At 42.8% G+C, this 72,089-nt stretch overlaps 2 protein-coding genes across 2 annotated transcripts; both read right to left on the bottom strand.

Moving 5' to 3' along the window:
* Window positions 1-29,652: 29,652 nt before the first annotated feature.
* Npy (neuropeptide Y) lies at window positions 29,653-36,764 on the bottom strand. The gene is made up of 4 exons (XM_028790092.1): window positions 36,678-36,764; window positions 35,695-35,882; window positions 31,597-31,677; window positions 29,653-29,853 (listed from the first exon to the last, which is right to left on the bottom strand). The coding sequence occupies exons 2-4, from the start codon at window positions 35,880-35,882 to the stop codon at window positions 29,829-29,831; spliced, it is 294 nt and encodes a 97-aa protein (XP_028645925.1). The 5' UTR covers window positions 36,678-36,764; the 3' UTR covers window positions 29,653-29,828.
* A 22,306-nt stretch (window positions 36,765-59,070) lies between these two features.
* LOC114640965 (triosephosphate isomerase) lies at window positions 59,071-60,427 on the bottom strand. Its single transcript, XM_028790063.1, has one exon. The coding sequence runs from the start codon at window positions 60,394-60,396 to the stop codon at window positions 59,647-59,649; it is 750 nt and encodes a 249-aa protein (XP_028645896.1). The 5' UTR covers window positions 60,397-60,427; the 3' UTR covers window positions 59,071-59,646.
* Between the last annotated feature and the right edge of the window lie 11,662 nt (window positions 60,428-72,089).

Genomic DNA, 72,089 nt, shown 5'->3' with positions numbered 1-72,089 from the left:
GTGGAAAACATCAAAATGGCAGATGACACCTGTGCAACAAGACAGCCTGGAGGACCAGGGATCTGGGCTTAGAAGGGCTCAACTGCTTCTTCAGAGGATTTGGAAGAGTGCTAAGGTTGTGGGGCTCATGGAGGTAAAGGGGTAGGGGGTAGGAGTAGAGAGTGAGAGATAGGGGTAGAGAGAGGGGGTAGGGAGTAGGGGGTCAAGAGTGAGGGGTAGGGGATGGGATAGAGAGTGGGGGGTAGGGGATGGAAATAAAGAGTGGTGGGTAGGGCTGGGGGGATAAAGGGTAGGGGTTAGGGGTGGAGTGAAGAGTAAGGGGTAGGGGGTAGGGGATAGAGTGGAGAATAGGTGGTAGAGGGTAGAGATAGAGAGTAGGAGGTAGGAATGGGGCTAGAGAGTGGGGGGGAGGGTAGGGGTGGAGAGTAGGGGGTAGGGGATAGAGTGGAGAGTAGGGGGTAGGGGTAGAGAATAGGAGGTAGGAATGAGGGTGGAGAGTGGGGGTAGAGGGTGGCAGTGGAGAGCAGGGGATAGGGGTAGAGAGTAGGGGGTAGGGATCTAGGGATCCTGGTAGAGTAGGGGGTAGGGTTGGGGGTGGAGAGTGGGGCTGGAGTTAGGGATGGAGAGTGGATCTAGAGACTGGATCCCTATCAACAAGCTAGGTAGCCTGGTCAAGGATGTAAAGATCTAGTCCCTGAAAGAAATCTACTTGTTTGCCCTGCCCATTAAAGAATCTAAAACTATTGACTTTTCCTAATCACGTCCCTGAAGGTTGAAGTTCTAGAGTCTGCCGGTGCAGCCGACTCGCCCTGTCCAGCAGACTAGGGGCAGGACTTCTGTTGCCATTGGGAAGACTGATCTTGTCAGTCTTATTGCCACATGTAGCCACTGCCGTCCTAGAGGGCCTCATCTTGGCTAAGCTCTGTATCATCCCTGTGTAGAGAAGCCACCTGGGAAACAAGATTGGCAAGCCCCCATTGTTCCATGCAAGGTGACAGGCTGCTGTGTCTCTGTGTTGATACATTTAACACCTCCACTCCCACTCCTTACCCCTCACTCTCTACTCTCACCCCCTACCCTCCACTCACCATCCCCATTCTTCCCTTCCCAAGCATTGTCTCTGCTGCTGCTGGCCAGTATTGATGACTGCTACACATCCGTCAGGGGTTGCACTGCTACTCTGAAAAACTTTTGACACTATCTCCAAGACCTATATATAGCTACCTGACCTCTGACCTCTAGAAAGAAACAGTTCACCAAATCTCCTTATCAGGAATTCGCTGGTCATCTCGTGGAAACCTCCATTCAGAGAACCCATGCCCCAGCTGTGGCTACCGTATAAGAGGTTTTATACAAGAAAAATAAAGTGAATTAAGGATTTTTAAAAGGAAAAATAAATATCAAAGAGATCTTTCAACAAAGGCTTAACATTAACACTAATAGTGATTTAACAGTGTTTGATGTTGCTTATGCTGGGGGAAGGGCAGTAATTTAAGCAAGCATGATAGAAAAAGCTTCAGATTGGAAAGTCTTTAACAAGTGCAGACCTTGCACAAAATGAACCATAAATGTACGTTTGAGTGGTTTTTTGAGAATCTGGGTCTTTCTTCCTGGAGAAAGCACTGTAGGGAGAGATTGGTTCCTCATTCTATCTTAGAGGTACGTGAGGAAGAGCAGAAAGATCTCAAGGGGCAACGTGGAGGTGATTTGGTATCAGGAAGGTAGGTAAGAAGAAAATGTCTTGAAAATCTTTCTCATCTCTAAGGTTCTATGGTTGGCTTGCTCTCTGTTTTCAAATCTGGTCACTCTTGAAGAGAAAGTTAATTAACAGGATATGCAAATTAAAGATCAGCTATAATACTAATTAACATTTTCATATCAACAGCTAGTCTATTTCTGAACATGTGTAAATCAAGACATGAGTGTCTCTGCAGATGCTAGAATGTCACACTGGAAAATTGTAATTATGTTGCTATCAAAACAGAAGCAAGCTGTGTGGGAAGGGCAGACTCTGGAGCCTCCTCTGTTCTCAACATGAGAGGTCAGCAGACCAATAATAACGTGGACTTTTATCATGGACAAACATGGAGGACGGGACAGGGCACAGGCACCCACTCCAGCACCAGAAGGTGGATTTCCTCCTTTACTTTTGTTCCTTCCTGGCCTGAAAGTTTGTACCTACTCAAAATGCAACAGGCTGGACGTTGTAAGGCTTGGCTGACTGCAGGTCTCCTTGCAAATTCAAGAGTATCCCCACAGGCAACGTGATGAGGTGGTTTGTAATTTTTGAAGAAGGGAGTTTTGTCAGTAAAAGAATTGCTGAGTCATCCACAAGAGTTTCTAGGCATCTCCCCAGATACGCTTTGCACAGCACCAGCTGATATGCCCCTGAATTTATGGGGTCATAATGGCTCTCTGTGCCTTTATTGTAGAGACAGAAAATCAAGAGTTCTAGAGACTCAGAAAAAAAAGACAGACTCTAAAAAACACTCAATGTCCATTTATGTTACGTTTTGTGCAAGGTTTGCACTTGTTAAAGAATTTCCAATCTGAAGCTTTTTCTATCACATGTTTTCTTAAGTGGGACAAAATTTAATTTACAATTAAACAAGCAGGTGAATGGGCTTTAAGCTCTTTTCAACTTCCTTTTTGATTTGAGAGTAATATTTTGGTTGTTTGTATTACTTTCTATAGAGGGACCGAGGACGTAGAGAGTTTTCGTTTAGCCTGTAAGAGGCCCCAGGTTCAATCCTCAGCAAAACACACACACACACACACACACACACACACACACACACGCACGCACGCACGCACGCACGCATGCACGCACATGTATACTCGTGCTAGCACACACACAAGCACACTCCAACACCCACAAATTTTATTATTTTGAAAACAAGATAAACAATCAGAATCAGTTCCATTAAGAAAACAGTTGATTATTGGCATTGCCAGATTCTTGTCAACTTCCAGCTCAACTAGTTCAGAAGAGTTAACATAGGAATTAGTTCTGTAGGTGTGAACAGGCTAGGCGAACCACCATCGGAAGCTGGGGTACCTGGAGACTGACAACAGTGGAAAACTGTTTCCATTCCCAAGGATGGAGGGCCAGGGCAGCCCGGGGAAGTGAGACGGGGAGGAGGCTCCCTGAGTGTCTCTCTCTGGGCAGGTACTAGAGCTATTATTAGAAACAGACAAGTATTAGGGGACAGCGTCCTTCCCTGACGACCTGGGTGAAGCAATCACGCTCAAGTCCTACAGTGGTACGTAGGTCTTACATTTTGCTGTGGATGATTTTTTTTTGCTTCAGTTCAGTCCCAGTTCTCCCTGCTGGAGGGGGCCGAGGTAGGGCACAGTGGTGGCTGAGCAATGCATTCTGGGCACTTGACTCCTGAGACACACAGAAATGAATGGTGCTTAGAAGGAAGGGGCCTTGTCTCCAGGGCCTGCAGGAGTAATAGAGAGAGAGTAACAAGCACCGTTATCTTCACGGGTCCTGACAACAATTTCTACCTTGAGGCTCTTATAGGACCCTTTTGTTCCTGTTATTTTTCAAGGACCTATTTTTGAGAAAGATAGAAAAATAAGCTGTTACTGGTTATTCACACACAAAAGCAAAATTGGTATTTTTTCCGACTGTTCTCAATTCATATTTTACTTAAATTAGATTTCTAGAGCTAGTTCTTTGGGAGAAAGAAAGGGGGAGGGGTTATGTCTCTTCATTCTTACACAAGCTTCATTTGTTCACTGAACGTTTGCAACATTAGAGATCAGACTCTGAGGTTTCATTCAGTCAGCCAGAAAGGCTTGATTTTACAGATAGAAAAGGTGAAAGGAGTAAAAAAATCTTACAAAGTGTCTTAGTTAGGGTTTTACTGCTGTGAACAGACATCATGACCAAGGCAACTCTTAGAAGGATGACATTTAATTGGGGCTGGATTACAGGTTCAGAGGTTCTGTCCATTATCATCAAGGAGGGAGCATCTAGGCAGGCATGGTGTAGGAGGAGCTGAGAGTTCTACATGTTCGTCTGAAGGCTGCTAGCAGATTGGCTTCCAGGCAGCTAGGTTGAGGGTCTTAAAGCCCACGCCTACAGAGACACACCTACTCTAACAAGACCACACCTCCTAATGGTGCCATGCCCTAGGCTAAGCATATACAAACCATCACATTCCACTCCCTGGCCCCCATAGGCTTGCTCAAACATATGAGTCTATGGGGGCCATACCTAGTCATAACATAATAAAAAATACATTTAGTCCAACTTCCAAAGTCCCCATAGTCTATAGCAGTCTCAACAATGTTAAAAGTCCAATATTCAAAGTCTCTTCTGAGATTCATCCAATCACTTAACTGCAATCCCCAAATCAAGACAGGAAACCAGCTGGGCAAACTCCAAACCCTGCATCTTCATGTCTGATGTCAAAGCGGTCTTCAGATCTCCACTCTTTTTTCATCTTTGTTGACTGCAACACAGTTCTTTGTCCTTGGCTGGTTCCACTCCTGTTAGCAGATTTTCTTGGCCGATATCTCATGGCTCTGGCATCTGGTCATATAAGCATTTTTCCCCACTTGAGATACCTATTTTTTTTTTAATGAAAACTTTAATTTGGTAAGAGTTCCTATGTCAGTGACCGGAGGACACTACTCAGACAAACTTATCTTGAATCAGGTGAACACATGCATCCTTTCCGCTGACCCTAGCTGACCCAGAGCCCACACCCAAGTGATCAGTGCATGGGGAATCCTGGGTGTCCTGCCAGCCCCCACTGTCACTAAGTGGGTGACACATTCTGTGATTCTGTCAATGTGAAGTGAGGCTCAGAGAATGCTTATCTTACATACAATTAGTGCCCTAATGCTCCACTGATAACAATTCCGAAATGCAGTGATAGCCCAGATGGGAGGGTTAGAGCAAAGCTCTTTCAGATAAAATAAACTTTAGTGCAGGAATGGTTGCAGTGGGTTTTAGGGATTTCCATTGTGGTGGCAGCAGCTGAAAAGAACAGTTGTGAACCTATAGACTCTAGGCATGCTTCTCTGTGCCAGGCCCTGCGTGTACACCGCAGGCGGGAGCTCCCTTACTATGGCCACGACAGGATGAACATGGCCTTGTTGTTACTTCATGTTGATGAAGCAAGGCATAGGTCTCGATACAGATGGAGCTGTAGGTGTATGCCATGTAGGTGCCTGTGCTTGTGTGTGCCTGCATGTGCATGTGTGGTATATGTGTGTGTATACGTGGGGGTGGATGTATATTTGCATATGTGTATTTATATGTGTGCGTATGTGTGTGTGCATGTGTATGCCTGTGTGTGGATGTGTGTGTGCTTGTGTGTGCACGTTATGTGTATGTGTGTGCATATGTGTGTGTGTGTTAAAGAGACATTTAGTGGAGATGATCAGTTATTCAAGTAGAGTACTTCCTTACCATATGGGCAAACTCAGGTTCTCTCCGCAGCAGAGCATAAACTGGGCATGGTGGCACAGTCCTGTAATCCCAGCTCTCGGTAGAGGAAAGCAGGAGAATGAGACATTCAAAGGCATTCCAGGCTGGGATACTGACTTCTGTTTTACAAGAGAGAGGGAGGAAGGGCGGGGACAAGAGTATATTTTTATTTTTTTGTGTGTAAATGCAACATCAGGATCAGACGTCATCAAGCCAGTGCAGAGCCTCTGAGGAAACTGTGTCATTTTCCTCTTGCAACGCAAGTGAAATGTATGGCTGCTCTCATTTTGTTTTTTAGTTATTTCTAAAACTAAAAAAAAAAAGAAAGAAAGGAAAGAAAAGGAGAGAAATTGCTAAGATTGCCTCAGAGCAGGAATGGGGAGCTCCTTTCAGATGCTGAGGGTTGAGAATTGCTCAGCACCACGGCTTGCGAGGGAGTGAGAAATTGTTCACAGACAAGTGAGAGAAACAGGGGGCACAAAGCTGTATGTAGAGTAAAGGGGATGGTGGGATTTCAAATGAGAGCTGTGTGTGCTTGTAACTGCAAGAGTATTTATTATTAAGACTTTCTACATGGCAAAGAAGAAACAGATTTTAGCCTTACTCAGGTGGCTTAAAGGTAATATATTACTCTTGCAGTTATGTACAATGTGCCCAGGTGCTCTTCTGGCAAAAAGGCCACACTCTTTTTGGTAATTGTAGCATCCAGACTCTGCCAGGCATAAGTGGACACTGGGGAGGTGACTGTTGACCCAGACAATGACCTATAATCCCCAGTGAGCACAGGCTCCATGGAGTTTCCTGGTGGTCATGAGGCTGGAGTCAGGCCATCATCTTATCTCTCTCTGGCTTGTTTGACCATTGGATTCACTGTTGGATCCAGGTATGAAGAGAAGAGAGACCCCATGTCAAAACATGGGACATGGGATGTGACAGCAGCCGCAGCCAGAACGTGAGAAGCTGTGCCCTTTGCTCTGCTGCAGCTGTTCAAACCTGCTCAGAGGTGTCTGTACACCGAGAAACGGAGAGGCGACAGTTAGAGCAATCTGCCACTTTGTTAACTTCCTCAAATTACACTATTAGCTATAGAATATTATTTATAAATTGTTAAAAATACATAATTCTGGCCCCTTGATTTTATATGAGCCATCCTATAATTTGTGTTATGCATTTGTTTTGTTCATGTGCAAGTTTTTTTCAGACCTTGGGAAGTCATAAAGAACAAAGCGTTAAGCATTCTTGTGCCTGTATGCAAAGGCTGTGAAATGCAGTTCTGGCTTGGACAGATAAGCCAGGCAATTTAAGTTATATTAAATGAAGTCACTTTTTAATAGGGCTTTAATTTCAGCCAAGTTGGAAGGGGATGATAGGATGAAATTCAAAGTCCTTAGCAATTTCTTTTAGGACGTGATTTTCCAGATTTTGGTTGGGAGGCAACACATGACAACCTATTCTAACAGATGAGTGCTCTACGGGCTAAAATAGAATCTTGCCATTAGCGTTGTCAGGCTTCCTCTCCAGTCTGGAGTTTACCTTATTTCCTCTTAGATCTAAGTCTGCCCAGCTTTTATAAAGCCCTTGTTTGGTGAAAGCATTTAGTTAATTAATAAACTGCAAACAGAAGGAAATATGTGGATAATAAGCATAGCCTTGGCTAATTAGTCCTGAACAAGCCCATTAATGTAACCAGTGCCCAAGACAAAATGGAACCGTCACTAACACTAAGGAGTGTCTTTTTATATGTTCCCAAGCACGTCTGCCTCTCCTGTCCACACAGGTAGCCACCATAGTGGCCTACAGTGCCACAGAATACTTGGCTTGACTTTGGGTATAAATCTGTTCATGTGTGTGGTCATGTGTGGCTTCAGGTCACCCCTCCTCCGAGATCAACAACAGATGCTTCTTCTGCCTTCCTTCATGTCTCAGATTACCCTTGCATTCTTTTCTGTTTGGTGTGCATCTAGAGTGGAATGACTAGATTACTCTCTCTCTCTCTCTCTCTCTCTCTCTCTCTCTCTCTCTCTCTCTCTCTCTCTCTCTGTGTGTGTGTGTGTGTGTGTGTGTGTGTGTGTGTGTGTAATGTTACTACACAATCCCATTGTTATAAAGTGATTCTCGTATTTTATCAGAGGCACACAGGGGTCCAGGCTGCCATGTTTTTGCTAACACATGGTTTTGCCTAAGGTACTTGGGTAAGTTCATTCTAGCATTTTGAGGGAATTCAGTTTGCATTTTCTATAGTAATTTTGAAGTCCAGCATTACTTACTGTTAACTGGCAGTCACTGGAGTCTTCCACCATTTTAATACTGACTCTTCTACCAATTCCAGTGTTGTAGAAATCTTTAGGGTTTGGTAAGTCACATATTGCGGGATAAGTCACATGTTGCCTATGATTTCCTTCCCATCCACACTCTTCACCCTCTCCATTGCCTTTTTTGATAAACTAATCTTCGTGTAGCTCATTTTTATCAGAATTTTCTCTTGTCAATGCTTTTGCATATTTGAAATCTTTGGTTATTCAAAACTTGATGAAATACTTTCTGGTACCAGCTAATACCAGCTCAGCTTCGCCTTTCATGTGCAGACATACCAAGCTCCTTGGAACTGACCGGGCAGGGTGCTATGAGGAAGAACTTTACAAGATTTATCTGAGTTTGTAGGTGACACAGTGAGGTGGAATCTAACTTTTTTTTCCTTAAAATTTTTATTTCATTTTAGGAGACATAGTACAGGTAGATTTAAAGCTCTCTCTCTTTATTTCTTTTTCTCCCACCCCACCCCCCTCTCTCTCCAATTTGACTGAGACAAGGTCTGGATATGTAGCTATATTGGTCTCCAATTTGACCTATAGTCTAGGCCAGCTTTGAACTGACACTCCTGAGATTTTACAGGCGTGTGCTACCAGAGATCGTCAGATTCCTTGGATTTGGAGTTGCAGGCGGTTGCAAGGCATCTGATATGGGTGATGAGAACTAAATTCAGATCCCTGAAAGAGCAATAAGTGTTCTTAACCACTGAGTCATCTCTTAGCCACAAGTAATAGCATTCTTCACAGTCTTTCCCCCTGAGATTCTGAGTCCTCTGAACCACTGTTTAACTCATCGCCCGCAACGTCCATAGTCACCATCATGATATTAACGCTGGGCAGTTACGTGTTTAAAAGAGAGATCTTCCCTAGCGTGTCCATAATTTTCTCACACATTGCTGATATTTCAACGTGTAGACACTCAGACCACAACACCCCCATCGTGATAGCTCCTGGTCAGCAGCAGGGGTCAAATACTACCTGTTTTTGTTCCTAGGTTTTTTAAATTGTTTATCTCACAATTAGTGAAATACAGTCATAATGTTGACAGTGGTTGCAAAAGTACCAAGTTATTTGCATACGCTATATTTTTAAATTCTTATCACTTATCCATCCACTTTGAATGTGTACACACATACGTATGCGGTCACACAAGTCATGATGTACACGTGGAAGTCAGAGGACTTTTTAAAGCTGGTTCTTTCCTTCCATTGTGTGGGTCCCAAGACTGGATGCAAGTTGCCACGACTGGCAGCAGGTGGCTTAGCACACTGAGCCATCTCGTTGGCTCTATGGATAATCCTGCATTCTTTCCTATATCTTTCAATGTTGATGCAGTCCCCTGCAACAGACGCTGCCCTTGTTTTTAACAGATGGGAAGCAGAAGCTGCCGTTAAATGCTTTACTCAGGAACACACAGGTCACACCACAGGGCCAACGTGTAGGTCACAGGGCTAGGCAATGCAGAGCTGCGATTGAAAATCGTGTTTAATGACAGACCTGCCGTCTGAGCCAGATGCTTCACAGCTGTTCAGCCATATCAAGATGTCGAGAGACTTGGGTTTGTTCCACTCATCCGCTAGAAACTAGTCGACCCCTTGGCTCCCCGTGACACTCCAGATAGCTCCTACCCCAATTCAGGGGCTTTAATTTTCATGACTCTGTCAGTTGCCCACAAAGCAAGTCACCCAAGAGGGTAAAGGCTGACTGGCGTGGTAGAGCACTGCTCTTATCATGCCCGGTTTCAACAGCCCTTCACCCAGAGGGGCTGCTGTCCCTCTAGCCACGTGGATCCCAGTGGCGACTGCCTTAGAGTGTGCTCTCAGAACTTCCAATCCTGCTAAAAGCAAATCCCCCTTTCAAGCATCCAGCAGGAAAATGACTGGGACCGTGAGAACATGGGATGTAGGACAGGAGACCCAGCCCACTGACGGCCAACAGGAGCACCACACTGCTGATGCCTTGAGTCCACAGGATGGGGAGTCAGACCTCAGGCTGTGAGGAGGTGTCGAGTGCCATCGACCAGACTCACTGATAGCGTGCAAGCATCACTTGAACACGGTGTTAGTTTCAACCCATTTTAGACGCTCTTGAAGCTTCCTTTGATATTTCTTCAGGAAAGTTAGAGATACAGTAAGGCTATTCACTTAGATCTATAAACCAGCAGAGACTCTCAGAAATGTGCTTAAAGGCATATTCCTGGGTCCTACTATTGCCCTGCTGAATTAGAAACCCTAAGGCACAGCAATAAGGTTCTGAAAACCTACCAGGAGATTCTTACCGTGAAGTTTATGGAGCATGCCAACACAGGATCCTCCTGAATCCCAAGATCTATGATGACGTTAGTGCAAATGCTTAGTGTAATTAGGGCACTTAAACCACAAATTCACTTTTATATAGCAAATGCTACATAAAATGCTATACAATGTGTTTAAGGTTCATTACTTCTTCTCCAATTCCAGTCTTCAGAGACAACCACATTTGACAACATAGCAGACTCCATTCACACCAATTATTTCTTATTCACACGTCTACAAGCTTATATTGTTCGTAGGCTTGTGCCTCTTACTTTGTTTCAGTTCTTTCTTTTTTGTGTGTGTATGAGAGTGTTTCTATGTGTGTGTATATGATATACATGTACACACACACATATTTATGTAAAGCCTTTCTTACAAAAATACTGCTTTACAAATTTTAATGTATCATGGACATCCCTCCATGCCTGAACATGTGGTTAGACTTTATCCCCCACCTTAGGATTTGAGAGAGAGTCTGAAGAATGAGTGCTGTATATTCTATCTAATCATTTTCTATTGATTGGCTCTCAAAGTATCTTCAGGTTTCCACAAAACTGAAATTAGAGACCTCTCGCTGTGAAAATAATGTCTGGCCTTGGATCTGATTCATAAGCTGAGTTTAAATCTGAAAAGGCAAATAGATGAGAGCCTTCTTACCCACCTAAAGGACGTGAAGCTCGCCTGAGCCTCTCACGGTAGGCATGAGTATCTTTACGCACCCAGTAAACACTAGTCAGCTCTGTTTTAGAGACCAGTCCCCATGCTATCTGCTGGGGATATAGAGGTGGAGAAGATGGATGAGGTACTAGACTCGAGGAAGTTACTGTCCAAGTGACAGCAGAAGGCTCAAAGGTACTTGGTCACCAGTGTGATCCATGAAAACTGAGTCACCAGCAATGTCATGGGAAGCATCCTGGAGAAGGTGTCAGAGGAGCTAATGATTGAATGGGGATTAGCACTGTACTAGCACAAAGGAGAATTTTGATGTCACATTAGAGCAATGTGACTTCATATGAGAGCATTGTGGTGGCACTGGACCACTATGATGACACAATGAAACACTGTAGTGGCAGAGTAGAATGCAGAATTGTTATGTGACAATGGGGCATTTTGATATCACAATGTAGCATGTTGATGTCACAGCAGAGCTGTGTCATCAGAAGGAAGCGTTGCGTTTGCACAGTGTATCACTGTAACATAGGACAGGAACTGTGATATCACAAAGCTGCATCACAGTGGAGTATTGTGATTTCACAATGTTGCATTGTAAAGCACAAGAGAACATTGTGCTGTCACAGTGGAACCTTGTGATGTTGCAATTTAAATCTGTAGACACTAAAAAATGTTGCTATGTAAACGTATAGCATTGTGATACCACCATGGAGAGGTAACATCCCAAAGGACCACTGTGATTCCATTATTGAGGAATTGATGTGAGAAAGGTTGCACATGAAGTCCATGTTGTAATCACTCCATGTCACTTTCAGTGTCTGCCCTCTAGGAGAGAACATTTTACAGCCTGTCGCTTGTCCCCAGGGTCTTACCTGCAGCATAGTGTATAGTACACTGTTTCCTTAGCAGCCCACAGGCTGGTTACGTTCCTTCTCTCCCATCACCTCTTTCTCCAAAAGTGACTACTGGCTTCTTTAACTCTATGTGGCTCTTCTCAAAAGTCTTAGAAGAGTTTTCTTAGAGTTAGGTAATACCGCCTGGTTACACAGCATTTAAGTGGTATAGCAGGGTTTGCAATATGGGAAAACTGCATCACTCACTCTGTCCCTCCCAAGGCTGAGTCTATCAATTTGATGTCTACATTACTAGAATTGCACCAAATGTACATTATAATAGCCACTTTTGCCTTATTATGGTCAGGTGTCTGACACTTAAGAGAAAAAGATTAAATTTGACAGGGTAGTCATAATAAAAATAAAAGTCTGCTCTTTGTTCTGTGAGAATTCCTTTTCTTAAAACTCAATATATCAAGGGTATAGTCCTTGATGCTACCATTTGCTTTTTTAGCTATTAACATATCTAGATGTACCATTACTGGCCAATCCTATGTCCATGGGCATGCAGTTTATTTTGAACTTTTTTTGTTTTACAGGCTTATGGAGATAAAGACACATCAAAATGCATACCTAGAATTCATTCTATAGGGTAAGTTCATTGTAATGGGATTAATGCTCACAGGGACATGTTTACTCATTTGTGTCTTGCTTGGAGGAAAGACTTCCTTGTCTCACTGTTAAAACAAATTCTCCCTGTTTTCTGTTATAGAGTTTTTTTTTTCTTTTGCAGTGTTTATAAACTAGGATCAGTGAATCAGCCTGTCTTTATAAATTCTTTCGTCAGAACACAGCTAGACATGTTTGGGCGTGTACTCTTGAGGAGAGCTTTTCCATTACAATGGCAGACTGGATAATAGCCAGAATTGCATGGCCCCCAGAGCTACAAATATTTATCAATTGGCCATTTGTAGCAAATGTTGTCCAGCTAATAGGTAGAATTTATTTCATTGATTGTTTGCTTAGGTGAGACAGGAACTTAGCTTTATCTGTTTAATTGACATAAAACCATTCAGAAGATGGCCCCTCTCTCTCCTACTGGTTTGAACCACACAACCATTTCCTTGGGTCTATGGTTTTGCTTTGGGCTCTCTTCTGTGACACGGATATCTTCTCTTTCCTGTGTCACCAGGTCCATGTTCATTTCTGTATTTGTGTTTAATTTAAGCTTTCATCTTTCAGAAGGCAGGTTCTGGCTTGTTCTTTTTCAAAATTGCTCTTAAATATTTCTTACATTTTCTTACTTTCCCTTTCATATAATTTTTAGAATCTGCTCGTAAAGATCTCACTGGGGTTTGAAATTAAAAAAAAAAAAAGAATCCATTGACTTTGATCTAAGAGACAATAGAAGTCTTTTTAATATTTTATAACAGTGAGCATTTCTTAACATAGTAAATATTATCATGTTTTTACTTTTGACACTGGATGATAATGGATTTTATTCTAAATAATATAGAGAAAAGTAGGTATTTTAGCTTACTGCTATTTTTTTCACCTTTTCCTATTACTGAAAAAAATGTGAAAGCAGCAGTTTGACTGCCTCCAACCAGGTTCTACAGTGCTCTGTAGTTCAGAAGAACAATTCTGACCCTTGTTTACGGGCCATAGACCCCTAACACAAGGGTTTCAGCAGACATCCTTTGTATAGACTCAACATAGCTGTGCGATCATTTCCTGTTATATAAAGTAGGTTTTCGTCAGCTATGCCTTGTGTGCACACGTAGAAGCAATCTCCTGTGCACATAGACAAGCCCTGATAGGGCACAGAGTGGGTGCTTTGGTATTTCCTGTCTCACCAACCATCTCTGGTCCTCTTTGCCTTCTCTTGAATTGATATCACTCTCAGCAGAGAGGGCGTGTGGCAGGTTGGTTTCCACAATGTTTCCTTGCTTGGTTGTTTAGGTGAGACAGGAAGTTTTTCTGCTTAAATGATATAAAACTACTCAGTGGGCTGTCCCTTTTTCCCCTCCTGGTAGATTTCCAGCCTCTGGAGTGGAGATCTGAGGTTGGAGAGTGCCTTAATCTACACCACTCCTGATACCCACCTGTTCATTCATCAAGGTTCCATGTTATTCTGAGTGTGCTATACACCCACACTCCCTGTCTTGCTTTGAATGAGAATGGATCTCATAGGTTTGCCTTGGTTGTGGTGTTTTATCACAGCAATAGAAAAGAAACTAGTATAGAATTTGGTACCAGGAAGTGTAATATTGCTGTGAAGTTATATGCTGACCATGTTGTTTTTCTAAAGAAATGTGGAAGACTTTGAGACTTTGGAGTAGAAAAGCGTTTGAGTGCTGTAAGCAGGATTTAACGGGAGATCCTTGCAGATGCTTGGAAGACAGTGATGCTGAGAGCTATGGAAATTGTGAAAGCCTGATTCAAGACGGTTTAGAGGGGAAATATTAGTAAGTAGGCTAGAGACCATTCTTATAATATTTGGTGAAGAATATGGCTCTCTTCTGGGCTTGTCCTAAGAGCGTGCCCTAGGCTAAATTAAAAGTAATGAAATGATTTCCTTGGCAGAGATTTCAAGGCAGCCTCATATTGACTCTGTTGTGTGGTTATTAATAAACAGTCTTATACTTATAATAAAAAAAGAGCAAGAGAGGATTTATACATATGTAAATGTGTGTGTTCGTGTGTGTGTGTGTGTGAGCGTGTGTGGGCGTGCACGCACGTATGTGAATAATATACAGTTTAAAGAGAAAAAAGCACCAGGAAATTTAATGTTGGAGCCAAGGCTTGTGCTGAAAGAGATAAAGAGATTAAGAAGAGGTCTGATATACATTGGAATAAAGGGAGGAAGGTCATTAGGGTAAGATCTCACTCAGCAAAGTTTCCAATTTATAAAATAAATATACCTAAGGAATTTTAAAGCTGCTGCAAATGTGATTTAATAGGACCAGAGGTCACTCCAAGTTGGTAGCCATACTTGGAAATATTACACACATGCTTCTGGCTTTAGAATCACAAAGGACATGCAAGTGAAGGGGTTGGGTATCTTCCTCAGTTGGTTACAGAGTGTCACTGAGGCCAGGTGTGTGTCCCTGCATTGAGGACCTAAGAGACCATTGTATGAGGCTATGGAAGTAAAGACTGGGTTATGTTGGAGACCCCTAGATGTTGAACATGACAGAGCCCTGGTATATCTGCCAAAGAGAGCTGCAAACAGAGAGTGGAACCAGCCCAAGAGAGAGACATGTGTTGTACACTGAGAAGACAAGAATGCAGAACCACCTAAGCTTTCTGACTTCAGACATGGAGCCATAGGAGTTGAATTTTGTTCTTCTCAGTCCTGGTCTTTCTTAGGTCCAGTTTTTCCTCACAGTGCCCCGATTCCCCATTTTTAATAGTATTGTACCTTCTGTGCCATTGTATGTTTGAAGGATGTAATCTCTTTTCTATTTTATGGGGGGTTAAAATTAAGAGATGCCCTTGAGTCTCAGAAAAGATTGGACTTTAGTGGTATTGACACTGTGAAAGACTATGGGGACTTTTGAAGTTGAAAAACAATCCATTCTTCATTGTGCTGTGACCACAAGCCAGGGAGTGGAGTGGAGTGAATTAAATGAGAATTGTCCCTATAGGCTCACATGTTTGAATACTTGATCCCCAGTTGGTAGACTGGAATAGATTCAGAGGTATGACATTGCTGAAGGAAACCATTGGGAGAAGCTTTGAGGCTTCAGAAGACACATACCATCTTGAAGCTCTCTCTGCCTCCAGCTTGATATTCCAGGTGTGTGCTCTCAACTACTCCTGCCACTAACCCTTCACTGTGCCGTCATGGAATATAATCCCTTGGAACTACGAGTCCAGTGAAACACTTTTATAGGCCACCTTGATTATGTTGTTTCATCAGAGCAATATCTCCGCCCACCTGAGACAGACTCATAACCCCTTCATCTTCTTCTGTTCATCTTTATAAAACTTTCTCTCATCTGGCTTTCCTTAGGAGAAGTCATATCTACTTAGCTATTATACTATTATATCTAGCTAGCTATTGTAATGCCCAGCAGTGATAAAAACTGACCCTCCCATCGTCATATATATATTATCTATATTTTAATAGGTCATATGCTATTGGAATGTGGAGGCACTTTAATGAAGAAAGTCTGAAGAGAAAGGGTTTTATTATTTGACCAACCCTTGCCATGTTTTTCACTGTACTTCAGTGCTATCAGCGATAGAAAACAGGTCATTTGGAGAAATGGCTTTGAAATCAATAAACAAACCTAGCCTCTGCTCTTAGGGAAGCATGTAACTTTGGTGGCCTGGGCTTCATGACCTCCTTGTTAATGTTCCAGTTTGCAAGGTGACTGGAAGGGTGTTATTAAGAACAGTACTCAGTGTTACTGCAAATAGCAAGTTGGTCAAAAGTCCGTGACAAGACAAAACTTGTAGTTGGAGGTAGTCCAAGGGTGATGCCATGAGCTTGTTACTTCCTGGGCCTCACACTCAAAGCCATCAGAGTCTCAGGAGTCCCCCTGAGACCTGTGAACTGCAGGCCAGAGCTTAGCACTGCAGTTAGCTGACACTGCTCACTGGCTCTTCTCAGGACACACAACTGTTGATATGTCTTATTTTGCATTGTCCTGGGATATGTAACAGGAGAAACATCACTGGAATACCTCTCATTGCATTTCTCCTTTCAACATAGTGCCCTTTGCCTTGGTATTTAATAGTTCTGGGGAGGGGAGTGGGAATGAGCATGTATTAGAACCAGGAAGGCGAGAAAAGTGGTCATTGACAAAGAGGCATCAAAGCAGAAGTGAGGGCCCTTTCCAAAACTGGGAGTAAAGATGACGATGAAGTCGGACAACGGATCACAGGCTGCTGCTCTGAGCATCTCACCCAGTGTGTAGGGAAGGGAAGGGGAAGTAAATGTACAAGAAAGGGGTACGAAGTATGTCCTTCCTAAATCTCAGCATCCAAAAGGAAAGTGGCACTGTGTGTAAGTGCAGAGAGAAGTCTGTGATTCCCTTTTCTTCTCTGTGCTCTGACTGTGTCAGCCAGGGCTATCTGGGCTGCCAGTTGAATGGATACTATAACCAGGTGTCAGTAGGCAGGCAGATAGCCACACTGAAGGCTCATTGGATAAGGCCCACTAAGTTCAGGCTACCCAAACAGAGAGACAATGAGTTGCTATTGACAAGAGCCATTAATTATTCAGAGGTCACTTCCCATGCTGAGGACCAGCCTCAGCTTAGTCAGGGGTCCTAAGGAAGGAGTATTTGTGATGGCAGATGAACGACTCAGAGTTAGTGATGGTTGTAAGCTGACAGCTCTGTGTTTTGCTTGAGATAGCTCTCTGCTTGAGATAGCTCTCTCTTGCAGACCAAAGCCTACTCTTTTACTTTGCATAAGCTACTTCCTTAGGAAATGCATATGAATTTAATCATTTACCCTAGGTTCCCTTTTGATTTATCCCACAAATCAATATTTTATGACTTTAGCCCCTTGACTGTAAAGACAGAGAGACATATGGTCAAAGCTGCCAAGTTCTGCTGCTTGCTGGAGCTGGAACATGTTCCCCTTGTTCTATTACATTATCACCAGCTTTCTGTTTTCCAACTCTTTCACTGCCTATGTTTGAGTGTCCTGGAACTTGTTCTGTAAACAGACCTGAACTCAGAGATCTGCATGGTTCTGTCTCCTGAATTCTGGGACTAAAGGCATGTACCACTAGGGCTAGACCTAATCTTTTCTTCACCTAGAACTTGCTCTGTCCCAGGCTAGCCTTAAACTCAGAGATCTGCTTGCCTTTGCCTCCTAGGATTACCATTCCTAGGCCTAAGCTTATCATGGACACTATTCTTCAAGAACTGTGTCTTAAAGCCTGTGTCTTCCAGCTTCAAGATCTGAATCACAAGTGTGCCCTCTATTCCTGGATTGTAGTTCATTCTAGATTAAAAGTCCAAACTATTTCTTGTTCAACTGCAAACACAAACAATAAGCTTGGCCTGATGGGATCATGTGCTGATCTAAATCTCTTTTTCCTTTTCTTATTATTTTTCTGACAAATCTGGCTCATTAGCGTAGCTGTCTCTGTTCTTTTGAAGCAATTGATATTGCATCCTTAGTTTTTGCATAGTAGAGAAATCCTGTAAAGAACAGTTCTCATACTGATTTATGTAGTATTGAGCTCAATTTTTTAGAGCTATTTCCCACAGCCTTAGGGTCTGTCCTGAAGGTCACAGTCACCATTTTGCTAAGGAAAATTAGACATATTCGCATTTCCTAGGATTGTGCTCTTTCTGATTATTATGGAGTGATTAACCTTGGCAGAGAGGACATTCCCCAAAGGAGGAACATAAAGTAAAATATATACATTATTACACAACTAAGCCTTACATCTACAGCAACCATCAGCACTCTAGAAGATCCATGCTCTGATCCAGGGGAGGGAACCATGGCCGTGATGAACCTGGCAGCCCAGGCACCACTGAAAATAAATTCCAGCTTTACTGGGGACAAGAAGTTTCTGGAGAAGAATAGCATACAAAGTCAAGCTTCTCACCCTGACACCAGGCTGCTCATTGCCCTTGGATATCTCAGGAAGAGTAAAAGAAAACCTTGGGGCAAAGAGAAAGCTCTGTTAGGACTTTCCAAATTTAAATTGGTGATGTGCCTGGAATGAGTCAGAGAAGTCACTGCTTTGAACGAGAAAGTTTAATTCTCTTTGATATCAATGAGAAATTTGAGTCTATTAGAGCAGAATATGGAAAATGATTTCGGGGAAAGTTAGACAGAATGTTCCACAAATAAATTTCTCCAGAACAGATGAGAAAAGCAGCCCACTTTTAGCATAAAGACCTGAATTTGGATCCCAGTGTCCTTGTGAAAACCTGGGTGTGATACCACTTTCCTGGGGTTCCAGTACTGGAGATGTTGAGACAGGCAGGTGACTAGAGCACATAGGCCAGCAAGTCTAGTAAATCAGGATCAGTGGGATACCCCATTTCAATACAAAAATGAGGGTGATTGAGGAAGACAGCCCAAGTCAATCTCAGGCTTCCATACATGAGTTTATGGGTTCACATGTATCTGTACATATATGTAAATACACTCACATGACTTTGTTCATACAACACACACACATATACACACACCAAAACTAGAAGAAAATACAATGTTAACCATATGGAAGATGATCCTCCCGTCTGTAGTACAAGATCTTCCTCTAGAGCAGCCCCATCTTTTTCCTTCTGGGTATTGGTACTATACATCATTACTGTCAGGCAAACCCACTAACCACCTGTGCTAGAGACTGATGACAGGAACAATATTTAACAATCTATAACTTAATGATTTTCAAAGTTACTTATAATTCTTGATCTGAGTGGAATAGTAACATAGACTATTGTCACCATGGACGAATGATCTGAGAAATAGTTGTCTTTATTACTACTGCCTCCCTTCACTCATTAACAGCTGGAAGAGTAGAGGCCATAACTCTGCAAATACTGTACAGCCATTCGTGGATTTCTAGTTCTTCTTGATAAGATGAGACTTTAAATGTCCTTACTCCTGTCCTGTGAGGACAGTGATAATGGCTTATGTCAGAAACATCCTATGATCAGAGACTCAATACACTAGGTATAGCAAGTGAGAGACAAGTCAATGTCTGAATCTTCATTGACTTTTTCTCAGTTGGATCCTTAAAGAATCCAGATTTCTAAAGTCCAAGTTAATTATGTTCCTCAGTTAGCTGCTGAAATTCCCCCTTTAAAATTCCCTCCAATCATTACCGTAGCCACACACCTGACCATTTGGAGAGGGAAGCCTGAAATGATTGAGCACTCACTACATGCTAGGTATTTTACAAGCTATTTTATTCATTCTCTAATTTGCAATGATTGTTCAAGGTTAGTGTTATTAGTTGTTTTCTTAGGATATAAAACTAAGGGAGGAAAACTGTCTTGCTCTCTGTCATCACTTGGATGGAACAAAGCTTTTATATAACTCTAAAGTGTCTGTGATTTCCTCTGTCTTGTGTTTTTTCGGTAGGGCCTGTGCTCATGTCTCAATCCTCTTTAATACAGCAGGTATGTTTGTGTGTGTGTGTGTGTGTGTGTATTTGTGTGTGTGTGTAAGTTGGGGTAAGGGTGGGGCAGGAGTCAGGGCTTCTATTAACTGAGGAGCTGGAACTTTATTGTTTCTGGACCCAAGGCCTTCAGCATCCATGAAGTAGGAAAGTGAGACTGAGATTTGAACACAAATACAAGATTCGAAAAAGGATTCAAAAGGATGTTTATTATAGACTTAACAAATGAAGCAAGGATGGATTAAAAACAAACAACAACAAGCCCAAAACCTATAGACATTTTCTGTGCCTAGGCACTAGATACAAAAGAACCAAACTCCAAATTTGAGAGTTATATTTATATTCTATTATCTGAGCTGGAGAGATGGCTGCTCTTCCAGTGGTCTTGAGTTCAATTCCCAACAACCACATGGAGGCTCACAACCATCTGTAATAGGATCTGATGCCCTCTTCTGGTGTGTCTGAAGACAGCAACAATGTACTCACATTCACAAAATAAATACACCTTTAAAAATAAAATAAAAATAAAAATTATGTCTTCAAAAAACAAAAAACAACAACAAAAAACCAAAAAGACAAAACAAAACAAAAAACAAACAAAGCAGATACTACGGATCCAGGAAATGGTTGGAGATTCCTTTAATATACTTAACAAGTATAAGTACAAATTCTCTAATAAAATTATATAGAATTCCCATGGAAAGAGAATGCATACACACACACACACACACACAAAGTAAAAAAACCATATTGGGGAGGAAGGGGTTTGTTCAGCTTACACTTCCACATTGCTGTTTATCACTAAAGGAAGCCAGGACAGGAACTCAAACATGGCAGGATCCTGGAGGCAGAGGCCATGGAAAGGTGCTATTTACTGGCTTGCTTCCCATGGCTTGTTCAGTCTACTTTCTTATGGAACCCAGAACCACAAGCCCAGCAATGGCACCACCCACAATGGGCTGGGTCCTCTCCCATTGATTTCTAATTGAGAAAATGCCTTAAAGCTCAATCTTATGATGGAGGCATCTCCTTAACTGAGACTTGTGTCAAATTGTCACAAAACCAGCCAGTCCATAGCATAAATCAGTACGTGGGAGACTCAAGAGCAGCTGAAGGATCTGTACCACACAACGGAAGGTTTACTCAGCACCATTTCAGGAACTAAAAACAGAAGAAGTAAGACAGGAAAACATGTAAAGATGTTGATGTGAAGATGAAGAGATGAATGTGACAGAAACCTGGGATAAGGGAAGCACCCAAGAATCAATGGGGCTGTCCTTAGCTGTGACTCGCAGCACTGGGGAAATGAAACCTGAAGAGGCCTCCTCCTGTAGCCAGACAGGAACCCTAGTGCAGAGTGATAGAGACACTAACCTACCCACAAAACATTTGACTCAAAATTTATCCTGTATACAGGAAATCTAGGCACAGAGGATGCAACAGCCCTACTTGAGACCCATCCCATGAGCAAGCATCAATCCCTGACACTATTAATGGTACTCTGTCATGCTTGCAGACAGGAGTCTAGTATGGCTGTCCTATGATAGGCTCCACCTAGTAGCTGACACACACGATGCAAATACCCACAGTCAAACAGTGGATGAAGCTTGAGGATTCTTATGGAAGAATAGGAGAAAGAATTGTGGGCCCTGAAGGGGATAGGAACTCCACAGGAAGATCAACAGAGTCAACTAACTTGGACCCTTGGGACTCTCAGAGTCTGAACCACCAACCAAAGAACATACGCAGGCTAGATCTAGGCCTTCCTGCACATATGTAGCAGATGTGGTCTTTGTGTGCCAGAAAAACTGAAGTGAAGGCTATCCCAAAAGCTGTTGCTTATCTGTGGGATATGTAGTTAGTTCTAGCTGGGCTGCCTTGTCTAACCTCAGTGGGAGAAGATGCAACTGCCCTCACAGATACTTGATGTACCAGGGTAGGGGGATACCCAAGGGAGTTCTACCAGCTCAGAGGAGAAGGGGAGGGGGGATGGGGAAAGAATTGTGGGAGAGGGTAACTGAGAGGAGGACAGTGAATGGGATGTAAAGTGAATAAATAAAAATTAAAATAAGGATGTACAGTTGGTAACTGAGTTTAGACAAAAGATGGGTTAAAATCCTAATAAGTCCTACCAAGGATAAACAAAAGGAAATACCATATCTGAACCCATCCTCAAGAAATCAAAGACCATCAAGATAAATTCTTTAAAAAAGAAAAAGGAAAAAGATAGAAAGTCAATGCTGGTGGAGAGATTAAAAAATAGAAATCTAATTTAAATGACTACAGACTTCTCAAAGTCAACAGGGAAGCTGAAAGTGAATGGAAAAGAAGCTTCAGACAGTTGTGAGAAAAGTAACTGTAGGTGGGAACATTGTGCCTGTGAACGCGCCTGGCGAGAATCATTGTGAAATAAAGACATTCCAGAAAAGGCTTAAGAGAGATGTTCATCGAGACTCCCTAAAGGCACTGCTAGAGGATGAACTACAGATGAGGAAGCTGAGGCCAGGGCGAAGGGATAGACTGAGAGAAGAACAGAGAGTTAAGGAAACAGTGATCCTAGAAAACACATACAAGCTTTGATGGTATATGCTTTCTGAAATATAAGGATGTTGATATCTTACTTAGGAGGGCAGACAAAATGTCTAGAGAGAGCCATTGGAGTGCCCATATTCAACTAGACTTACTTTGTTCAGAAGATAGAAAACATGTTATGCAAATTAGTAGAAAAATAAAAAATAAAACTTGATTTATTAATGGAAGAGAAAAAAAGTGAAGTTAATTAAAACCCAGTAAACAGAGTAAAATTAGGAGGTACAAATTTATCTCTGTAATCATAATAATTATACTCTAGACTTCCTAGTTCAGAGCACTTTTAACTCATAGTTCTAAAATAGCAATCTTGTTTTATGACAGATACAGCTAGAGCTTGTGAAGGTTGAGTGTAAGTAGATGGAATAAACAGGTATATGGTAGTATTTAAAAAAAAAACAACCTATGTATTAGTGTCTGTACACTAGCCTTTTAGGCATGGTGCACTTCTGAGGGCAAGGGACACTCATGTGTGCTGGTGAGATCAGAACTTTCTAATAAAGGCCTCCAGCTCACCAGCTCTCTAGGACTGCTCTTCCTTAACACAACGCATATGACAATGCATGAAACTACTAGATTGAAAGTACCTGTGGGTAAGACATGGAGCCCAGCAGAAAGCCAGAGCCTGTGGAATTCTCACCCGTAAATGGAATATCTATTGCCCTTCTCCTTCATCAGGGATCCTCTTCTACATCATTGCAAAACAAAGCACAGAAAGATGATAGGAACCAGAAGCAGTGGCTGACGACAACAAACAGTGTCTTCTGGACACAACAGGACACTTGCTCCTATGAGCTCACAGCAGTTTTGACAGCATGCACAAGCCCCACACAAGCTCAAGCCAGCCCAAATCTCAGCATGGGGAAGGGAGGTACACATGAAGTTCCATCCCTACCCAAGGAAGAATTGGCAACTGATACCTGCTGGAAGAGGGATAGTCCATTTTCTGTAAGAGTGTTGCTACTGATAGAGTGACTACATTTGAGTGTAAGGCCACACAGCCATGGATATATGGACAGCAAGAATTGGACTTCGTGGATGGAAAAGCAAGAGCACGCAAAGGTGGGTAGGTGGTGAAGGAGGTGGATCTTAGGAGAGGTGTGTGTGTGTGTGTGTGTGTGTGTGTGTGTGTGTGGTGTAGTCAAAAGCAATTTTATGAAAATCTCAAAGAACTAATTTTTAAAAAGTGTGACACAAAGAATATTAGTGTGTAGGCCTACCCCATTTGGTTTGTGGTTCCAGCTTCAGCAATGACTGTCCTAGTCAGCTTTGTTAATTTGATATAACAGAGTCTACCTAGAGAGTCTATCTAGCCTAGAGACAACCTGAGAAGGGAGTCTCAACTGAGTAATTGTTCAAATCAGGCCAACGGATACTTGTGTGAATGCATCTGTGGGGGCTTGTCTTAATTGTTATTGATGTAGGAGAGTTCAGACCACTGTGGGCAGCACCATTCCCTAGGCAGATGATTCTGATCTGCTGAGTAAGCTAAGTAAGCATGAAAGAAGTAGTAAGCAGCATTTCTCTAAAGGTTCCAAAGTCAAGTTTCTGCCTGGGTGCCTGCCCTGATTTCCTTCAATGATAGACTATAACTCTAAGCTGAATTAATACCATTCCCCCCGAAGCTGGTTTTTTGTTTGTTTGTTTGTTTGTTCATTTGGGGTTTTTTGGTTTTGTTTTGTTTTGTCAGGGCATGTTTTATCATTGCAATAGAAGGAAACTAGAACATTGACCAGCAGTATTTGTTCTGCCTCACTTAACCTCTTGGTGCCTCAGTTTCCTCATCTATAAAACATCCAGAAATACTTGTCCTTTGTGGCTTGGATGAAGATTAAAAAGTAAATAAGGAAGCACTCACACTAGTTTTTCAACAGATATTATTTTCCTCATACTTTATCTCTTACCACAGAAAAGAAATTCACAAAATTTATAACTTCAGAAAGCAAAAAGCTATTTAGATTTTCAAGTTGAAATCTTTTTTCTTTATAAAGAGTTAATTAACCATGAAATTAAATATTTCTGATTTCACAGAACCAATGTATTTATAATGTTGCAATACGGAAGTGCCTAGTCTAGAAATCCAAAACTTCCTTGGTGTCCTTACAGCTGATATATCTCCACTGGGAACATTTTTGAAATTACAATCTACAATTATCTAAAGAGGAGAGTGTGCCTCAAGGTCACTTAGGGAAATCACATGTGGCCGAATGTTTCTATTCAGGTATAGACACTGACTGCTGGATGAAGGTCTTGCTTGAGAGAGCCTTGATATTCTGAGTATTCCTTGTTTTGAGATCATTAGTGCTGCTCTTACTAGAACTGGGAGGGACCAACTATCTCTGTTTGCTTGGAACTTGGGAGTGTCCCAGGATGAAGGACTCTGGTGCTAAACTTCAGATGGTCTGAGAAAAAAACAGAATGGTCAGTCAGCCCATGCCCCACCCTCCTTCCTTCCCCTCCCCCACAAACCCCTAACCCCAGCCCAGCAACTGATCTGCAGGCATCAGTCACAACTACTGGGACCATTTGTGAGAACTCTGGTCTGCAAACTGCCAGTTTCTTGCTGCAGCGCTGGGAGGCATACTTGGGGTTTGATGATCACCAGGGACTCTAACTGTAAGTCTGTGTGGGAAAGAAAAATGTCTCCTCTGTCTTAACACCTATGCCTTGGGCAGAATACCCTATTACAATAACAAACCTTTCAAAAGCAGATTAGGGACCAGTGAGATGGCTCAGGAAGTAAAGGACAAAGACATTTGCTGCTAAGCCCACTGACTTGAGCTCAATCCTGGAACTCACATGGTAGAAGGAGAGAACTGACTCCTGCAAGTTGTCTTCTGGCTTCCACATATGTGACTAATATACCCCTCTTCCCTGCCCCCTCCACACATGATATTTTAGCTCTAAGTACTTACTCTTCTCATTCTGTTGCCCCAAACAAGCCCCTCATTATGAGGGAGTGGGTGGGCTTACTAGCAGTAAGAGAGGATCTGACATCACCCTCTCCCTTCCATGGTCTTTTCATCCTCTTTCACTTGTACATCTGCTCCGACAGTAGGAGTTCCTCCTGAGATGGATGGCCAATCCTCATCTCCCCAAGTTGTGAGGTCAGTGCTCTGCCTATGGGTTGCTGAGGTACCAGCAAAGCTTGTTCCTGGGGATTAGTGTATGATTACTATTACAATTAATAAGGATCCTGACATTCCTCAAATTAAGATTAACATGAACAGCTGCCAACCACCAAATATAATTCCCATGACACTCCCCACTCTTCACATGCACAGCTTCTTGCTTTATGCGCCTATTTAAATACCTTCTGATTGGTCGTGTACATGTCACTTAAGCACGCATCTGTCTCCTTCATAAGCTGATAGGTATTTAGGTGCAGGGGATCATCTCCCTTACATTGCTATCACTCCTAGAACCTGTGAGAGTAGTGGCCAGGGAGAATATTCAATGGCCATTTCCAAAAGTGATAGCAACCTTGGGACTCAAGAAATAGGAAGATCAAAGAGGCCCATTTGGACCTGGTCAATATCCCACTCTGTCGGTGAGGAGACGATGTGGGTCTATGGTCTGCTGGCGTTGTTCACTCTTGCATTAAATTACATAGACCAGCTCATTTAGTAGGTAGTTCTGGTTTGAGGAGACTTGGCAGTGATAGAAAGGATTTGTGTATTAGAATAAATAAAAATCCAATTATCCCAGGCAACCTTTAATTGAAAAATCATTTGAGTGATGCTATTCTCTCATGGAGAGCCTTTGTGGGCTGTTCAGCCAAGCCTGGCAAGTGTTCTGGCATCACTGTGATCATTCCCAGTCTTCCGGTTGAGTCCAGGCTACACTAGCCCACACTGAACATCTCCTGTGTCAGGGAACGAGATGAGTGCCTGCACACACAGAACCCTGCTCCCCAAATGTACAGCATCTGACTTTTGCAGCACGAGAATGAGCTTAACTTAATAGCCGTCGCTTAGCGTGATTAAAAATGAGCCTGGATGACACACAGGATTAATTATAAGTTATTCCACTTTAATTTTTAAAAGGAAAGGTTTCTATGTGATGGCTCACTGTACTAATTGTTCTAATAAGCAGGAGAAAAGGCAATAATTTCAGTTGTGACAATATCATAATCTTCCTGCCCAGAACCATAATAGAGGAACAGTCCCCCAAAATGCCTCAACTTAAAGCAGTGTTTTCTTTTATGACAAGAAAGGGTATTTTAAAGTTGCCATGGCATTGTAGCTGACTCCAGCGGTCTCACTGGAGGAGCAAGAAACTCTTTTTCTATTGTGTAGAGAGGAATAAGGAGCTATGCATCCTTAATGCCTGTGCCTTAAAAAGACAGAGGGGAGTAGTTAGCGGACGTCACAGTCACTCCTCCAGCACCACTGGTCCATATAGAAGCTATGCATGACTACAGCTTGGAACAGGTACATCGCTATCTTTATGTGTTTCTTTGTCATGGTCTAAGGCAAAGAGAAAGAAGCCAGAAGATAGTAAGGCCTCTAAAACATTGCAAAAGAAATAGAATCCCAACCTTCCTGGATTCAGCAGTGGGGCTAACCTTCGATTAATTCTCTAAGCTTCCCAGTTTGTCTATCATGGTGAATTTCTGAATGAGAAGTCCAGCCCTGAGTTGCTTGAAGAAAGAGTATTGACAGAGGGCCCTTGTAATGGAAAGTCTGGAGGAAGAGTGGATAGGAAGTGTAAGCCCATGCCAGAAGGAAATAATTATGGGATGGTTTGGGACTCGTTTGTATCTCAAGTAGGACTTACCCCCCAGAAATCAGGAATGGTTCAAACACAATCAAAATACATATTACTATCTTTTATCTGAAAGCACTCTGTGATGGTTAGTGTAGTCAACTTAATAGAAGTTTCTAGAATCACCTGGGAGATGAGCCTCTGAGCATGTCCGTGGAAGATTGATTGTGCCCACTGTGGATGGTGGTGCTAGTCTCTGGATGAGACTCAGGCCTATCCAAATAGAGAACTAAGCAGCATTCACCCTTCTCCACTTCCTGACTGTGGTCTAGATGGGACCAGTTGCAGCCTTGACGTCCCCACTGTGATGCACTGTACTTCGAGTTGTAAGTTAAAACAAACCCCCTTTCCTGTAAGTTGGTTCTGATGGTGTATTTTATCACAGCAATCAGAGAAGAAGCTAAGCTATCCTTTTCACTTTGAGAGGCATTTGCTGCTGTCTCTCAAACTTCAGCTCACACCTCAGCTACCCCAGGAAGTCCGTCCTGCCTCCTGTACTCTCCCCACCCTAAGGTGGGTACTCTTCTCCACTCTAAGAAACCCAGGAACCTAATTACTAATAGGAGGGAGGAGTTATCTCTGCCCCTGACTTATTTTTTGTAGTGTCCGGTGCATGAACCAGCACCTCTAAGCCTACTCCAAAGACAGCAGTCTGGAAATGTTTGGGAAATATTACTACGGGAACCATTTGAAATGTAGTTTTTCAGTTACTAAAGTTTACCATCATGATGTATGTCATAAAATTAATTCTTGTTTATTAGGGATTGATAACCCAACTCATTGAAATACCTTTCCTCCCTACCTACCTCTACTACTCACTTCCAATTTACCTAAGAAGTGATTATCTCTGTCTCATGAGTCAGAACTCAGACATCCCATGACTCTGAAAGTCAGAGAGTTTGACAAGCCATTGGTTAAGACCACAGAGGTTAAGTGACAGGAAGGTTCAGTCACTTTTTAATATGAAGTAGTGAAGCAGGGAGACCAAGGGCTGAGTATGAGAGAGGCGTAGGCAATCTGACGCTTAGGTTTGATGAGAAAAGAAGTTGAAACTTTCATTAAAATCAAGTTCCTTGGTTATCTTTCAACGGCTCATGCTATTTATTACTCCCAATTTACTCACCTTGTGTAACCGAGAGTCTTTAGAGACTGACATATTCCCAGCATTTCCATGTTGCCAGATGGCTCTGAGTCAACCTTCTTTACATAATACTGACTTCAGTAAACAAAATCTCCAACTGTAGACAGTTAGGACCGAACACTCATGTCATGGAAATCGTGACTTAGTCAACCTTTAAAGAAAAAAAAAAAAAACCAAAAAACCAAAAAACCAAAACCAAAAAAACCCAACACCTTCCGTGTATATCAGTATTTAAAAGAACAAAGAAAAATGATGGGGATGGTTCGGAAATTACAGAGCCATTTTCAACAAGGGGACTTGTAAATAGCATCACTTGCTTCACTGGCTGGAGAAATCTTAAAATTATTTATGTACAGAAGATACTTTGTACTACAATATTCCCAAAGTCATAACAGTCATGTGTCAAATACTCCAGTTAGTGAAGGACCAGTGGACAGTGATCACCCTGTGTTGCCTAAGGAAACTGTGGCTGATTTAGTCTTTATAAATACTTTTTATGCTGGGAAGTGGTGGCACAAGCCTTTAATCCCAGCACTTGGGAGGCAGAGGCAAGGGATTTCTGAGTTCGAGGCTAGCCTGGTCTACAGAGTGAGTTCCAGGACAGCTAGGCTTACACAGAGAAACCCTGTCTCAAAAAACAAAACAAAAAAGAAAGAAAGAAAGAAAGAAAGAAAGAAAGAAAGAAAGAAAGAAAGAAAGAAAGAAAGAATTGAATAACGGGAGGTGATGGTGCATGCCTTTAATCCTAACACTTGGGGAGGCAGAGAAAGGCTAGATCTCTTCAGGGTTTGAGGCCAGCCTGGTTTATAGAGTGAGTACCAGAATAGCCAGAACTATACAAAGAAATCCTGTCTCAAAATAAAAATAAGAAGAAGAGGAAGGGGAGAAAAAGGAAGAGGAGGAGGAAAGAAAGAAAGAGAGACAGAAGAAGAAGGAAAAGGAGAAGGAGGAGGAGGAGGAGGAGGAGGAAGAGGAGAAGAAGAAGTGAACCCCTTTGCATTAATTTTAAACTAAGTCCATGTAAACCAGTGTTTGGAGGAGAAAGTTGAATGATAATTTTTAACTAATTAACACATGTCCAGGTTGTATGAGGTGATCATCCTACCCAGTATGATCCTGATTCAAAGAGTGACTTCCGTTCATCTATCGACTTTAGCTGATGTGATGTGGCAGCCACCAGCAAGCATGGCTATTAAAATGAGTTTAAATTACATGAAATGTAAATTCCACTCCTTATTGACAGTAGTCACACCAGGTGTTCAATCATCCACTCGTGACTGCTACAGTAGATAGATGGATATGAGACATTTTGCACGAAGTTCTGAGACATAAATTCTTCCAAGGACAGCATAGTTATTTATTTGCCCCTCGTGATCATTGCTTTAACATTGGTGAAATAAACTGAGTTTGTTACTTGAGACTGATTATAACTTAATGGCTAACCTAATCCTTTCTATTGTGAGAACAGATTATTCACTGAGAAAACAATTTTGAATGCATGATGCTTTATTTAAACACACATATATACAGCGACAACAAGGGAAATGGGGTGGAATCCAGCCCGGTGGCGGCATGCATTGGTGGGACAGGCAGACTGGTTTCACAGGATGAGATAAGATGTGGGTGGAAACTAGGAAAAGTCAGGAGAGCAAGTTTCATTCTCATCACCACATGGAAGGGTCTTCGAGCCTGTAAAACACAAGAGGCAAATCATGGAAGCTCCCCAGGGTCTTACAAGAGTGAGACTCTCCATCCTGAGCTACCCGAAGATCAGAAGCTATTGTGAAGCCTCCTGTTGGCACTCTAAATAAGAGGCTCCAGAGAACAGCAGCAGCATAATGAAGCCCCAGTTCATCAGCTATGGCCCATGGGAACTGGAGTCTCTAAGGGAGTTCTTAGAAGCCTCTGTACATATCAAAGGGGCTGAGGGACTCCGAAGTACTTCTGAAGATCAAAACTACAGGAATCACATGAAACTGTAACAAGAAAGTTAGTGTTATTCAACTCTGAATATGCTTCTGTTGTTTCCCAGCAAGGCTTTTATGTAGCAAGATGCTATTTATTAGACTATAAAAAGACCCTTTTAATAAAACAGCATTCACATGCAACTCCAAGGCTATCAACTTTTGTCTCCTTCTAATTGCACATGATTGAGTCTGTCAGTCAGGGTGCAATTAACTTTATTTCCTGCACTAACTGTGTTATTTCGGGCTACAAAACAAAGCAGGCAATGGAGTTCTAAGTAGGTCTGGATCATCATCTCCAAATTCTAAGTATACATAGCCTAGCCTAAACTTTTACTGTGGCAAATATCCCATGCATATCAATGAGACACAGAAAGATGCTTATTGCTAAGTATCAAAAACAATGCTTATAATTTCCCACCATTCCCTAGCATCCACTGGTGAACTCTAAGTCAATGCCTCTAGGGACAGAAACATTGTTCTTTATTTGCTTACCTCAGAGAAACTATCTGGAGGTAGGTGGTCCTGCTGTCACCCATGGGTTCACCAGAGGGAACCTCTTTGAACCTCCTGCCACTCTCCAGTCATACTCACTGAAAAAGTGTGTTAGTGACCTCTTCTGGGGAACATGGTTTTTGATGGTGTCGAGTTCTGGGTCTCGGGGAGCTAGCTATCAATCTACTAGGAACGCAATAGGACCAGTGTGTTGAGAGCTTGCTGTGATGTAAGCAGGGGGCAAGGTCAGCAAATGAGGTTAGGGGTTAAGAAAGTGAGGCAGATTGCCTCTTTCAGCAGTATTCCTTCCTTGACCAAAAGGCACCTGCTCAGCTCAATGATGAACCCTTAAATCCGGGCAGACACCTGTCTCATGACCAATCTATACTCCGAGAAAGATTCCACCAGACTACAGATAAGCACCTAAGGATAATATATTACCCAACAGTGATTCATTGAATAAAATAGATCAGTATATTGACACCACCACCACCCCAAACCTCAAAAGGTAGTCAGGAACACCTGGCTTATCTTTAATTTTGGGTAAAGCCAGGGAAGGCAGAATCAAACACATGAAGTCCCTGGGCTCTTGGACATTTGAGAATGCCACCTAGTGTATAAAAACTAGATTGTCCAGCCCAAATGGATGATTGGTCATTTCAACTTAGAGTTGGAGGCTTGTTCTATGCTTCCTTACTTCTAATAAGGCCAGGCATTCTATAGAGTGTAACTTCTGAGCTAAAAGTCAGCCATATTTAAAAAGGGGCAGCAAATAATATGTGTTAGAAAACAATAAGCCTTGGAAGTTGTGATTTGCAGTGACTGCGTGAAATGCAAGGTCTTTCCTGTATGACTCTTCATCTCCATCTCGATCCTAACCCTTCTTTTCTGGATGCTGCCATCCTAATGTTCCCTAGCTCCCCTCCCCGTCTTAAGCTCTGGAGCAACATCTCCAATCCAAGCTTTGTCATACCTTGTCCTGGGGGCATTTTCTGTGCTTTCCCTCATTAAGAGGTCTGAAATCAGTGTCTCGGGGCTGGATCTCTTGCCATATCTGAAACAAGAAGAAAGTAAAATCAAGGTTTTATAAAGTAAGCTTGGAGTAACCATAGGAGAGAGAGGGGGAGTGTCTCAAACTTAAATGTTATTCCCTATTGTTCATGTGCTAATAAGTATTCTCAGAGTGTGAGGCATCAGCAACTTTATCATGACCACATATGTGTATACATATACACATATACATACAACCTGGGGAGAGGGCCCAGAGGGTAAGAGTGCTTGCCATGCACAACTAATGACCTGAGTTCAATCCCCAGAACCCAAAGAGGAAATAGACCAATTCTGGAAAACCATCCTCTGACTTTCATGTGCAAGTGTGTGCATCCACACATCGCACACATATAGACACAGACACACAGACACACACACACATACACACACACACACACTAAACAGATACAATTTAAAGGTTACATATACTTAATTTTTCTGAAGTACTTTATAAATATTTTTAGTTTTGAAATTATACTATAATTACTTCATTTACCCCCTTTCTATTTCTCCCTACAAACCCTCCCATGGACCCTTTCAACAGCTCATGGAGGGCAGAGTTGGTTCTCTGTTTCTTCCCTGGGTTCTGGGGATTGAGCTCACGTCATCAGTGATGCACAAAGAAGCTGCTGCCTGAGTACACCCACACTAACAACCCTGTCATCACCGCTCCCTCCTTACAGATCCAGACATACTCTGGATCTTGCAGGCTCCCCTCTCTGTGGGAGGCACTAATGCTTTCCCTGAGGCATGAGGGAGTCCTACTGCTCAACAGAAATAGTAGGATATGGTAAGGAAAATACATGGACCTGAGGTTACATTCCCCTGTGAAGATAAAATAGACTATCTACTTCAGAACATTGCTAAGGGTGTTGATAGCAAATTACACGATTTCCCCCATTCTCAGAAAAGGCATGGGGCATCGGCAGCCACTCCATTTCCAAACGAAAACTTGGTCTGGTCTGGATGGATTAACAAATAGGTAGAACAGCTGGACAAAGCTGGTAGATGTTGTTCTAAGTGCTAATCCAGCAGAGTTAAGTCCAAATGCATTGGGGAGATTTCTCATTACTCCTGTGCTGAGACTCAAGGGGAGAAAAAGTAGACAGCTCTCATCCTCACCACCCAACTCTCACATCATTTGTTAAGATTTTCTGTAAGATTAGAGTAGTGTTGGTAGCTTGCACTTGGTTAACCTGCCTTTCAGTTGATTTTGTCAGTCTTCACGCTTTGGGCAACCAACCTGAATTCATTCACTTTTATCGTGCTCCAGAGAGTCAAAAGGACCAGCAACTGGTTTCCTCCATTTTCCAGTCAAAAACCTCCCAGTATTATGGCAGTTTCTGCATGCTCATAGACTTATCCAAATGGTGACTGGGCTTAGGGTTCTTTCTCTAACTCTGGATTATCCTTCTTCTCTATAACAAGCATGCTTGTAAAGACCAGTCTCCAAGGCAAAGATGCTCAGACCTGCCTTCACATTACTCTCATCAGGGGTGCCCTGAAGGAGACTAGAAAGCCCAGACTCCTCCTTATAGAGAGCCTCATTTAACTGGTGAGGATGGAAGCAAAGGCTTTAAAGTTCTTCATGGAATTGTGACACAAAGCCAGGAAGGAAAAACAAGAATCTAGGGCTGTTGCTCCTCAGTACTAACACTTGAGGGAAGATGCTTCTTTGCTGGGGATGGGGTGGGGATAGGAAGCTGGACTGAGCATCATGGGAAGTTTAATAGCATCCCTGTCAGCTCCACACTATATACCAGGAACACTCTTGGTTGTACCAACAAGACTGTCTTCCCTCAATGTGGGCCTATGTCCTAGGGAGTAAAAAACATCACCTCCACCTGAGAGCTGTTGTGGTAAGGAGCCATACAAGAAGGTCCATAGCTAGAATAAATGATTTGGCCTACAGAAGCAATAAGACAACAGCATGTACAGGAAAACAGCTACAAATAGGACAGGCAGGAGGAAGGAAAAGAATGATTATGGATAAAAACAGTCACAAATAACTAGGTAATTTCCAAAGGCGTGGACTCCTGCGCGTGAATCTTTGGTGGGAAGTCAACAAGTGCACAATGGAGCTTCTAGTGGTTTCTAAAGAGAACTTTTACCGAGATGATATAGGTTCATTTCCATGGAACCGGATTTTCTTCCTGTGACATGCAAGCCCCTTTCCCTGTTTTTTTTTTTTCCCTCAAAGATGGTGGAGATTACATCGAGTGTTAATGATGTGGCCCATCCAAGGAAACTCAGTAGAAGGTTCCAGTTCCATAACCCTAAAACAACTTTCTTGAAATGCCCTTAGCGTTGTTATCTGCAAAGTGGAAACAATGAAATTCACGTCAAAGTTTTGAGGAAAAGACTGAATGAGAGGACTAGGAAAACATGAACTGAGATCATTCCATGCACTGCGGCAAGACCATATAGCAGCAGTCTCTGAAAAAACAAAAACAAAAACAAAACAAAAACAAAAACAAAAAAACAAAATAACCAACAAAACAAAACAAAACAAAAAAACAAAACAAACAGCAACAAAACCGACGGTGTTGGGGCTGGAGAGATGGCTTAGTGGTTAAGAGCACTGACTGCTCTTCCAGAGGTCCTGAGTTCAATTCCCAGCAACCACACGTGGCTCATAACCATCTGTTATGGGATCTGATTCCCTCTTCTGGTTTGCATTAAGACAGAATGCTCATATACATAAAATACATGCATAAATCTTGGAAAATGCTATCATTTCAATTGTGCAATTTATTTTTGAGCTGTATGGAGTAAAAAAAAAACTGAAGTCATTGACTTTCTGGGAAGAATATTAGGCTCAAAAAAACGCAATCGCTTTTTGCTCATCAAAACGGTCAGATTTCAAAAGATTATGAGCCTGTATTACTTAAGCAATTCTGTATACTTTAGGATTGTTTTCCCCAGAGGGCTTTCAGAATGCCACATACCTTTCTGATGAAATTAAGAATACGCAACTGTTTTAGAGGCGCAACCTCCCTTTTGTATCCCATCCGAACATCCCCTTGGTTCTGAGCAGTTTAATCCTCTGGCAATTTACTATGCATAATTGAAACATGCTAAGTAAAGAACACTAATGCTTCCAAAGGGCTCGCCTATGTGGTCCTTCAAGGTTCTCAGTAATTGAAATGTGTTGTTAAATGATTTAGACCTAGGATGCACGGATTCTGCAAACTAAGTCCCATGTTGTTTGCAAAATAGCTTGGGTTTGATTTTTTTTTCTTTTTCCTGCTTGATTTTAATGCCGAGAGGAAAGGCAAGGCATAGATCACTGTCATCTCTCAGGTCCCAGGCAGTTGGAGCTGTATCCACTAGAGTCCCTAATGTAAAGGCTTTGTTTTGTTTTGTTTTGTTTTGTTTCTTCTTAATGGGGCACTTTCTTTTCAGAACTCAGTTGCTATAAAATGGAAAAGGTCAGTTTTTTAAGAGCATCCAGGAATTTTCAAGTGTGGGGCTGAGATAGTTCAGAAGAAACTCATGGTTCTATTTTTCTTTCTTTCTTTCTTATTTACTTATTTATTTACCTAAATATTGCCACTCCCTTTGCCCTGGGCAGGCTGGAAGGTCTCTCCATCCTTTTGACAGCTGGGCCATGGGATTTCTTTGGAGGTGGTTGTTTACTCTAGATCGGGTTTCTTCTTCTCCCTACACATTTACATTATGGCACCCCTGCTCTAATGCAGGCCTTTTCCCAAGGAGGGTGCTGGGTAAGTCCTCAACTGATATAAGCAAAAAAGGCAGGAAAGGTGAGTGGGAAACAGACGACTGCCCAGAGGCACTGAACCTCCGGCTCAGGCTTGGAGAGAAAGTCTACGTGACAAAGACAATGTATCCCGTTTGTGGAGTGTGTACCCAGCTCACATATTTATCTAGAGCTGAATTTATGCCCGATCCTGCCCTAGGCTGGGACAGAACAAGGAGAAAGAAATGGTCCCTGGTGTCTAAGATCACCAGAATCGCAGTTTTTCCGGGCTCTCTAGGTACCAGCTGCGAATGTACCCACCTCTGTCTGGTGATGAGATTGATGTAGTGTCGCAGAGCAGAGTAGTATCTGGCCATGTCCTCTGCTGGCGCATCCTCGCCCGGATTGTCCGGCTTGGAGGGGTACCCCTCAGCCAGAATGCCCAAACACACGAGCAGAGATAGAGCGAGGGTCAGTCCACACAGCCCCATTCGCTTGTTACCTAGCATCTGTGGATACAAAAGGCTCAGACTTGGAGATGCTGAGAATGCTCGCCTTTGTCCCAATTCCAGCCAGTACTCTGACCCCCATCTATTCCCATCCCAGACCCTGGGGGAAAAAAAAAGCCCAGATTGGGCAGGCACCACTTCCAGAGCTTTAGAGGATCATTTGCCCCGACTTGGCCCCTCTGGTCCGCCTCAGTATTTCACAAAACTTTCCTCCAACTCTCCTGGTGAGAGTCAGAGGTCCCCTTTTTAGAACAGAATTGGAAGTTCTGCCCTCTATCTTAAAGAATGACCACTTTTCTCTCTCGTTCCTAAATCACCCTCGGAGGAGAAAACTTTTCTTCTGGGTCGGTTTTTTTTTTTTTTAGCTCTGTGGCTACAGGCGTTGTGGGATAACGAGAGGCTCAGTTCAGATCTTGGAGGTGACTGGGCGCGGGGATCCCCGTGCCAGAGACAATTCTTGGTGGAATCTCCCTCTAGGAGCACGCATGCAATCTGGATTCCTGGTTATAACCAATCAACCAACTAAACAAACAAATAACCCCACCGCTGCCCTGGGGTAGGTATCACCACGTTCTCCCTACACTCAAAAGATAACATGTACGGAGGCAGGGCGCCCAGATAGGAGGACTCCGGGAAAGAGCAGGTGGTCAGTCGAACCAGAGTCTAGCAAGTGAAATTTAGCCTCCCCAAAGAGCTGAGTGTCAAGCTGGCAGAGCAAGTTCCTCAGGGGACCATCTGCGGGGCAAGTTCATAGAGCGTCTGGGAGCCCGGGTCCCAATGGGTGCTGGCACTCACCGTGGCGGGCAGGCTGTCGTCGCTGCGCGGCGGGTGCTGTGCTCTGGGTGCCTCTGTGAGGGGTGAGATCCACCGGTGGGATGCGGAGAGCGGTCGCCAACGGGTTTTTATAGAGCTCCCTTGTCGCGGCAGGAGGGGCCTTGGGGGCAGTCACGCCCTGGTGACTCCCACAGCCACTTCCCGCCCCCAGCGGCGTGGGAGGAGGCTGGAACCACAGCCACTCGAGTGGCGGCGTCTGGAGCCACCCACACTCCAATTCTAGGCGTCCCGTTCTGCGGGGAGAAAGGAACAGTCAAGAGTGAGCATCCCTCGTAGCCCTTTCTCCTTCTCTCCGTCGAGTCCCGCCAAAGAGATGAAGCCGGGACAGCTTAGGTTGCCTGTCTCGGGAATTGCAGGCTCTCTGGGCGCGGGTCTGTAGGGACCTGAATACTCTACTTGGGGGAACATCTCTGGGACCCCCGGGACAACAACGCGCTCTGGGAGGGAGGCAGCCAAGCAAGATTTTCCCGCTCCAGGAGCAGGTGTGCCGAACCGTAAAGTCCCCAGTGGCTTCCATGGACCTACTGGACCTACTGGTCTCCCCAAAAGGTGGGCCCTCCCGCAAGCACTCGCCCCAAACGCTGCTAGCCAGGCTTGGCCTCAGTCAGAAACTCCCCGAGGCTGCCACTGGGAGCCGGTGCTTCTGTATCTACAGCGGAAAGTGGCCGTGAGGCGCGCCCCTGTCTGTAAGCCTTGTGAAGTCCCAAGTGAGCTCGGTTGGCGCCTGAATGAGCACTTGCTTTCAGATTGAAATGGAGCAGATTAAAAGACAACACCAGTGTACTCCTCACGGTTAGACCCGTTGAATAAATATGAACGATGTTGAAACCATGTTTACCAGATGGGGATTTTTACAAGGTACCCTTGAGTTAATGCCCCTGGAAGTTTGAATCTAAGTAAAATGGCACGTTTGCTAAAGTGGAGTTTAGGCGTTATTTTAAAGCTAAAATAAATGATTTCGTTCAAGTGTCACTTTGTGTGTTGTTTAAATGGTGCTAAATTAACTATTAATGAAAGAGAGAGTGAGTGAGAGAGAAAGCGGTAGAGAAACAGAGACAGAGACACTATGTGATCAAATGATAATCACCAATATTCCTCACAGCTAGAAGACTGCATTTTCCCTATGTCAGAAACCCACATCAGGGCCACAAACGCTGAGCTGTCAGGGCTGCTCTTGTGCCCACATGAGGACCTTTGATAAAGAGCAAAGCATCTAACAAGTTCCCTCTGATAAGGAGGAAGGCACACACCGCTGTTCAACAAAGTAATCTTATTTTTGTAATGAATCAGAGATTCACATCGGTCAAAGCCTGGACTTAGCAGGAGTCAGAGGATCTGGGAAAAAACACACCTAAGGGGGCAGGGCAGGGGCACCACTTTTGAGCAGGGGACTCTGGGAGTCCGATTAACTTATTTTATAATGTTGGTGCTTGAGAACAAGAACTTTTCCTTTCAGCATTTGGAAAATAAAGTCAAGGGAGGGTGTGCCCAGGATGTCACTTACACACTGTTCTCTTCCTTGTTGTCCAAGCTGTATCATCTATCTGGCCTTGGGCTCTTAACATGCTGTCATTCTCCAGATACCACTCCATCAATTAACCCCTCCCTTCTGTAGTTTCCTGTAACCATTGGCAGCTCATAGAAACAACCCCCTCCCACCCCCTGTCAGCGAGCTTACACACAAACAAAATCAAAAGTCATTCAAAGCAGTAGTCCCCTAGCTGCTAGCTCTCTCCTTTGTTCCGAAGTCAACTTCATTGATTTTTTATGTATGTGCATGATTATTTATTGTAATAGCTTTTCTGAACTATCAATAAAATATACTAAGATGCTTCAAATGTTTGAAATATTCCTTTGGATACACATCCACCTCCATAAAGCCTTAAAGAACATAGGTTCATCACCCCAGATCTGTGACATCCCTCTGACAGTGCCCTCTCCTGCTCCTCCCTGTTCCTGTCCTCCATGGGTCTGTTCCGTGACACACAGAGTTCTTTGCATTTGTAGCCCAGCTCCAGTTCCACAATAACTTCTCACCTCTGCTTTTAATGTTTTTTTTTTTTAATCCAACACCCTTAAGCTGAGACTCACTCAAATGTCAACAGCACATACTGTGCTGTGGACACATTTCTATTCTAAGATACCCCTCAACTTCTAGAATCAACTCAGCTTCTCCTGGATCCCAGGTTCTTCCCAGCTTGTGCTGTGACTAACTCTGCAAGGGCATTGATTGATAAGTCACTGTGTTGAGGTAAGCAATCTGTTCTCATAGGGAAACAAACATCAAGTCATCCACTGACGTGATCTCTGTCCCACAGGTCACTGCCGGTCTATTTTGATTTGTTCTTTTATTTTTTTCTTCTTTCTATTTTTGTCGGTTCCTATTACTACATTTTTTTAGTTACTTCATTTTTTTTCTGTTCCAATATGTGATCCTTGTCCATTTTATTCAGTGATTTTGCACCTTAGACAATGTAGCTTTCATCTTTAGGATTTCAATATGAGTCTCTTTAATACCCGTCATGTCAACTCTTTATTCTAGCTTTTTAACAACACATTGTTATTGTTACTATTATTTTGACATTTTGAAATAGGTTCTCCATATGTAGTCCAAGCTGACCTTGAACTCCCAATAACTGTTTCAGCCTCCCAAGTCTTAGGATTGTAGGCATGTGCTGTCGGGCTCACCCTGATATGCATAATCAATAACTTCTGCCATCTATGCAATTGCAGTATTTGGATTGCCCCCCCCCACACGTGATGACCTGCATTTTCCTGTTTCTCCGTATGCCTCATAATCTTTGATAGAACGTCAGATTCTGTGGATTTAACCTTCTTGTCCCTCAGATATTTTTTGTGACCCTATAGACTCTTGGGCTTTGTTCTGGAAGGCTGGAAACTCTGGAAAGTGTTTACCCTTGCACTTCAGTTTTGTTAGAGGGCTCAACGCTGGCTTTAGTCTAGGGTTAATTTTTTTTCTACTTTCAAAGAAAGAAAGTTTTTGCTTTAACTGGTAACTGACAGCTGAGGGGGACAGGTTCTCCCAGCCCTTGTAAGCTTTGGACCCTCCTTACCCATGCCCCTCGGTGGCTCTTGATCTGACCTTGAGTGGCACCTTTGAAAGTAGGCTTTATTCAGCACTCAACTATGTTTTGGCAGGAGACATTGCAGATACCTGAACATTCTCAAGGTAGGACTCTCCAGGCCCAGGCCCACCTCCCAAGGCTGCCTGACTTCCTCAGCTCTGCAGACTGGCAGACTCTCCAGTCAGTTCTCTGGTGCCGTTCCATTTTCCATTGCCAGGAGATCACTATCCATTAGCAGCTGATGCCTGTGGTCTGAGAGTTGTTTTACTTATCTTTGTCTAAGTTGTCATTGTTTCTAGAAGTGGTCTTTCCACTATTGCTTCTGCTTCTTCACTCTGGGCTTGGTCACAAAGTCACTGTACTCTATGTTCAAGCTATCAAAACTGTGTTCTACCTAACTGTGGGGCCCACGGTAGTGTAAACGTATTTTTAAAGATTGTCTCACAGTTGTAACTGTCTATTTCCATGTGCACATGAGTGCTATTTCTAAATCATTTCATGTCTTTAACATTTTGTAATTATAAGGTCCATACACACAAACATAGAAGAATGCTTGTCTCTTAGTAGGTATTCAGCTAAATAAAACTGGGAGTCAGTGTGTCACTGTCTATCTATCTATCTATCTATCTATCTATCTATCCATCCATTAGTCAAAGTTTGTTAGGATTACAAAGGTCTAACAAACTAGCTCCACAAAGGGCCCTTATGGATGAGCCAATGATGAGACAGAGATGGACAAGCAGTCTGAATAATGGGTAACAACCTCCAGGTGCTGGAAGATACCTGTACCTCAGCTTGCTTCCCTCACCCAACGAAAAAAATCACATTCATCAAGCCTAATACAGCAGTATTATCTGCCACCCATACAGTCCAAGGGACGAAGAAGATAACTCAACTTTTAAAACCAACTCATCTTCTCTTAGACACCAGCTTGTTATCTGCTTAGTGACTAACTTTGCAAGGACATTGATTGATAAGTCACTATCTAGTATGAGTTTTAAATAATCTAGCATGGCTGCCCCCTGTACCTGTAATCCCAACACTATGCAGACCAAGTCAGGAGGATTGGGAGTTCAGCATGAGCTAGAAGATAGTATGTATTTATTTTATCAAAGTTAAGCAAAATCTGAGAAAGACACAGAGTGACGATTTAGTAGTCTAATATGAATTTTTTTTAGATAATTTGAGAGCAATTGTCTATTAGCAAAATTATACACAGTTACTTCAACGAGGCTACACTTTCTAATCCTTCCCAAATAGTTCCACCAACTAGGGACCAAGTATCGAACATATGACTCTATAGGACCATATGTATTTACACCACCGTACTCCCATATAAATATTTTCTTTGAAGTGTTTTCCTCAAAAGAATTTAAAAGACTAGCCACTATAGAAGGCTAGTGGATAATGATACAGTTAATATAATTATAACAGTGTGTCATTAAGTAGGTGATATCTATAATAACTACATATATATTACAAGCCTCTGTCAACTGTATTTCAGCTATATGTAGCCAAAGGCATTCCTACTTGCAAGCAACTTAAACTCCTGACTCTCAATTTATTTGTCTTTTCCTTCTATATTGCTATTTTCAGATTACTTTTCAAAAAGCACACATACCCAGTTGTAATTTTTCCTCTGTTCCTTTCACTCTGTCTGGGCTCATTTCTTTACAAACATAAGAATTAACTTAGACCTGTTGGTCTCCTTGGTTTGGAAGCTTCTAGTTTCTTCCTTTCTCCTTTCTTTGGACCTTTCTACCTCACTTCACTCACCTGGCTAGGGGAAGGAGCGGGAAACTTCCTGGTCCTTCATATCCTTTCCCAGCACTCTGTGCAACTGAAGTCACTTGCTGACAGCACTTCCTCTTGCTTTGTATTCTTAGCAGTGTCTAGGAATTCATGTATTAGAGAATTGGAACAATTATGAGGGCGATTGGAACCAAATTACCACCAAATTTATCTAAAATATCCAGATAATTACAGGAAATATATATATTAAATCTGGAAGTATGTTAGCAATGCCTGCAGCTCTCTCCTCTGCTTCGCCTGCACAGGCACAAAAGGATACCTTTGAAAGAGCACCGAATGTGGCTCCTCAGACAGACTCTGTATTCTTCTGGCCAGTTTCATTTTAATTTTACCTCAAGTCCCATGTTCCTGGTCATACTACAGCAGAACGTTTGCTTTGTTTGGATGAAATATGACTGTGGGAAAAACTGGTGCATTCTGCCACATGGGAGGCGGGCCTTCTGTATCACCTGGGGAAGCGTTGGTTTGCCTGTGTGGATTGGATAGCTGACTGACACACCAAGAAGGGTCACCTGCCTCAAGTCAGTCTCTTGGACATTGGAGAATTTTATATTCACTTCTCATAGGGTTGAAATAGAGAAAATCCGATCTCCATGGAGAGGATACATTAATTCTATTCTAGATACCACCTTGGAATTTGGGGATTTATGTCCCTGAAGGTCTACAGGAATTCAGCCTCCTAGGGATTGGACCCCAGGGGTTGGTAGGTGGCTCTTGGTTTCCCAGCCTTGCCTCCAATTAGTTTGTATGTGACTTTTATCAGATCAAGCTGCTTAAAACTCAATTCAACCTTGAATTTGAATACCTAAATGCCCCTTCCCTCGTATATTCCTATGGATTAAACTGAGTTTCAACAACTCTGGGTCACAAAAGGAATAAGTCAGATGGGGACGAGCAGGCTGAGGCATCCTCTTTCTAGCCCCAGGAGAGCCAGAGACCATGTGTTATGGAGCAGATAGCCCTGAAGAAGATTCCAGAGTCCTTAGAATCCAAGGGAAATGCCTCTCATAGCTCCCTGGGAGTCCGCTCTGGAAACTCAGCCTACCCCACACTTTTCTCTCCTTCCTAGGGAGTCTTCCCTTCAGTAAATCTTCTTGAAGCCTCTGATTCTGGATCACAGCTGTGGACAGCAGCAGAGTCATGGGAGAGGGGCTAATGGTTTGAATGGAATTTCTGCCAACCAGGCTTATTTTCTTGAGTCTCAGGAAGATAAATACAGGGCCCTCTGAGGTGTCCCCTCACACACCTGGGGTCCTTAGAACTAACAGGGTTAGAAAAATGACCAAAGGGGATCTGGAGCATCATTGTCAGAGGTCTGAGGGAGGAAGCTCAGCTAGTGTCTCCAGCACAAAACGGCCAGCAGAGCCACAGGGCCTCCAGCCTGTGAAGGATGGCCATTGCCGGACAAACACTTCTCAAAGGATGAGAAGTGTCAAGTATGCTTGATAGGAAATATAGGATCTAAAGTCCTAAAGAAGATTCACAATCTCACAAAAATAAGAAGCTGGAAGACAGACCAGGCTACATAGTGAACTCAGCAGCCAATGGCGGATAACGTCATCAAACTCCAGGCTCCTGCCAAGGCTCCACCCTATAGTCTTTAACTTGCATGAGTTTTCCCTGCAAGGTTGATAGGATCCTCCCTCAGGAGTTTGAGGCCCCTCCTTCAGAGACAGCAATATCTTATATCATTCTTCAGGTCTCTTTTAGTGAATGGAGGAACTCTTCACAGATGCTTCCAGCATCCTGGTTTTCATGGTTCTAACCGAGCTGTTCACTCTGAATTAATTCAGTCAATAAGAATTTTCCGTGGGCTAGGTGATGAAACCAGCTCTTACTAAGAGGCACCATCCAAATGAAAACTGTTGCTGCTGGGTAGTGGTGGCACACGCCTTTAATCCCAGCCCTTGGGAGGCAGAGGCAGGCGGATTTCTGAGTTTGAGGCCAGCCTGGTCTACAGAGTGAGTTCCAGGACAGCCAGGACTACACAGAGAAACCCTGTCTCGAAAAAAAAAAAAAAACAAACCAAAGCCTGTTGCTGTAAGACATATTCAGGGGAGACGTGGTCGTATGAGGGTAGTTCAGTAAGCCTGTCTGTCAGAGGTCAAGTCTAGAACCCAGGCAAGAGGGGAAGGACAGACCTGACTTCACAGAGTGTCCTCTTTCCTTCATACAAAGCTCTTGAGTGTGCACATCACACACACACACACACACACACATAGACACACACAGACATACACACACATAGATGCACACACACACATAGACACACATAGATAGACACACACAGATCCAACTTCACAAAGTTATGCTCTGACTTGCACACAAAGCATCTTGCCATGTGTTCATCCCATCCCATGGACACACACACACACACACACACATACACACATGTGTGCACACACACACACACACAGACCCCCCACGCTTTAAAACATATTTTTAAAGTTTGTTTCTGTTACAGCAAGAATATCAACACCTTCAACACCAATCCCTGGAGTAAAGTTTATTTGGATTTTGTTCTGTATCTGCATACATGAAAAAGCCAATATGCTCACAGGTAGGAACAATACAACCAATACTTACAGCAGAAACCACAGTCTGTCCTTGTTTCATGCCTTACATAGGGATTATGAAATACAGTGAGGAGAAAATGTAAGTTCTGAGCCTTAGAGGAAAGCAGCACACTCGGGTGTGAACTGTCCTCAAGGTCTTCCCCCAAATTCATGATGACGAACATGGCAATACAAAGAGACATCTTAGAAGCAGCAAAATTAACACAAAGGACTGGAAAACCTGGATAGTTGACTATCTAGTAAAGTAATTGAAGCAATAATAAAAAACCTCTCTATAAGATTCGTGTGTTCATATGTCTGTACCAGTGGACCCTCCCCAACAGCCTTCAGGAGGAGAGAAAAGAAGCACGGAACAATTCACAACATATTTTACAGTGCCAGAAGAATTGCAAGATCAAAATCCAACAAAGACACCAATGACAGACATCCACATGCCAGCATCACTTGCAAAATATATGGAAAGGCATTTGTAAGAGCAATGAGGTAAGTCCAAAGGCGTGTCAAATGGCCATTTGAAATATAAAATAGTCTTTATTGATCTCTGGCATTTATTTCAAAATTTCAAGTGGCTTAGAATCTGGAAACTTATAAGCATAATTAGATATGTCAACAAAATGAAATTAAAAGGAAAAGCTACATCATAGTGTCAATAAAGATTTAAAATTATTTTATGAGAGTCAAGATCTATTTGTGATTTCACAAAAGGTTTTTTAACAAATTGAGGATGTAACTTTTTTAATTTGGGAAAAAAGATTTTACTTTTGTATTTCATGAGGTAGGTCCTCCCCAACTATAACTTCAGGAAAATCCTGGAGCTTTGCTCCCAAGGAAGGCTCTCATGTTTTCATCAGCCTGTACGTCTGTCCATCCATCTGTCTGGGAAGGCATCTACTCAGTTCTTCGGGATAGCCTTATTAGAATCTAAGTGGTAAGGAACGGACCTTCCAGCTTAAATATTATCATTTGTGGGCTCGACTCGGTCTTGACAAGATAATGTCTCCAGTTATGGCATCTACCTTCTGGAGATCTGATTGCAGATGTGATCACTCAGCCCCATGTGCTAATGACACCCCCTGATCACTCACCCCATGTGCTAATGACATCCCCACTGTAAGGAACACAGTACACTGACACGGGTGTAGGGATGGGGGGCACTTAGTAGAAGCTTAGTGTTTCCTAGACTGTCTTTATCAACAATGGTTTATGAAAGCAAGGACACAGGGAGTAAGCATTGTCTTAAAGCAATAATGTTCGTGAAATGTGATGTGGCTAGCTATGACGCAGACATCTGTCTACTTACAAACACTATAGCATCTGTGAATGGCATTGTGGGCAGCACACATGGGAAAATACCAACTTATTGAGGCCCGCTGTGCATAAAGCATTGCACTTGAACTTGTCTGCTTCTGACAATAGCCCTCGACAGATGCCATTATCCTCACTTTATTGAAAAGGAAACAGAAACCCAGAGAGACTGTAAGTGTTATCCAAATTCATATAATAAGGGAGTGGCAGGAACTCATACCAGGAGCCCTAAGCTGAAGTGGCTGCTCAGACCTCCCGGCTGTGATTCACAGGGAGGACTGGGAACACCCACCTAGACACAGCAAAGAGGAAGCATCGGTGTAAACACAGTAAGCACACCCAAGGTCCAGACATGTGATAAAGGAAAGGTAAGCAGGAAAGTGAGAGAGAGGGGTAAAAAGGGGGAGAGGGAGAGGGAGGGAGGGAGAGAACGGGGGCAACACAGGAAAGAGATGTGGAAAGGGTGGAAGAGAAAGGAGTGCTTCTGAGACAGTCACCAGGGGTGTGAGACTAAGTTCCAGATTGGAGCCAGGTGAGACAAACCATACCAGGCGAGTCATAGGAAAAGAAAAATACCTGTTTCCAGCACTAGTAGTAGCCTGACTGGGATGAGAGTTCATACAAGGAAGGGATGGCAAATTAAGGAGAGAGAGAAAGAGAGAGAGAGAGAGAGAGAGAGAGAGAGAGAGACTAGTTGTAGGAGAAAAGACAAATAGGCTCTGTGGTTACAGCTTTATATTGTTAGATGTCAAGTGATGACCTGCGGCCTCCACACATGCATGTGAACATATACCAACACATATAATACACACACGTGCACATGCGCGTGCGCACACACACACACACTCACTCACACAATCTTACAATTTATTTTTACAAAGACAAAATGTAAACCGAAAGCTATACGATTATTTCACTTATAAAGACAAACTTTGTTGAGCCGTCGTCACCAGAGAAGCTTCCTTCTGCAGTAGATGGCAACTGATACAGAGACCCACAACTGGACCCTGTGCAGGACTGAGAGACAAGTCAGTCCTAAGTGAGGTGAGGTCATCAAACCCCTCCCCTCAGGGACTAGGGAGTTCTGTGGAAGAAGATTGTAAGAGCTAAAGGGGATGGATGGTACCAAGGAAACTATATACTCCAGATACAACAGGACTGTTACAAATCTGAACTCACAAAGACCATGCCAATATGTACAGGGCCTGCACAGGTTCAAGTCAGACAGTGTCCTAGTGCTGAGAGGGATGAGTGGACATGGACTTCCATCCCTAACCAAGAAGCTATCTCCAACCGGCATTCACTTGCAAAGGAAATATTAGTTTTCTTCAATAGAGTCTCACTGGTTATATTAACCACACTTAAGGGAAGCCCCACCCCAGCAGTAGATAGACAACCCTAAACAAATACAATGGTATTACTTTTGGGCCTAGTACTACTTTGAGCAAATTTATTTATCTATCTATCTATCTATCTATCTATCTATCTATCTATCTATCTATCTATGTATCTATCTATCTATATATCCATCTATCTATCTATCTATCTATCTATCTATCTATCTATCTATCTATCTATCTATGTATCCATCTATCTATCTATCTATCTATGTATCTATGTATCTATCTATCTATCTATCTATCTATCTATCTATCTATCTATCTATCTAACTGGTCCTTGGCTTGTATATTATGGTTTCCGATTTTGTGTTTTTAATGGGTTTTGTTTGTACGTGTTTGTATATCCTGTGTTTTCTCTTTGTTTTTTTCTTTTTTGTTTTTGTTTGTTCTCACATCCTGGATTGTTTGCCTTTTTCGTATTCTTGTGTACTTTCCAGAGAGAAAAAGAGAGCATGGCGTTGTGTGGGCAGAGAGATGGGGAGGAGCCGAGAGGAGCTGGAGGGACTGTGATCAGAATCCATTGTACGAAACATTAGTTCCTATGAAAAGATAAATACTAAAATGAAAATAAATAAAACCACTCAGAGTTCTCAAAATCAAGAAAAACTATCTACACAGAGAGCAAACATGTTTGATGTCAACTGTATCCGTGGCTCTGGGATGGCTCCCTGGGTCAAGTGTTCATAATCTGATCCTACTTGTAAAGTTTGGTATCCTCAGTTGCAATTAATTCTGTACGTTGTACCAAGTAAACAGGAGTCTCCGCTCTTCTTCTCCAGCTTAAGCACTGCTGCTGATCTTGAGCAGATCCCAGTGTTCATGGTGGGCTATAAAATAGCACTAGTCTAAGAATACCATCTGTTCCACACCCATCATCAGCCATTGTTCTCTGTGAGGAGCTCTCCTTCACAACTGGGACTATTGGGTTATCTTGCAAAATGTTCTCCACTGGAAAGATAGGAGAAACACTTAATTCCTTCCATTTACGAACTAGTTTTCCTTCTGATTAAGAGCTAGTTTTCAAAGGAAGGATTAGGTTTAATACCCATGTTAAAGAATGTCTTATTGGCTACCTCTTAAAAATATTTTCACTTCTTTTTCCTTTTTGAGATTTGGTTTCCTCTTTGGGGGCATCTATCTTTCATTCATCCGTCTGTCTGTCTGTCTGCCTACTTCCTTACCTCGCTATTGATCGATCTGTAAAGCACCAGTCCCAGACACTCCTAGATAGACTCTGTGCTATTACCTTTCAAATGATCTAACACACAGCCTCTAAGCTTCCTGTTAGAAACAATCTCATAAAGCATTCACTTCAAATGGTTGCCACAAAGCCCACAAAAGTCCAAATGTCTCCTCGAGGCTAGTATGACTACTGTTTCCTTACCGATTCCAGCTTTATCCCACTCGGCTCTGCCTCCCTGTAGATGAGCTTTATTGAAATGATCCATCACAGATTTCCTCTGCTTTTAATGAGCCCCAATCCAGAGCAAACCTTGGCTTCCTTAGAGCCTTCCAAGCCGCCCAACCAGACCAAGTGCAGTTTCCTCTGAATCCCTGTGGAGGTGCTTTTCCCCTCCCTCATTCCCTGCCACCCTGTCCCAACCCAATCCCCCACGGCTACAGGGAGCAAGAAAAAGAAATTTAGGTTGTTCAATTATAGGGTTATGTTGGCTTTTTCTAGAAAGAAGTGAAAATCAAGTTTGAGGATTTATATAATTATTTTATATATGTAATATCATAATGAATGATATGTACAGATATACATCTCCAACTTCTATATGAGGCACATATATTCACACACATCTGTATTTACGTATAAACATCTGTGTACCAGTCCCATATAGTACACACATCTGGTTGGTGCTTACATTCTCCACCATGTATCCTGAAAGTGTTCCTGGGCTTTGGCACACAAGAATTTCCCAGACTGGTTTAACATATTCCTTGTCTTAATCTTGAATAAAAATGTTAGGTGTTGCAAGTCAAGTACTTTCACGGCTTACTAGTTGGAGGTGATTGTCTAGAATGTTGAAGGAAGGTAGTGTCAGCATGGGTACTAATATTTAAGGAATTCATACTTACTGACTCTGCAAACGAGTCGGGACACTGCAGGATAACCTCATAGGGTGTTTACTGCAGCACTGTGGAAGCCCAACCAGGGGCAGCCAGAGGGTAGAGTAGCATGCTCAGAAGAATGAGTTATAGTCAGAGCTACAAAATGGCCACACAGGACTGAAAGGTAAAAGAGACTCAGCACAGGGTGAGATGCACACATGATCCAACATGGAAAAAAACTTACCGGCATTTATATTCAAATTTGTCATGAGAAAAGACATACTATTCACTCAAAGGAAAGAGAACAGGTGAATAATATGAATAGAGAATAGTATGAATAGCATGTATGGTGTGTGCCAGCATGCATATGTGTATGTATGTGTATGTGTGTCTGTGTCTGTGGGTGAGTGTGTGTGTGTGTGTGTGTGTGTGTGTGGTGTATGAGAGAGAAGTGGTAATATATACTATATAACTATGTGTGTGTTTATATATATACATCTATACATATATATTGATTTTTATTAAACATACAAAACATAGGGAAAAGAAATAACAACTATAAACCAAAATTTGATTTTAAAGGCTGTTTTTCTTTTTTAAATAGACAACCAGTAAAACAAAAATACAGATATTTTAGGGAGAGAAGTAACTAACGCTTTGCTGGGAAGCTTTTGAATCACAGCCTGGGATTCTCGCAGGACCAGGATGACTGAGTCCCCTCCATTGTCGGGGGCTGCATCTGCCACTCTGAGCTCCCATCTTCTATTGGGACCAAGAGTGGTAGGCAGGTGCGGCATCACGTATGTCAACAGTGGAAAAAAAATGCTTGGAAAACAAATAGATAAAACCAGAAATTTTTTTTTCTCAAAAAGTTCTCAGGTCCTCTGATGCTGGGAGAGGCAGTTCACCTTGTAGCTCGTTGACACCCTGCCATCAGTTTGCTTTTGTAATTTACCACAAATCCTACACGGAGGGACTTTAGCGGGTGAGGAGAGGAAAGACAAGGCTAGCGGCTGGGAAATAACCTGGAGCCTCTGTGTGTGGGGGATTTGGAAGTAAATTAACAAAGCTTTACAAAGATATGGGCACTAAAGCCAAATGGAAGAGAAAGCTGAAATGAGAAAACCTCCATCCCTGCCTCGCAGCGCCTGAAGTAATTTCCGGGTGAGTGGGTTTGCATCCTCGCTCCACTAATGCGGTAGTTCTATGTATGAGTAATTTTTGAGTTCCACTCGGCAATTCTAGCTCTGCTGATAAAGCCTTCCTGTGGACAAAACAGTCTGTTTACGCTTATCAAAAATGCATTTCTGTATGAAAGTAATTTGTGACAAACAAAAAAAAAATTCTTCCTAAACCCACTGTAACAAACTACGGTTCTGCTCATGGCCATGAGAGCAATCGCCTATTACGTGGTTTCAATATAATTTTTCAAAAGCACAATAGCTTCCAGCCATTTGTTGTTGTTTTTAAGACATGAGCATTATCTAGAAAGTACACTTTGCTGCGGGCCTAATGGTATAGGGACAAGAAAGCTAATAATTCTCTTATTTGTCTGAACAAATTTCTCTTTTATCTTTCTGGGGTCTCATCAGTGCAGGAAGGAAGGAAGCAAGCGTCTGCCATACAGTCACGTGACTTGGCCTATAGACCTGGTGTTTGGAGCACATGCAGTTATCACCAGCTCTTGCTGGGTGGGTTGAGGGAGGCTCCCTAAAGATGGTGAACCCAAAATGTTTCAAGTTTCATTTGCAAGTCCAAGGGCTGAATCCTTTCTGATCAGTGACCATGGACCTTTCCCAACCAAACCTAATCTTTGTGTCTTAAAGTCTATCCTTAGCCAAATTAGTTTGCTCTTCCATCAAAGGAAAAAGAATAAAAAAGGAAGAAGAAAGAAAAAATTTTTTCTCTACAGAGCCCTGCTCTCCTCTTCCCTAGATCCTTTTTCTCCATGGAGGAGGGAGGTATTCATGAGCCCTCTTCTGCTCCAGGGAAGTCCCTCCTGCCTCCCAGCTACAGAGTGGGAACCTCCTTTGAGCACAGAAAATTCATGGCCAGCACTGAAGATCATCCCACAGCACAAGAGGCTGCCATTCCAGGAATAAAATATTTCTTCATTTCTTCTTGTTTGTTTGAATTATAAACACATCCCATTAAAATGAAATAAAAACAGAGTAGCAAAATGCCAAGCCATGAGTGGCCATTATTTGCTAGATACAAAGTTTCCAATCATGAGTATACTCCGCCCCGTGCTTTGGGGTGACTGTAGCCGTGTACAGAGAGGAAAGGATAGGGCAAGCGTGCAGGGGTGCTTTACTAGGCAATGGATCAGCACCTCAATGGCACTCCTATCGGACAGAGATGTATTCCGTATGGAAACTCCTCCTGAAGGTTTCCAGACAAGGGAATAGAAAGACGGGCTCCTTTACGTCTCTCTGTATAATTGTTAAGTGTCGGCTCTATAACGAAAGCACATTGGAACATCTAGAAAGCAATGACTGCTCACTTCCAGATCTGGGTAAAAACGCACTTCAGTCATCCAGAAGGAAACAAAGCTCGCATTCCTTCTACTGTTTGAGCACTTCCATAGGCCACAGCTAAATGTGTCTTTGTTAATGAAATCTTGTAATTATTTACATATATGCTTGCAAAGAGTAAGACCCTGTGATAATGCAGTGCCAAGACCACATTATTTTAACTGACACTATTTGTTCAGAATGTGTTGCAACAAAATACAATATTTTCATTTAAATCAAAATAAAGATAGTAGCAGTATTTGAGTTTAAAATTCCAACATGCCCAGGGAATTTGGCGAACTCTCTAAGACCTGATTACTAACTCAAGGTGAGATGTATACCCACGTGCTTCCCCCAGGCACCAATTGAATTGTCCTCTTACTATCATTTCCAATAAACAGATTTTGTCCCCAGATAGCAAACGGAATGTGACTAAGTGCTTCTCATCTTTCTAGCCTGGAAATGTGGACGCTTCCTTTTCTCCTTTCTCAAGGTCTTTTTTTTTTCCTTTAAAAGAAATAATTTAAAAATTTAAAATATCACCAAAGTATTATAATCACATTATTCATATATTGGTAATATTGATAGTTATTCAGGTTTTCCTTTCCCTCAGTAGATATATAAATAAATGACCTGCATATATGTTCACATTATCATCATGTGTGTTGCTTAGTAACAGTAATACAGGAAAAAGTATGTCATCAGGCATTGTTTTGCCAATGTGTGAACATTACAGTGTGAACTTAGACAAACTAAGGGTTACAAAGTTTTATGTGTCTGTCATTGACTTTTTGTGTGTAGTGAAGTTGTTAAACTATAAACACACTAAACTGAGTGTATAATTGTGAATACACACACGCACATATCTGTGTGTATCTTATATAGACACGTAATTCTTTAATAGACATTGAGAGTGACTTGCAAGCCAAGCTTCCTGTTTCTTTCTAATCCACAGAGTCTTTGCCTAAGATAAAAACACTCTTTTGCAGAATCCCAGTGCAAGTTAACCACATCGCAGGGTTACCACAGACAGCACACCATGCTTCAACCTACAATGTATTTAGTTAGACATTTCTTCCACTAAACTTCTTTAGAGCAAAGGGGGAATAGGGAATCCAGTATAATCCGATACTGTGCAATAGGCCTTTAGAAAGTGCTGTTGCTCAACAGTAGAAAACTAAAGGCAGGAGGAGAGGCTGGCATCTCTGTCTTCATTTTGTACATATCTTCTTCATCTGAAGACACCAAAGCAAGTCGCCGTCCTCAGCCTTTCCTCTTACATCAATTTGGATTCCAGAGCAGTAAAATTTCACAGGACAAGTTGAACACCCTGGCCCAGACGAGTACAGTTATCCATGAGTGTGAAGCTGGAGCCAGAGTGATCATTTGAGAACCGGCTTACCCCACAAGTGATAGGGATAGCTCATTTTACCACCCTGTGGGAGCAGAGCTAGGCCAGCAACTGAGGAGACATCTAGACCCAAATGTCCCTCTAGTAAAGTCTAAAACTTGCTACAGTACTAGGAAGACGGAATTGGGGATCACTGGACCTTTGTCTGTTCCTCCTCCAAACATGGCCTCCACGAATCCATTCCTCTCTCTGCTTTTCACTACGACTTGTCTTTTGTTGGAAACTGAGGACCAGTGGCAGAACCTGGCTTTGAGGAGTTACAGGAGCCCAGGCTTCTGACCTAAAACTCTGGCTACAGCTGCATCTCATCCTCTTTCTTTAGGATTCTTCATTCCTTCACAAGCTCAACATTTTGGTGAGTACAGAGTAGTCACTCCATAGAATGCTTTGAGTACCTCCTGTTACTTGGTGTTTGTTTAACAATTGTTCTAGGTGACTAGTTAGTATTAACAACTTGAAAGTCATTGAGAATGGACTATCCTCATTATCACACAGAATTGGGCAAGTGAAAAAAAAAACTGGCAGTAAGGAAAGGGAAATATAATTCTCCTTAAAACCGAAATACTACAGGAGAGGGTAGCTATAGATTAGCCAGAAGGAAGAAGGGTAGAAACATCAAAGGTTATTAAGGCTTATTAAGGGAAGGCAATATTCTGCCGGTTAAGCGTGACTGTCTCTATAGATCGCTTTTCCCCCTTAATTGCTTGTAATTCCTTCTGTTACATGATTTTTGGTCAAAATAATGGCTCTGAAGGGGGTATTCGCTGCATAAGCAAGAAAGGTTGACTTCAGATCCTCAGTACCCACATACAAAGCAAATATGAAGACAGGCCTGGAACCTCAGCAGGGAGGTTGAGGCAATTAAATCCGTAGAGTTCACAGGCCAGTCAGCCAACTTAAATTGATGAGCTTAAGGTTCAACAAGAGACCTTGCCTCAGAAACTAAGGTGAGAGCAGTAGAGGTTAGACCTCTGGTTTCCATGCATACATAAATGCACATATGTACACACACACACACTCAAGCACACATACATGCATACACGAGTGCTCACACACATGCACACTTACATGCACATGCAAGTGCTCACACACAGACACACACGCACACATGTGCAAAGAGTGAGATAAATGTGGTGTTTCTGGTCCAAGTAAAGCTGTCTATCTAGCAGGAGGCTTTCTGGGAAAACAACAAAGTCATAGCTTTGTGCTCTCCCTTAGGAATTAATCCTAATAAGCTTGTCAATCAATGGTCCACCCTCACCGCATGAAGGTCTTTTCCTCCACGGTGGCCCCTTGACCATTGTTCTCTCCAGTCTCTTGAGGACGCCCTCCTTTTCTCTGTTATAAATGCTATCTTTTGCCCTGTGCTCTTGGGAATCATCTGAACTCTTTCCACAGAGACTAGGTGGTGAAGGGAGGCCATAGAGCAGTCTCAGAGACTACTGGACTTGGGCTATGCATAGTTTATGGCAGCACAGTGAGGGAAGGATGCTGAGTCCTTCACAGGCATCAGAGCCATGGGCGCATGTCATAGTTTGTCTGTTTATAAATCTTTTAACGTTAATTGATTGTTTTACTTTGTTTACCATATTTCATGACAAATGTACACATACATGTGCATGTGTGAAAAGAGTAGCTGATGCCTTTGAATACCTTTAAAATTCGTAAGTAATTTGTTAATAAGTAATGTGGAGACTGAGGTACCCAGTGCCTTACCATATTTTTACTCTTAACATCCTCTGATGGCTCTCTCCCGTTGGAAGTTTCTTTTCGTTCTTTACAGCACTTTCTCAAGATCAGCTGACAGTCACCATCCGTTATGTAAAATGTTTTGAAATTGTTTGAGCAATCCTATAAAAAATGATTTCTTTTATCGTAATCACTTTATTCATCAATGCATTTTAAGAATTTGACTGAGAGCCTTTAAGCTATCTGTTACTTCTGCGATATGAGGAATTACAACAGACAATTCTAATGCAATTAAACTACTCCCATAATTCAACCAAACCATTTAAAACTCATTGATTGGTATGTACTGAGAGTTACAGGAGCCCAGGTTCAGTAAGTCTCGGCTTCTGGAGAGAATGGGAGCGGAGGAAGCCGGAGCAGTGCCTACGCGCTAATATTGTGGTTACTTAAACTCCAACAAGCAAGGCAGGCCTGATTTTCCTGCATATTTAACATGCACTTCTATGTTAAGACACACACTTCTCTCCGCAATAAGATGGCACTCAATTCTAAATTAAAGGATGACTTTCGCACTCCCGTTCCCTTCAGGTTGCTCCAGCGAACTGCTCTTTGTTTTACAAATGCATATTTGAATCCTAAAGCTTTCTGGTTTATTCTGAACAACCTCTAAATCTCTTGGGTTGCTCCCCCACCCCACCCTACCCACTCCCACTTTTACCTTGAGTAATGTAAAATCCTTCATGAGTGGAGAGCAGAGAGGTGTTGGAGAAAAGCTGATGGATCTCCCGCTGGGCAGAAAATATGAAATTGTTCACCAAGACTAGAAATAGATCAGCTTAGCTCTCACCAGATCATCTAAAGCCTGACTGTTCTGCTGGGGGCTCCCAGTAGGATGTGGTCATAGAGTCAGTAGCAGTTGAGAGAGAAGACGTCACCAGGGTGACTTCAGAGGTAGATCATTAACATTGTGGAACTTTCCTGTGAAGTTCCATGAAGTCTATCCCTAGGGGTGGTGTGTGTGTGTGTGTGTGTATGTGTGTGTGTGTGTGTGTGTGTGTGTGTGTGTGTGTGTGTACTAGCGTGTGCAGACACTTGCACATGTGAGTGAGTACCTTGGAGTGATTTTGATGTTTCTGCTCTAGAGTATGGGATGACATTTGGAGCCTTAAGTCACCTCTGTTGTTTCTAATGGAAAATCATGGCTGGGAGGCTGTACCATCAAAGGGTTTTCTTTCCCTTGAAGGTCCAAGAAATAAAGTTCTAATCTATGCAAATTTCTATGACTCACTACGATTTCAAATATTGTTTACTAGCACATTTCTACATACTATTGTAGGTAGAGGAAATATATCTAAACTCTTTTGTGCTCCAGGAATTGTTAAAAAAAAAAAAGTCAGTGACTGCAAAAAGGAAGAGGGGGGATGGGATAGGGAGTTTCTAGGGAGGGGAAATGGGGAAAGGGAATGACATCTGAAATGTAAATAAATAAATTATCCAATAAAAAATGGTCAGTGACTGATGAGGGAAAAAGGTTTCTTGACTTTTTTAACTTGAGCAATAATTGAATTAGAAAAATGTTATTTCGGTCACTCAGATTCCAGGGTTCAGGTCACATGACTTCTCTCTGCCTGAGTTCTCACAGCTTACTATGCCTTCCGTCTGGAGCAACACCTGACTGAGACAGCCCTGAAATGCTTAGAACAGCACCATTTACCACGTGTCTGTGCCTGCCCAACCAAATCCTGCAGGCAGAACTTCTAAGAATTTATTTTAAACAGAAGTATCACCTTTGAAACAGTTGACAGAGAGCCAGGATTAGAAGGCCTGTCTAGAAGTCTCTAAAATCACTGCCACATATTCAAGAAAGACCTTACTGGGGTGGTTTTCCTCGGAAGATTGGTCCAACATTCATGTCAGGATTCTTTTTGGCGAGGGTCATTGGTTTAGAGGTAAGTATGCATGTAGGACCACCTGAAAAGAATTAGTTATGTTCATAGTGAGATGGTTCTCCCTACCCACACAACACAGGGAGAGCTTTGACATCTGCTAGTGCCAGGACATCTATCACTGCCCACGGGCAAGTGCACTGGTGTAGCCATATCTAATTGCAAAGGTACTAGAAGGCTCTCCCAAATACCCCTTCTTGCTCCTGCGTGCCTACAACTCCCTTAAAGAAGAAAGACTTTGGTTCCATATTTTAATGAAGGTTTAAAACACAGGGGTGGAGACAAATTAGATCACTGACCCACAGCCAGTGGCGATAGAAGAACAGTTACTAGGAACTGATATAAAGGCAAACACAAGAAAGACTGAGGACAGGAAAGCGTTTGAGGGAGAGCAGAAAGATGCTGTAGAAAGAGACAGGATGGATGGTCCCAGGACTCAGCACAAGATGAATAGAATGGTTTCCTCCTGCAAGGGAGAGCTGAGGTGGCTGGCATACCATTCTTGAAAACAAACATGTGGCTTGGGGGATTTATTGAAGACATGATTTTTCCCCTCTCCTCCCTCTTCCCATTCTCCTCTTCCTCCTTTCCTCCTCCAACCCCTTCCATCTTCCTCTCCTCCTTCCTAGTCTTCCTCCTCACCCTCCCTTCTTCCTCTCACTTTCCTTTGTTTCCTTTTCTCCCTCCCACTACTTCTCCTCTACCTACCTCCTCTGCCACACCCCTTTTCCGTGTCTGTGTGTGTGTGTGTGTGTGTGTGTGTGCGCCGCGCGCGCCCGTAAGAATTCTGACATGCGTAACTGTTACCACAGTCAGTTCATCACCTCCACAAACTCTCCATACTGTATCTTACTCTTTGAGGGTGTGTGGGTGACAACATGAAAACCCCCACCTTTCTCCAGAGTTGTAGGGGAAACTTTCAGTGTACCTAGTGGGTGGGATGGTGGCTACATGTGTCAGGCAGGTGCCTTTTATCAAAACAAAGAAATTCCTTTTCATTGTAGTTTGCTGCAAATTTTCAATGAATAGATGTTGAAGAAGGCAAAATGCTTTTTCTCCATAATTTAATGAAGTTATGAGTGTTTTTCTTCTTCAAAATGCTAATTTTTATTATCATTATTATTATTCATGTGTGTGCATGCACATCTTGTGCATGTGTGTGTATTGTACAATCTTTGCAGTCTGGGAACAAAATACACTTGCCGTAGGGTTCTGTTTTGTTTGTAACATATTTCAGTATTTGAATTTGTTAATATAAATTCCTATTCTTGGAATATTCTTTTGAAGGTATTTGTGTCTGTATTTATGAAGGACACTAGTCTATAATTTCATTGTTATCTCTTTCTGGGTTTTAGTATCAATTGCCTGGCTTTACTGTGAGTGTAACGCTCAGGTGCTAAAATGACGCAGTGTGGGTAGCTGTAAAGCCACTTCTTCCTAAGTGTTTGATAGAATTCACTCTGGCAGTCGCTGGGCTAGGGAATTTCTTTGCAGGAGGCTTTCCAATTGCAAATTCGTTTTGAACACATACACAGCACAGCTCAGACAATCTGTTTTATCACGAGTGAGCTGTCGCAGTTTATCATTTGTGAGAAACTATTCCGTTAAGTATAAATTGTTGAATTTGCATAGAGTTATTTATAGTATTTTCTAGCATTCTGTTAATATCAGTGGGACTTATAGTTTCTGTCTTTAATCTATAATAGTTACTTTGCTTCCTTCTTGCCTTACTTCCTCCTTCCCTTTCTTTTCTTCCCTCTCTCCCTCTCTCCCTCCCTCCAGCTGTCCCTCCCACTCCCTCAGTATCTCTCTTCCTCCCTCCCTCTGTTCCTTCCTTCCTTTCTCCCTCCCTTCCTTCCTCCCTATCAGTCTTACTTACCAATATCATTGCTATTTCTTTGTTATCTCCTTTTTCTGGAGACTTAATTTATATGTTTTTAATATACATATACATATATATATGGTGTGTGTGTGTGTGTAGACCAGGCTATCATTAAATTAAGATTGTAGGCCTCTGCTTCCAAAGTGCCAACGCTGGGATTAAAGACATGCCCCACCGTGTCTGACTAATTTGACATTTTCTCATTTCTTTCTTACAGATAGAGTTAGATGAATGACTCCCTTCTGGCCTCATGCAAGCACTTCCGGTGAGTGGTGAGTTTCACCGGAGCTTCATCTCCTCAGAGCCCTCTCCTCAGCATGTCTGAGTCACTCCTCTGTGCATCTTCCCCAGTCTTAAAAGCTGTGTCATGCAGGAGACAGCCCCTTCTTAAACATACTTTTTCTAGGAATAGAAAATCTCTCTGTTCCATGTTATCTAAGCACACAAAACATCCATTTTGCAAACTCCAAGATGGAAGTACTACTCTTTTCTGGGAATTTGTAGAAGTATGTGCTTAAGCTTGCTAAGTCCTACCATGCTGAACTTTGGTGCTAAGGATCTGAGCAATTTGTATTCTGTATCCCTCCACACACAGAGGAGGAACAGCTAACACCTCATTACAGTAGAAAAGCAGATCCCACACAAGACCCATATTTTTTTTTTTTTTTTTTTTTTTTTTTTTTTTTTTTTTTAGGCCCAGGTGTTTATTTCCCTTACATGATGGTTCACAAACACAATACAAGGGGTTCGGCACTGTGGGGGAGGGAGTATCCCAGGCCTCTGAGAGAAAGAGGATCTTGGCCTTAATGTATACTGAAATTCAGACCCGAAGGCTTGAATTTCTGCGTGACATATCCAATAGGGCTTGGGAGTGAAGCCAGAGCCAAGGCCATCTAAGTGACAGGCCAAAGTGACACGAAGCCCACTTCTGTGTTCCAGCCATGACTTTCCATCCCAAACTAATGGAAGGTGATTTCACATGTTAGAGCCCAAAGGGACAGTCAGTTCTACTCCTTCCACTCCCCAGGGAGCCACCTTGGTGACATACTTGATTCTACCCATTGTAAGTGGTAAAGGGATTGGCCTGGTCCCAACCATTATGGGGAGGTGTAAAAGGCTCAGGAAGGTACACTGTGGGCGAGGCCACAAGATGGGGCAGATGATGTCATCTCAAGCAGGTGACTGGTGGGAGCAGTTACTAAACTTCTGGGCAACCTAGTCCAGGCTATGCAGGCAGTAGAGGGATAGGCAGTGCTCATTGTTTGGCGTTGATGATGTCCACAAATTCAGGCTTGAGAGATGCACCGCCCACGAGGAAGCCATCCACGTCAGGCTGGCAAGCCAGCTCTTTGCATGTTGCTCCAGTCACAGAACCTCCATAAATGATCCGGGTGCACTGAGCCACCCCCTCAGAGACGTTGGATTTCAGCCATGCCCGGAGCTTCTCATGTACTTCCTGGGCCTGTTGGGGCGTTGCAGTCTTGCCAGTCCCAATGGCCCACACAGGTTCATAGGCCAGGACCACCTTGTTCCAGTCCTTCACATTATCTGCGATGACCTTGGTTTGCTCGAAAACCACCTTCTCAGTGATGCCAGCCTCCCTTTCGTCTAACTTCTCCCCGATGCAGGCGATCACTCCGAGGCCCTCTGCTAGGGCATGGTTCACTTTCTGCCCAATCAACTCATCTGATTCCCCAAACACGTGCCTTCTTTCTGAGTGCCCCAGCACGACCCAGGTGGCTCCTAAGTCTTTGATCATGCCAGGGCTGATTTCCCCAGTGAAGGCCCCGTTGGTCACTTTGTAGCAGTTCTGTGCAGCCACAGCAATTTTGGGATCCAGCTTCTGCCTAGCAAAGTCGATGTAGGCAGTGGGCGGTGCACAAACCACCTCGGTGTCTGCCGGCACTTTGGCTGCGTTCAGGGTACAGATGAGTTCTCCCAGGCACTTCTTCCTCCCGTTCATCTTCCAGTTGCCCCCCACGAAGAACTTCCTGGAAGGCGCCATTGCACTAAGCTCAAGTCTCTGAAGGTCAGTACAAATGAAGACCCATATTTTTGACTGAGGTGTCTGCAGGTTCCATTCAAATGGCACAGGAGAACAAATAATAGATCCCCTGTGGACGTTCCAATGGCCCTTTGTTTAATTCCTAATCTAATTGGTTAGACCTGGAAATATCTGGTGGAGTCAAATGAATTGAAGTAACTGATCTTATTACACCCATTTGTTCTCCGATGTGGAAGCACAAATGTCCTCCGAGACCCTGAAGGCCATGCAGGTGCCCTTTAGTTTCCTTTGGCAGTGAAGTCATAATTCCCACACCAACCCTCTACCCTACCATATACACTTGACGGTGAGTATCTGCACTACATAAGAAGGCGGCATTCTTGCCACAAGCTGTGTCATGGCTAAGTATCTCTTTATAAATTCATATGCAAACCAACACAACGCCCAGTCACTGGGGCAGATAGATGAAGCTCCAGACTACACATCACCCCTTAGATCCTACAGCTTTGTTCAATGCCCAGTGTGCTCAGAGTGTCCAGGTTCTCAATTATAATGAGTTTCTCCTATTTTATCTTGAGAAGATGGAGAACAAGTAGACTCTTGAAACTACAAGAACTAAGCTTGGTGTGGTGGCTCAGCCTGCAACCCCAGCACTTGTGAGAAGGAAGCAAAGGGATCAGGAGTTCAAGGCCACCCTCTAGCAAGTTTGAAATTGGGTCCAGGACACCCAATCTTAAAAAGTACAATAATAAATAAAAGGAAACAGAACACAAGGCTCAGGAGTTCCTCCCAACACCTCTGTAGTCAGATCTTTTTGGTTGTAATTATGACCTTAGCCCTTCAGTGCCTGTGTCTAGGCATTTAGATAAGGAAATAAGTTGACTGGGCAATCCCTTTCTGACATGGAACAGCTTTTAAGAAAGTCACCGTGTATGTTTTATACCTGGATTTCCAGTTTCCAAAGAATTTGAACTCAAACAAGAAGGAATTATTTCAGCCCTAAGACAATTCTCAGCCCCATTTGGACTTTGTTGGATGAGTTAATCAAGTACCCAGGAAGATGTACAGAATCTTCCCCGAAACCCACCAGCCACATACGTGCAATAGATGTGCACAAGGGACATTGAGCAGAGATGTCTGCTTAATAGATATCAGCAAACCAAGAGCGTATACTGGGTAGTGTTTTAGACACCAGGAAGAATTCATTTCAATATCGACATGGGTGACAGTCCTGGTGTGTGAAGCACATTGCACTCACTGACCTGCGGTGACAACCAGCAGCATCTCAGACAGACTCGGTCACCATCTGGGTCATAATATAGAAAATCGTGATGTTTAGTGAAACAGATCTAAAGTGATTAGGCAGCTGTCAGCATCAGGGCATCTGTGGGCTTGGAAGACCTTCCTCAGAGAAGCTCTGACTTCTCAGTGGTTAGTTTCTGTTTCCCAAGCTCATTGAGCACACAGCACTGTGTCCTGTCTTTTCTTTGTCATCCAGCATAACTTACTGAGAGCCAAAAACCAGTCTGGATTTTGTCTGTAACCTGAGCGATAGAGGCAGCAAAATTGATGTATACTAGTGTGGTGGTTTGAATATGCTTGGCCCAGAAAGTGGCACTATTTGGAGGTGTGACCTCATTGGAGTAGGCGTGGCCTTGTTGGAGGAGACGTGTCATTGTGGAGGTGAGCTTTGAGACTCTCCTCCTAGCTGCCCATGAGCCAATCTTTTCCTATTTGCCTTTGGAACGAGACGGAGAACTCTCAGCTCCTTCTGTACCATGCCTGCCTGGATGTTACCATGCTTCTGCCTTGATGATAGTGGACTGAATCTCTGAACCTATAAGCCAGCCCCAATTAAATGTTGTCCTTTTAAGAGTTGCCTTGGTCATGGTGTCTGTCTTAGGTGAAACCCTAACTAAGACAACTAGGATGCTCATCTTGGGAGGCTTCCTGAGAGGACATCACTATGTCAGCTCACCTGCTGCTCTCCCTGCCTGTGTTTCTCTCAGCCCTGACCTGCTCTGTCACTGTAGGCTTTCCTGTTACATAATGAAGAAGCAGAGCTGAATGAGTTCCCATCATCCCCTCTTCAAGCCAGGGCTGTTCCTTGCCTCCTTCATTTCTGCCTTTCTCCTTGGCCTTGAGAAAACCACACAGGAACAAACAGTGCCCCCATCTCAGTCATTCCCTTGTGATCTGTGATATCATACACTCACCAATCACAGTCAATGGAAGCACATAGAGAGACAAGACAGTGTGTCATTTTTAACTGAAATGTGTGTGGTCATTTCTTGTATATTTCTCTGAGTGTCTCTTCTTATAGAAGATCTAGTCTGTGGCTGTTTGGTGTCTTTCAGCGAAAAGTTCCCTGGCATGAGTTTTGAAACATTTTACAAATCAAAAAATTTACAAATAAATTTTTAAAAAGATACATTCATCTCTTGGGAGAAAAACTTATCTAAGCTGAACAGTATAGTTTATTTGTTTGAAACAGGGTCTTATTATATAGCCATGGGTAGCCTCAAATACCTGACCCTACCCCCTGCCTCGGCTTTCACAATGCTGGGATTTACAGGCAGAGCTGAATCATAAACACCCATCTAATAGATTTATAAACTAGATTTTGTCTACATGTCAATTTACAGTGAGATTCCTCAGCAGCTGAAAAGCCTTGAATGCTGACTTGTGTCTATGGTCTCTCTAAGTTATGAGGCTTTTTAGCTAAGACACAAAAGTTTCTGATAAGGGTAATGCTTGACCTTTCTGGCCATGAGAGATACCTAAGAAAGACTTCTTCTTACAAAGAGTTACATGCGTGAACAGTTGAGCTGGTGTTACCGGCATTGTGAGCCACCAGATGTGGGTTCTGGGATAAACTTGGGTCCTCATTAAGAGCTACATGTGTGCTTGTTAAACTGTGAGCCATCTCTCTAGCATGCCTGCCCCCACTCCCTGCAAAAACATATAAAGTAATTCTTTTAAAACTATGATCAGGTTTATTCTAGCCCTTAGTCATTATGTCTGCTAATGGATAATATATGCATAAGTGAAGTTTTATGGTTTTTAAAAGAAACTTCACACATCTTACATTTCTTGACCCTTCTGGAGCCTTTGGCGGCAAGCACTGCATTAGCCCTGTTTTGCAGATAGCACACTGAAAGCTCAAAGCAATGAGGTGACTTCTTATGAGCCACAAAGCTCAAGCACGAAAAAGACGACTAGATGCAGCCTGCAAAATGTTTTAAACATAGTCAAATACTAGAATCTGAGTTTGCTGGTATTTGCATAACTGTCTTCTCACATGATCTGCCACAGATAGTGACACTTTAAGGGAATACATTGTCAATGAGTGTGTCTGGTCACAGGTTTGTTTAGCTCTTCAGTCAACACTGCCCTGTGTTCCCTGATGGGGAGGAGGGCTTCCGTACAGGGTACAGAATGACTTCCAAGATAGACCTTAATTCTCAGCTTTTCACTTATTGTGGTGGTTTTCAACACAAGGAGTTGATTACTTTGTAGGAGACACATCTTGCATCAGAAGTCTTACACTCCCTCTGACTACATTTTTCATGGACGGAAGGCCTCCCAAGCATCTCTTCGTCCTAGTTAATGATGGACAATCCAGGAGGCACTTGGCCTAAGATGAATTGATACCATTCCTCTCAGGAACCTTAGTCATAGAAACTAAAGGACACTCGGCCTGCATTGTAAGAATGAAGTCATCCACCCACCAAAATCCCAGAGAGAGGGCTTCTGACTTCTGTTGCCATAGCTCTGAAACTGCTCTTCTGAGATCTGCATAGCATGTGTATCCCAGGGGTATTTAATTAGATATTACTTTCACTTAAGCTTCCCAGTGTCTCTTTCTGTAGCTGGCTACTACATGAGTGCACGCAGGTACTCTCAAATAAGCTATTGCTCCACCAAAAGAACTCCACAGGATGGGAGCCATCCTCGAGAGCTTAGAAAGTGTGAGAGAAAGCTTATACACTATGGAGTCAAAAGACATAATGGTATCATGGTTCAGTGTGGTGACTGTGTGGGATTGTGGGACTGTGAAAAGTAGTGTGGTCCATGGTTGAGCTAAGGCTAAAAGCCCCAGAGACCCTGAAAAGATGGTAGAAGCTTTGCTTGTTCCTGGGCACCAGACCTCTGTCACTAGCTGCAGTCCCCTCCCCCTAGATTTGTGGCTGTCAATCACTTAAGGGCAATTCCCCAAACCCCTCCCCTATGCTCAAGACAGATCCCCATTTTAACGAGGTACCTAAAGGCCCAGAGGGCTGAGCCAATAAACTTTCCTTTTCAGACATTCCTCCCTGCAAAAGGTACTTAAACTCTGGCTCTTGCTGAGAAGTGGGGTACGGTTTTACACATCCACTTTCCGTCATGACAATAAATGCCTTAAAACCATGGACTGTTTCTTTTCATTGGTATCAACTGTGGGGAACCATGGAGAAGGTCTTTGCCTATAGAGCTGTCTAGTCTCCTGTAGAAGGCCTCTCTGCGCTCCCAGCCATGGCCACCACCAAGCTCAAGCCTGCAGCTATCAAGCCAAGGACTCTTCCAGCAGGGCCAGCTGGAGCCCCCCTTCCCCACTCCCTGTCCTTGCCCCAAGCCAGATCCAGTCTGCAGGCCCCCACTCCATTCTCAGCAATTCCAAGCTGCCTGAATGTTCAAGAGCCTGAGAACCCAACAGCCCTTGGGCTTCCCTATAGCCCAACACCCACCCAGAGACAATGTGGGGTAAGTGCTGTCGAACTCCTGAGTCCCACCTCTGCCAGCAGCCATGCCCTGTGACAGAGCAGATGCAGGACCTATAACCCTACATAGGATCATAACAGGAGAGACTGGAGAAGACTACTTAGGCAGAGTAGACATCATAAAGAAGTATGCAAAGTGCAACCATGAGGTGGTAGAAGTTTGACTTGGCTGTATGTATGTGGACAGGACTGGATGCAGTCTGATAGTGGCTTGAGATTGACCAATTGTCCTACATTTTATTGACCTTCCTAAATTGACAGCTTCTGGACAAAGTGTGCCTACAATGTATTAGTAGATATGACTTTGTTCATAATATGTTCTTCCTGGCACACCCTCCTTTGGTCTTGGAGACTCCTTTCCTATACCATTCTCTCAGGGAAGCAATGAACCCATAAAAGCACCAAGAACCATCAGCTCTTGGACTTTCCCAGGGAGAAGCAGAAGCTAACACATAAACCAAAGATCCCGATGGAGAATCACGAGGCCTCATGTTAAGGATTAAAGACTTATTTTTCAAATACAACAACAAATATCTATAGCTATGACAACCTTGGATGGTGGCTTGGTGACCATGGAGGTGGCTTGAGAAAGCCACTGACTTTGAATCTCAGCTGAAAGCAGCTGCTGACCTATCAACCAGGGTGGAGCAGCTCAGCTTGGGCAGAAAGTTCCAGAGCTTTCCAGGAAACGTGCTCTGGGCCTTAAAATTGGGTCCTAACTACTGCAGAGCTTTCTCGGAAGCTCAGTTTCCTGGGACTCTTTTTCTTGCCTCTTGACCTCATTAATCCTCCTCCTCTTCAACTTGATGATGAGTGCTTCCTAACTGCCACCATGCTTCAACCTTGCCAACCCAAGAGGCTCCCACAGCCTTCCTCCTCTCAAGAGCCCAGGCCTCCGAGTGACACTTGTTCCCACTGTGAGAGAGCCTCTATGCTCTTCCTCTCTTCAGGCCTCAACACTCTTTCCTCTACTTGATGTCCTACAGTCAGACTTACAGACTCTGTGACCCAGGGTCCCTGATTACGGATGTCTGATCACTGATTGCCTTTCTTATTGGGGAAGGCAAGAGAAGGTCCCAGATGAAGCAAGATCAGGGCATTGGTTCCCATCTCTTCTGTCTCATTACAGACGTGACAGTTCCTGTTTCATCCCCACCTCCCCCAATAATCCATTTGCTAGCTCCTTCCTCTGTTGTAGTGGTACTGTGGTGGTGTGATAGTGGTGGTGTGATGCTGTGGTGGTATAGTGGTGTGATGATATAGTGGTGGTTGTGATGGTATTGTGGTAGTGGTGGTAGTGGTGGAGGTGGTGGTGATGGTGGTGCTGTTGGTGCTGGTAGAGCATGGTAGCTTTCTCCTTGCCCCTTCCAGTACCCCTCAGGCTTAGAATGGAGTTAGCATCCCTTGGCTGTTGGCACCTTTGATTCTAAATTTCCTCGACAAGGCAACATTTTTTTTTCCTTTTTTTTTATTGGATATTTTATTTACATTTCATATGTTGTCCCCTTACCCCATCCCCCCCCACCCGGGAACCCCCCATCCCCTTACCCCTCCTCCTTCTTCTCCGTGGATGTAACCCCCACCTACCCCCCCCGACTCCCACTTCCCCACCCTCAAAATTCCCACCCCCTGGGGCGTCCAGCCTTCACGAGGTCAAGGATCTCATCTTCCACCTGTGCCCGGCAGGGCCCTCCACTCTTACATATTCAGCTGAAGCCCTGGATCCCTCCCTAAGTGCTCCCAGGCTGGTGGTTTAGACCCTGGGAGCTGTGGTTGGTTGGTATTGTTGCTCTCCTCATGGTGCCACAAACCCTTTCAGCTCCTTCAGTCCTCACTGTAACTCCTCCATTGAGAACCTCATGATCAGTACAATGGCTAGTTGTGAGCATCTGCCTCTGAATATGTCAGACTCTTGAAGGCCTCTGAGGAGACATCCATATCAGGCCCTTATCACCATGCACTTCCTGACTTCCACATCAGCATCTACCTTTGGTGACTGCACGTGGGATGGATACTCAGGTGGAAAGGTCTTCAAATGGCCCCTCCTTCAGTTTCTGTCCCTCACTTTGTCTCCATATTTGCAAGGCAACATCTTAATGAAGAGTCTCTCCTGTTAAGCCCTTCACTTGTGTCATCTCTCCTGACCCAACAGCTACAGATCTCCCACAGAGCTTTTCTCTTTACTGAAGAGGACTCTGTGGCAGTACTAACTTCTACTAGAAAAGAAAATAGTTTCTAGATAATTCCTAATCACTACTTCCTACTACTGTAGGAGAAAATAGAATTGGGTAAAGAATTCAGTTCAGGGGCTGATCACCAGAAGTACACTGTTTTAACAGTTAGAACCCTGATTAGGAGCAGGCCGTAACCGATTCTTAAAGGCTAGCTTTAGGGTTAGGTCTTGTGAGTCCTCCTCATATTTGGCTTACCCTGAATCTTTGAACCTATCTTGTTAAGGGACCTATTGCTAGTGTTACTCTGATTTTTACCAGTCTTTCTTATTAGGGAACTAAAACAAACAGCCAAATTGCCTTCATCTTTGCAGCCCCAGTACCTGGTAATATGCCTAGTTTAAGGTAAATGTTTAATACCTACCACCAATATGTGGAAAGATTTAAATACCCTTTAATGTAGAAGGGGAAATACCACTTCCATCCTTGAGAGCTACAGAATCCCACAATAGAGGATGCTGTGTCCCACCATGGGTGGAGGCCTCTGTGCCATGATTCCTGGCTTGATACACCTGACTCTGAAACTTACAAGCTCTGGGGCTTGGCTCAGGTTGTTTCCCTTTCTGTGGCTCAGTATCTCCAGGGTAAACTGAGGATAATGATGACACTACTCAGAATTGTTTCCCAGGTACCCAACTGCCATTTAGATTATGGGATTGTAGCATTGTAGCAGGTAAGACCCAGGAGCTCCTTCATGGTTATTAAGAAAAGGCTGGCCTAGTCAACTAAATGTGCAAAGCCGGTGTGGAAATCGTATTGTCAAAGCATTAAGCAAATCTGTAAGGGATTTTTAATGAAACGAGGAAAGTGAGGAGACTGTAGTGATTCTCACCTGGGAACAATCTTGACTCCGGGGAACATCTGAAAACTTTTTTATTGGTTGTGACCACTTGGTGAAGTGTGTGTGTGTGTGTGTGTGTGTGTGTGTGTGTGTGTGTGTGTTGGCATATAGTGATTGAGAGCAGAGATGCTGCTAACTGCCTGCCAGTGCACACCACAACCCTCCTCATGTGTGCACTACATGGCCAAGATGGTCATGGTGCCACCTTGATTTGAGGTGTTAGTGGGACTCACAAGCATGCAGGTCAGAAGCACCAGTGTCTTGGTAGCACCCTGACATGCTTGCTGGCAAATATCAGGCTCAAGCCCTTTGCAGTCCCCTGCTTTGGGCCCGGAGCACATTGTTCCTCCTCTCGGTGACTACTTTCCAGCTCCTATTCCAGTGATAGGCTGCTTCCGGAAGCTTCTCTTTGGTAATACATTTTTTTTAAATGTTTACAAAGTAACCAGGAAGGGTAAAAATTACAGAACAATTGGGAACATACCCACTCCTATCTGTTTGTTCTTGGAACTCATGACCAACATTAGAACCACAAAGAGCGGGGTTGGTGTTCCGGGTATTGGCATTACAGCTGGGTACATTAAGCCTCCACCAGGCTAGCCACAATATGCTGTTTCCAGTATTGTGTGCACGAAGGTCAGATTCTGTCATCCTTGTCTAGTTTGTCCTGTGTCATGGGTCTTCACCCCAAAAGCTGTGGTCTCTGCATTTTGTATTTTGTTGCCTTAAAATTATCTTGCTAATATATATTAATGACCACTTCACTAGAGGTGTGTGTGTGCACATGCAATTTTTTTTTTGGTATTGATTTTTACAGTTCTGGTAAGGTATCTTGTGTTAGCTAGTAAGAGCTAAGTTGGATCTATGACCTTGAAGCGTCCACGTGTTCACTCAGGCTTCTTTCTATGTGCACTGAGACTTCTACCACAGTGAGTTTGGTTTCTGGCCCCATCATATGTGAGCTACACCCTGTCCAAACACAAGTTGTAAAATGAATGCAACAACTCAGAACCTAGGCAGCTGTAGTTGGATTATATTTTAACACAGACATGCATCTTGCGATCAGCAGTTCCAGTGTTCAGGAACCAGGTAGGGAGATGGTCACCTGTGTGGCCACCCGTGTGCATGCAGAGATGCAGATGTGGCACCTCTGGACTAGGAACAATTAGAAGCAAGCCACCTACTCATCTGTGTAATAGTTTGCATAGCATGAGATTTTATACAGCAGTTAATAAAAGGGCCTGTTTGTCTTAGTGACAGCACAGGTAGATATTTTTTAAGAGAAATGGCCTCAGAGGGAAGTTCCCTAGGGATGTACACTAAAACTAGAGCAGAGGCTGCTGCTGGGCACATGGGAAGGAAAGGGACGTGATAAGTGGTGGTCAAATGAGAGCATAATGTGTTCCCTAAAATTAACTGGTTAAGGAGGCTGGCCCTTTGCCATTATGAATTTCTGACCCCCTATTAAAGACCGACTGACTACAGTGGATTTATTTCACCCTCAATTCTGTTTCTCTCTCTTTCTTTCTCTCTCTCTCTCTCTCTCCCCCTCTCTATCTCTCTCTTTCTCTCTCCATATATATATATGGAGATATAGATATAGATATGATATAGATATAGATATAGATGATGTAGATATAGATATAGATATGATGTAGATATAGATATAGATGATGTAGATATAGATATAGATATAGATATGATATAGATATAGATGGTATAGATATAGATATAAATATAGATATAGATATGATATAGATATAGATGATATAGATATAGATATAGATATGATATAGATATAGATATGATATAGATATAGATGATATAGATATAGATATAGATATAGATATAGATATATATGCTATAGATATAGATATAGATATGATATAGATGATATAGATAGATATAGATAGATATAGATATAGATATAGATATAGATATAGATATAGATATAGATATAGATATAGATATAGATATAGATATAGATAGATATAGATGATATAGATACAGATACAGATATAGATGATATAGATACAGATATAGATATAGATATAGATGATAGATGATAGATGATAGATATAGATATAGATAGATATAGATATAGATACAGATACCGATATGATATAGATGATAGATATAGATATAGATATAGATATAGATATAGATATAGATGATAGAGATAGATAGATAGATAGATAGATAGAGAGATAGAGAGATAGAGAGATAGCTATTATGCTATTACTATACTGTGTTGAATACTACACCTTTGTAATATATTTTGAAATTAGGACGTGCGATTCCTCTAGTTTGTTCTTCACCATGATCTTTTTGGATGTTCATGAACTTCGGTGGTTCCATCTGAATTTTAAGATAATGTTTTATATTCCTTTGAAAAATGATACTGGTGTTTTGATGGGGGTATAGAGGTTAAGTTTAAATTGTAGAGTTCTCTGGATAGTATGGGAATTTTAACCATAATAATGTTTTGCAGATCATGAACACAGACATCTTCCTATGTTTATGCTATCTTTGATTTCTGATCTTCATACATGTGTGTGTGTGTGTGTGTGTGTGTGTGTGTGAGAGAGAGAGAGAGAGAGAGACAGAGAGAGAGAGAGAGAGAAAGAGAGAGAGACAGAGAGACAGAGAGACAGAGAGAGAGGGGGGAGGGAGGGAGAATGAGAGAGGTGTGGGGGAAGATTTGTAGTCAGAGATTGAGGTGAGGTAATTTCCTCAATTACTTCTCCACCTTATCTTTTGAAATATGTTCTCTTATTAACCCTGCAGTTCACAGTTTGGCTGGAATGACTGGTCATCAATCCCAGAATTCTCCTGTCCCTGTTTGCCCAACACAGAGGTTACATTTGCTGCCTCCACACAACTAGGTGTTTACATAGGTGCTGGAGATCTAAACTTAGGCCTTCATGCTTTCCTGTTGAGCTGTCTAATAACCCACTTCTTTAAAACAATGTTTTATAGTTTTCAGAATGCATATCTCTCATCTCCTTAGTTTATAGTTAGTTTATTCTAAGTGTTTTATGTTATTTTTCATGCTATTGTCAAAACATTTATTTTTTTACTCTCTTTTTTATGTAGCTTGTTGTTAATGTGTATTAATTCATCTGGTTTTTGTGTATTGATTCCATATGTTACAACTTCAAACATAACTTTACTTTTCAAAAGGTAGTGTGTACTGCTTAAGCATTTTATACTTCAAATTAGTTAAAACCATACATCACTGTAACTATGAAGTGGAACGGTAGTTAAGGAAGAGAAGGCCCCGTTCTGCATGGGTAGTTAAGGAAGGTGTTGGAGAGAAGGCAACAACTAAACTGGATTCACAGGAGTCTGGAAGGCCGACCTGGAGAAGAATGTTACTGCTGGTGAGGAAGAGTGGGTTGGGATACTGAACTATGGCATTGAGCGAGCCAGCCACATCTGAGAGGTAAGACTGCAATGGACGATTCATCCTCTTGTCCTTCAGGCTGATGGTTTTTGAACTTTCTCCTACAAGCCATGGGAAGCCTACGAATCAAAGGTGACAACAGCTGCTGAGTTAGAAGTATCAGCCGAATCTCCCTGAGGCTGCAGAGGACACTCTGTAGCTTCCCTTATATTGCATAGCACATAGGGACCCTGGTGACTACTTGTATAAAGGATTCCAAGTACAAAGCATTTGTGAAATATAACAGTACGAACGTGCCATGCAGATTGGGTTTGGTCAACTTGATATGATGTTGGGTCATCTCAGAAGAGAGAACTCAACTGAGAATATAAGAAACTGAAACTCTTTGATTCTGTTGGGAAAACAGCAATAGAAACTGAGCTAGTACACAGACCTAGTAGCTATGCTTTAGAGAA

The sequence above is a fragment of the Grammomys surdaster genome, unplaced genomic scaffold (genome assembly GCF_004785775.1).
Source record: "Grammomys surdaster isolate TR1022 unplaced genomic scaffold, NIH_TR_1.0 125861, whole genome shotgun sequence".
Taxonomy (NCBI): Eukaryota; Metazoa; Chordata; class Mammalia; order Rodentia; family Muridae; genus Grammomys; species Grammomys surdaster.
The sequence above is the reverse complement of the archived record's forward strand: the minus strand, read 5'-3'. Positions and strand labels throughout refer to the sequence as shown.

What these genes read in the sequence shown, in the direction of transcription:
- Npy (XM_028790092.1), bottom strand. Translation starts at nt 35,882, where the DNA reads ATGCTAGGTAACAAGCGAATGGGGCTGTGTGGACTGACCCTCGCTCTA. An exon ending in AATCTCATCACCAGACAGAG is followed by an intron (nt 31,678 to 35,694) that starts GTGGGTACATTC and finishes TTCTTGTTTCAG; the next exon opens with ATATGGCAAGAGATCCAGCC. An exon ending in GAAAATGCCCCCAGGACAAG is followed by an intron (nt 29,854 to 31,596) that starts GTATGACAAAGC and finishes TGTGTTTTACAG; the next exon opens with GCTCGAAGACCCTTCCATGT.
- LOC114640965 (XM_028790063.1), bottom strand. Translation starts at nt 60,396, where the DNA reads ATGGCGCCTTCCAGGAAGTTCTTCGTGGGGGGCAACTGGAAGATGAAC.